This window comes from Notechis scutatus, chromosome 4 (genome assembly GCF_049901735.1).
Source record: "Notechis scutatus isolate UNSWTSFEM ecotype Mainland chromosome 4, rNotScu1.2, whole genome shotgun sequence".
Classification (NCBI taxonomy): Eukaryota; Metazoa; Chordata; class Lepidosauria; order Squamata; family Elapidae; genus Notechis; species Notechis scutatus.
Window position 1 is genome coordinate 32,111,577 of NC_142012.1, and position 72,089 is coordinate 32,183,665.

Sequence of the window (72,089 nt, forward strand, 5' to 3'; positions counted from 1 at the left end):
TACACAATGGCGGGAATGGTTAGCCTTGTGTCTGTAAGGAATTTTGGGTACCTGAAATTCAATTCTGTTACACATCATTGCCAATTTACATGAAACAAAAACAATATGGGTTAATGTCTAGTTGTTATGTTATCAATTTTCCTTTCTACAAATGTTTAACTTACTTTATCTAAGAATTTGACTTTAATACGGATGGCTCTATGAATATTTTTAAATGGATGGATGGCTATATAAATATCTTTTTTCAATTATTTCTATTTCTATTTATAGTATATTTGTATTTGAGTTCATTTTATTCCTTTTATTATTTTTCTACTGGTTGGTCAAAAGATATTTATTATAAAATAAATGTTATTGTTATACTTATAATAGTTCTTATAATCCTTATAATAGCTCTTATAATGTGACTTCATTTTTAAAATGAATTCAGATAGTGGAATGTGGATAATTTCTCCTGCATAAATTTTTTAAAGAACATTTTGGAAATATTGTTGCAGAAAGTCATTCCTGCCAAATAACATTTGTTTGAAGGATGTATGTAAACAGTCCTTTTTCTTCCAAAGGAAAACCCTTTTAAGAAATTGACAAAGAAATTTTAGATTGGGGTCACTTTCTGCTCTGTGTTGAACAAACACTTTAAAGTGCACTTGGGCACATTTATCCTCAAGCAAGTGAATGGTTGATATTAATTCATACAGAACATTAATTTGCAACCAGTATACTTAAGTTACAGAAGTAGGTATATAGAATTACATTTTTATTATCCTAGCCAGTTCAGAGCAGCTAAAAAAAGTAATTATAGCAGAAAACAGAATCTCAACTAACAACTAGTACAGAGGTAACTAGCCTTTTTGGGCTCCTGTGCCAAAAATTGTGTGCATTCTTGCGTGTGCGAGCACCCAAAAGGCAATGCACGTCCCCCATGCCCCCTAGGCATGCACACACAATCCCCTCTGCTGCTCCCCCACCACTGCCCCCTTACCTGCACTGCGCCTCACAGCTGATTTTCAGCTGGTTTGAGGCCTTTTTTGGCTTCCCAAAGGCTTGAAAAAAGCCTCTGCAGGCTTTGCAGGCCGAAAAATAGGCCTGTTTCCGGTATTATAGGAAGTGATGAAACGGACCTATTATTCATCCTGCAAAGCTGGGAGAGGATTCTTTTCAAGCCTCTGGGAGGCCAAAAAAGGCCTCAAACCATCCAAAAATCAGCTGTGAGGCACGTGCATGTGCAGTGAGGTAAGTTTGCCTGCAGCTCGCGTGCCAGCACAAATGGATCTGGGTGCCACCTGTGGCACACGTGCCATAGGTTCGCCATCACGGAACTAGTATATATCAACCAACTTGTATCCTGTGCATATTGATGATGTAATCCTGGCCATCAAGGTAAATATGCCAAACAATTTAGTTGCTCTTATATCAGTGCTTTTCTGGTGATTATAGTTATATCATAGGCCTCAAGTTCAAGTTTTAACCACCAGAAAAATACATAAATCCATATAATTCTGGGTTTAATATGCTGATATATTTTATCTGGACACTTATCCAATAGATAACTTGAAAAATCTAATAGGAACAAGGTATGAAAAAAATAGAAAACTTGTCCTTTTAATTTTGTGTAGTGGTTTAAGTGCTGGCCTAGAAGACAAGAGACTATTAGTATGAAAGCTAGCTGGGTGACTTTAGGCCAGTCACTCTGTTTCAGCCCACTCCATCTCATAGAAGTGTTGTTGTGAGGAAGGGAAGTGTATTGGATATGTTAATTGCGTTGAGTTATTTGTAAAAATAATAAAGGCAGGATATAAATAAATAATAAATAAATAAGAGGAATTCATGATCCTTTTGCACATTAGTTATCTGTTAATGCATATCATATGTTAGCTGCAGGAGCAGATTATGTGAACAACTCTTGGCAGTATGATCAACTACGTAAATTGGTTGTTAGATATGGTAGTTTTCATAGCTTTTCAATGGTTATTAAAATAATATAGGATTGCAGCACAACGTTACTAGTGTAGAACATGAAATTAGAGCATGCTTTGGCTTTGCTCCCAGGCTGGGCTTCTTAGAAAAATGTATCTAGCAGAAAAGAAGCATTCAATAGAGCTTTGTTTGCTGAATTTCATCTGATCTACTGAAATATTCTGCCTGAAACCATTTTTATCAACTCATTTATTCTGGGACAATCATGAAATTTAGGAGATAACTGCATCGGAATAAGGATTTCAAGTTTTAATTAAATGCAGGAGAATAAATATTTATAAATAAAACATTCCTTTTACTTTGCAAACATAGTTGTTATTTTTTACATGTATTTCCATCTTCAGATTTAATTTATACTCAGTTTTAGTGAATAGAACGATATAGTCATAGTTCTATGCCTAGATATCTGCTTGAAGTTTTGAAATATTTGAGTTCCAGGAAATCATGGCAGAATGAAGACAGGGCTGCTTTTACTTCAGCTGATGATCATGGCTGAAAAAGGAGCCTGTGAAAGGATCAGCTAGTTTTTATTTTACTCTGAATAAAAACTCTCTGATCACCCACAAGTGCTCCCTATGAATGATTCCCATAAGGCAAGAGTGTCAAAATCGCAGGCTGGATACTCATGCAATGGCCACACCCACCTCCGGATTAGCAAAGGTGAAAAAAGTCAAGATACATCATGAGTTTGACACCCCTGCCATAAGGCGACTAAAATAATGGTCTCTAGCAGGTTTTAGAATTCTGGAAAGTTAGCCAAAGGAAAGTTAGCTTTGCCCAAACAAAGCCTTCAGACAGACATTGGGGTTCACTCCCCTTTTTTTTCCTGAATTACTTCTGGAGATTGCTTGTAATTGTTTTTTGGAAATTTTAGAACCTTTAGAATGACAAGTTTTATCACATTCTCCTTCAATCTTCAGCAAAAGAAGCTTAAGGTAAGTTTAAGGTCTTTAAAAATAGTTTGAAATAAACAGCGAAAGGGTTCTTAGAACGTTGGTTTTGGAAAATTACAAATGGACTACAAGGCAAAATGCAGTCTTTAACTGCAAGAAATATTCTTACAATATTTCTTGTGGGTTTAAAATCCTGTAGAAAATATAGAAAATTTTTAATCTAGTGTAAGAAATCTTTGGAAAATTAGAGAAAAACATAATAAGAAGAAATTGCATACCAAAGGGAACCAGAAAGAACTAAAGATTATAATTAAAAGAGAAAAGACGAACTAATCCAGAGTCAAGAAAAATATTTTAACTTTGGAAGAATTTAAGGATATTTGGGAATGATACATTCAGAAATTCTTAAGTTTCAATACTACCACAACCATCTATTTTTTAAAAAAGCTAGAAGATATCACTGAGAATCAAGCTGTTTTAAATGTGAATTTAAAAAATGATGAGTTACAAGAATGATATGGAAGAAGACGTTACACTGAATTTACAAGTGAAATCAGCTGATATCTTAATAATGAAAAAGGACACATACATAATAAACCAGAATTGACTTAGACAATTTTTTTATCTTAGATTTACAAAGGAGATGTTAACTTATGAAGAAGTTCCTGAGAAGAGACATAGTGAAAATGAAGTCATTAAAGTTTAGTGCCACCATTTAAAGAGAATATTCTAAATCTTGAATATTCAATATTTTTAAGCAAATGGAAAAAATATAACATTTAATCAATATTAAAAATATATGATGTTCTTTCTAGTAGTTCTTAATGGGTCTTTCTCAACCAAGAATGAAAGTTGAGCTTTAAAAAGTTGTTTATAGATAATAAAATGTTTCTTTTGTATTTTCAGAGAAAGTTAAGCTATGATGTTAAAAGTAAAGTGAAGGAATACAAAGTTAGATTATTTGATTAAGCTTAAAATATAGATGTTATTACTGATGACTCTTAATTGACTTTTACTAATTATGACTGAATAATGAGATTATGGATAAGGAATGAGATCTAGGATGAAAACAACTTTTATTATAATATTAGAGAAGGTAATAAATTCTGAAATTGTTTATGCTTGTTTGATGAAAGGAAAAATTTCTCCATCTTTACATTTCCCTTGTGAGACTCTGTGTGGAAATATATATATGGTTTTGCTCCTCTGAAAGCAGAAAACCATTATATGTGATGTTTCTTATATAAAATATATTAGTTTTAATATTAATATTTAACATTCCAAAAAACTTTTTAGTTCAGTTATGATTACCAGTCTGAAAGATATTTTCTTTCTGTATTTTAATATATTTTAACAGGTTTATTATGACAGCTTGTAATTCATAAACTTGCTCTTTTAAAGTGAATGTAGACTTCTCCCATCACTACTCAGCTGAAGAACTACACCACATATAGCAATAGCAATAGCACTTAGATTTACAAACCATTTCACAGTGCTGTACAACCCCTTCTAAGTGGTTTACACAGTCAGCATATTGCCTTCAACAATCTGGGCCCTCATTTTACCCACCATGGAAAGATGGAAGGCTGACCTTGAGCTGGTGAAATTCAAACTGCAAAACTTCTGGCAGCCAGCAATCAGCAGAAGTAGCATGCAGTACTGCATTCTAGCCACTGTACCACTACGGCTCGTCTATAAACAGGGTCTCTGTTTTATCTGGATTGAATCTCAGTTTATTAGCTCTCATATAACACACTGAAAACAATATAGCATGATAACAACTGTATGTGTGGAAATATGCATGTAATATTATTTGCTACCTGTGGCCAATAAGTTTTTTATTGATCAATTATAATTTTATTGATCAATTATAATTCAATATCAATATATCATTTAATAATAAAGCCCTTAATGTATATAGTCAAAAACTGAAATTTTCTATTCATTTTAAATTTTTTAGTCTTCCCATAGACGAGAAATAATATTGAATTGTTTACAATCTTTGTGGAAAATGTCAGGCCCTTTTCTAGCAATAATGTGATATTGCAGTACCTATTCTATATTATTTACATATGTGTAAATAATCTTATGAAAATGCATGCAAATTCATCCTTTCCTTACTGGCCAAATCTTTAGTCATAAGGTATAATTGATACTTTCCCCTTAAAATAATGAAGGTAATTCAACACATAGGCCCACATGGTATAGAGTACAGCATTTACTTGAGATGTGCTTGCTCAGGAAAGGAGCTTAAGCAGAATTGCCTCATGGGAAACTGATTTAAGACAAATGATACTTAGTGACAATGCCTGGTGATTTATAGAGATAGTAATACGGCTTAACTGTAGTTCTTCCTTGTGATTTAGTGATGCTTCACATTTTGTGTGTTCTAATCTCATTCCTGATGATTGCTTTCATTCCAACAAGTGCTGTTAGTGCCACTTTATTTGTGGACCTACTCTGAATAAAAAGTGTTTCTCTTCCATGCCTGGTAGTAAACGTAGCAGTAAGCAGCAAGATGAAGAGCATGGAAGACTAGAGAGCTTTTCGTTCTAATTAAACTAAAGATCCAAATATTTGCTTGCACAAGATAGGGTAGCAATGTACTTTCCCTTTTAGTCAGCCTATCACAATCATATTCAGCCATTACACCTTTATATCCCATATTTTGTCATTTGATACAATTAAACTAATTAATAATACAATTAAATTAACACATTTAATACAATTTTCAGGATCTGGCTAAGACAATACCCCCATATATTCAGAGACCTAATTAGTTGTCCATATATTTATAAATAAAGAGCGTATAGATTTAGTTTTTATTTTAAACCTTGTGTAGGATCCATTTTTATTGGTGCATAAATTAAAATCCAATTTAAGAGTTTAGTTTGGACTTAAATTTGGACAGTCAAAAGTATTCATATGCAAGAAGCTACAGATGGAAATCTTTTACCTAGCACAATTTTCAACTCAAAGATTTTAACTATGCTGTGAAAGGTTACCATATTTAACTCTTATTCATTTTGGTGTACTTTAATCAGGTGTATCACTTGATCAGACTTTTCTGATCCATCCCAAAAAGTACATAGAAGCCAGTCTGAAGATATAGAATAAATATGCATGTTACATAATCTTTAATAGGACAAAGTTCCTCCACTACCTGACTGATGATATAATCAGTCAGGTAATGCTCCAAGTATCAAATATATGACTATTTGCTTTCTGTAAAACATATATGGGCATATATCCTTATGTTTTTTATATTGATAAAAATATTCTTTTAAAAATCCAGTTATTTAAAAAAGAGAACAGCAATTTGTGTTTACAAATTTGCAAAATATATTAACAGAGCTGCCTCTTATGATAGTTTATAAATTTCTGAAACTAATCCTGACAACAAAATAGTTATGGTTTCCAAGTAGGTTTGTTATCTGTCTGTTATCTTGTAATTTAAACAAAGTCAACTTATCATTCAATTTATGTTGTTTAAAAGTAAAAGAGGAAAAAGTCTGATGGTAATTATGGTTGTGTATTTTGACTCGGAGCCAGCAGCAAAATTTTTATAAGTAAGTGCTCCAGAGAGATGAAGTTTCTAATGGAAATAATGACAGACCTATCTATGGCAGTATGTGTAGGCGCCATTATTATAAATGAGAAACATGGTTCAACCCCATAAGGTGATTAATGGCAAGGCCTAATATAAATGCAACCTCCCACTGAGAGCATGACTCAATGGAACAAAATTGTAATAAAACACAAAGAATGTCTATTTAAGGAAGACCTATGTGAAATAGCTGGTAAAATAAATCATACTACAGCTTTTTGAGATTGTTGCTTATTTTCTGAAAATCAGACTGTTTCAATATATAGACCATTTTTGGCAAAAGCACTTAATATAATGGAACATGCTATGCTGTAATGTTGAATATACTGTATACTAAGGGAAGCTGTATTGGAAGAAGATGAGCTTGAATTTCAAATTGAAGGAAGAAACATCAATATTATGTGCTATGTTGATAACACTACCTGGTTATCTAAAAAAAGAAGGATCTGCATGTCCTACTAATAAAAGTCAAGAGCACAGTGAAAAAATGGCATTAAATTAAATACAAAGAAGACAATAAGAAGAGTCATTAGCCTTAGAATTTGCAATGAATATATTAAACTGGTGGATTTTTTTTGCCTTTTAAGCTCAACCATCAACAGTAAAGGAAAAAAACAGTGAAAAATATAGCAAAGTCTAGCACCTGAGAGAACAGCAATGAAAGCCTTGAAGAAGATATTCAAATTCCATGTGTATATACCGAAAAAGATCTGATTTGTGCAATTCATGATATTCCTGTGATACTCTGACAGGGGTGTCAAGCTCTACTTTTCCATGGGCAAGATCAGCATTCTATTTGTCCTCGATGGGCCAGTTGCCCTTCACCTGGGTGGCCAGCTGGAAGTTCCATTCTTTAGCCACTGCCCAGCAATTCTCATGCTTCCCAGCCTGTTCCATGCCCAGCAGTGGTAGCAGACTCCTGCTTGAAAAGAGGCAAGGTGGGATGTACTACAGTCGCTAGGCAGCTCTGAGGCAGCAGCTGAAGCAGCCTCTGCTGCTGGGTGTAGAACAGGCTATAGAGCAGAGGTCGCCAACCTTTTGAACCTCAGGGACCACCAAACTCATAATTTTAAATCCCAAGGACCACTAATATGAATTTTGACTGACGGTGGCTTGCTGACATTGGTGGGAGACAGAGAAAGAGATCTGATCTAACTCCCTCTCTCCCTCCCTCCACCCCCCCCCCTCTCTCTCTCTCTCTCTCTCTCACACACACACACACACACTAATAAATTTTTTTTTAAAACAACCACCCAAGTGCTTTTAATCATTTAGGTATAATTTCCAAGAGTCCCAAAATCACCAAGCAATCCAAATACACACAAGCTGTTTCTTTTAGCACTTTCTTCTTTTTTCACTTTCTCTTCCCGGGGTTGCTATTCAGTTACAAAGTTCCAGTTAAGATGTATCTTTTAGAAGTCTTGTTAGGATTTAATCAGATTCTTGTAAATTCCAGGCAGTCTCCTCCTTCCAAATCTTCCTTTTATTCTTTTCCTCTCCCTTCCCACTTACAGCAAGAAAATGTTTTTTTTAAATGTTCAGAAATCCTTATTGTCCCCTTGACATTTAATTATCCAGTTTAAATACCTCTTAATGCCAAAGCGGGTTTTTCCGATTTCTCATAAGTTCGCTGTCAACGTAAGGAAAGAGAGTGAAAAAAAAAACTTTCCCTTTTAACTTTCATTCGCTGCTTCCGAGTCTTCTTTGGGAGCGATGTATTTTTTACAAAATTTAAATTCCAGGGTACCTTAGTTGTTGCTTTTTGTCCCGGTCAGCCAAAAACTTTCACTTCTTAACTTCCTCCTGCACTTTCTTTTCTGGCTGAGTGCTTCTTTGAGGCGGCCATTTCTGACCGCTGCTCTTACCGCCTTCGGAAAAGGGAGTTTAGCGGCTGGGGAGGAGAGGTACGATTCTCGACCCTGCCAGATCTCCCCTATCTTCACCACCTCTACGGGGTGGCTTAGCCCTGAAGCCAGGTGGCTCGGGGCACTCCAGCGGCGAGCGCAGGCAGAAACCGTGCACGATCGCGGATTCCTGCCTGCTCCGAAGTGCTGCAAACCGGAACTCCCGGGACAAAGTGTTTTTGTCAACTAAATATCTCAAGTTGAAACTTCCTAGTAGAAAGCTGGACTCTGAATTCTTGGGTCCATTCCCTATATCTAAGATAATCAATCCAGTGACAGTCCAATTAAGTCTCCCTCGGCGTTGGGGAAAATACACTCAGTGTTCTGCATTAGTTTGTTGAAGCCTGATGTAGGGTCAACTTTAAGGCCAATACCAGCAGCTCTCCCTAAACCTCTGATTGTACAGGGTGAGACACATTATGAAATAAAGAAAATTTTCAATTCTAGATTACACCGGGGACGATTACAATATTTGGTGCTATGGAAAGGCTACCCTTTATCAAAAGCTACTTGGGTGAAAAGTTGGGATATACATGGTTAACCAATTCCATGAAATATTCCCTGACAAGCCAAAGAGTCCCCTGGGAGGGAGGAGAGGGGGTAAAGGGCATCACATTAACCCCTGGTTATGTTTTGTTTATTGTATCTTCCAGGACATGATTTTTTCAAGGGGGCATGCCTATCAGCCTTGGAAGCGTATTGAGCCATATTGAGATTTGATGCTGTCACAATTGAGCTTGAGAAAGTGGGAATTCATTTGAGTATATCTAGTTAGACAAAATAAAATTCTTTCAAGGTCACGAAGTGTTGCGCATAATGAATGGGAATCTTACTTTAGGACGGATGGTTATTTTTCCATGTGATGTGATGATGGCTAAAGGGGGATGGATTTGTAGTTTTGACTTTTGCAAGAAAGCCTGAGACTTTCAGATTCAGGATTCCACAGATGTGCCAGTTACTATCCAAATAAAGGAACCTTTCAGAGATGTCTGTCTCGGAGTTATTGGGTTGGAATGGAGGGTTGCTGGAACACTGACAAAATGGTTGTCCCAAAAGTGCTTTTTCAAGAGGAAACTGGACTTTCTGGTTTTTCTTTGAAGACGTTTCACTTCTCATCCAAGAAGCTTCCTCAGCTCTGACTGGATGATGAAGAATGGAATTGTTGAATTAAGGCAATCCCACCTCCCCCCATGCATCCTGTTCCCTCCCTCCCCATCTTTTAGCTTTCAGTTTTATATTGATTGGGATTTCTATTTTTATGGTTTTAGAAATATTTGTCAGAATGTAAATGTTTTAATGTTAGAAATTGCCTAGAGTCATTTCGTTCAAGAACTAACAAATGTATAAATATGCATTTATTTTGAAGTTTGCACTGAAAGCATACTGTAACACATTTTTGGTGCTTCTTTAATTCTCTCTTTCATCTTTCTTTCACATTCTTGGTTATAAATAAAATTTCCAAGAAAAGTTAAAAGCAACCTGTCATTCAAGATTTCAACTACTATGCCTGTGGGCCTCCATTTCATTTTCCTTCTCCTTGGCTCAATTTTTTTTTAAAAAAAACATATATGCTTATACAATCTATAGTATCTGCCTTGTATGACTTTTTCAGAAGGATTGTTTTATTCAAAACTTACTTCTAAGCTTTCAAATTTAGAACACTGGGACTTCAACACCAAGTGTTATAGTCATTATAATATTGCTGTATTGTTGACTAAGTCAGCATCTCTTTGCTAAATGTGTATATTGTTATGCTATTACACTGTGTTCTCAATCCTTCCAAGGAATTTTTCTCTTAAATAAACAGCTCTTAATAGATATCTATCATAATCATGACTGTAGTAGCAAATGCAGATAAGAATAAATAATTGAAATACATTGTCTTGTAGAGATAATGCTATGCCAAATATTTGTTACAGGTAGATAGTATTTCTTTGCAATTTGGAGTGTTTTATGATTCTTATTAAGTCTATATAAATGCCAAAACACTAACTGTGTGCAGCTATACAACCTGCAGAATTTTAAAAGCATAATTACAATTCAGGAATTTATGGCCACTATATCTCACTATACTATCAAAATGTTAAAGTGAAACACAACCAGTAAACAAGTTTATGGCAATTTAATACGTAGTATCCTGCCATATAAATTAGTAACATGGATCTTAAAATAGACAGCTTTCTGGATTTACTAACATTCTTTTATAAAGTCTAGTAACTAAACCACTGAGTGATAGGAAATTACATAAAACAAGAACATGGCTTTTACCTATCCTGACCTAAGTTTTTTTTACTAAAATGATTCATGATACTAGTAAACCAGCACAGTTTTAAAAATGTCTTCAAACTTTATAGTTGTTTGAAATGAAAATGCACAGGATGACTTCATAGATTAGAAACAACAATGTGCTTTCATTGAAATTGGCTGCCATTAAAGTATCTGTAATTTTAAGATGGTAGACGAATTCTAGCAGCAATAGCACTTAGACTTCACAGTACTTTATATACCACTATACCACTTTATATACCACTATACCAGTATACCACTTCACAGTACTTTACAGTCCTCTCTGCGTGGTTTACAGAGTTAGCATACAGCATCCAACAATCTGGGTCCTCATTTTACTAATTTTGGAAGGATGGCAGGCTGAGTCAACCTTGAGACAGTGAGAATTGAACTGCCAAACTGCTGGCAGCTGGTAATCAGCAGAAGTAGCCTGCAGTACTACATTTTAAGCATTGCACCATCATGGCTGTAGTAGGAATGATAGTGGTAACAAGAAATGGTCTTGTTGAAAATAAAGTTGTTCAAAACAGATCCAGAGAAAATCATCTCATTAATTTGACAATGAAGACCCAAATTCTAGAACATGCCAATAGACAATTAGTAGACGGTTCATGATATTTTTCTTCGCATATTCATTCTGCTTCTGCTTAGAATGCAGTTGAACTGTATGTCATAGTTTGTTTGCTGCATATTAATCTTTGCATACTATTAGGTGCTCCCACTTCATAAATAGTGAAAAATTCATTAGGTAGAGCTTAATTTGAATAAAAGGAAATAAATAAAGGAAACTTATATTATGCTGGGAAAATCTATAAACTTCATGATGCACTCAGTTTTTATTCTTTCAATTTCTGTTTACATTTATTAGATATATTTTTTAAAAGTTTGTAAACATTTTGCAAATGCACAAGATAATTTAAAAAATATTTTCCACTACTATACTGAACAATTGCACATATTTCATTTCTTTCTCTATACATTTATCTTTAATATATTAATTTTGTGCAATTTGTTCAAATGCCAAACTACAATACAAAGTTTTTGTCTACTGGTGTTTTAGGTGCATATCCAGAAATTAAAGATGGGGTAATTTCACAGGGCTATGGGCAATTTCTGAACCACAATTTCTGTTCATAGTATACTTTTATTTATTGTTTATTTACAAATGTAAAATCATAACAGAGTGAAGGCAAAGTGTTTCTCAAAGGAATCACTGAGTGCTTCATAATGTAGTAAATTCTTAATTTAATGACTTTGGACACAAGAGATAAACTGTTTGTTTAGGTTACATCCACACTGATTTTGTCCATTAAATTAACATTTTTACTGCACATGATACCATTCAGGTCAAATGTATGGGAAATATATACATAGATCAAAGTAGTGCAAATGAATACAAATGATATAGATTAGATTTAGTGGACATTTGATTGAAGGGACACCCTGTCTTTCCAAATACCCATTAAATTTAAGTTCTAGTGATTGTCAACATGCTGCAGTGTTACAGAATCTTCAGTTCAATTAAATTCAACTGTTTTTCTTGATTTTCTCTGTCCCCAATTTCCTATTGTAGCGGCTTTCTGTTCTAGAAAAACATAGATTTAAGACTCTTCAAGTACATTAAGAAGCATTCAAAAGTGTAACTGTTGCAATTTCAAGCTACTTTTAGTATTGATGGGAATGATACATCAAAGTCTTGAGAAAGGTTCTACACCTTTAAAAGATTACTCAATTATTTTGCTCATGTTCTTAACCCCATATTAATCTGTAGGGGTTGTGATTAGATTTTAGTCTAATGCTTTGAACTAGCCATTCCTCATTATTTAGGAAAGCAACTGTAGTCTTTTCCTGTTCTTGTCTGTCCTATCATATAACCCTAACCCTAACCCTAACCCTATCATATAATCAAGAGGCTGAAGAGGAGCTAAAGGGTTAAATTGTTCTTCCATTCTGTATTTCAACTGACTCTTCCCTGCCTTTTCATATGGTACTTATATAATTAATAAATCCAGGTGAAATAGTGATTTTTAATAATCAAGTCCAGAAAGAAGTTAAAGTCCTTCCTATTTCCATTAGTCACTTCTTTCTTGATTTTTTGTTGTTGTTTCTAAAGCAATATCAAGTATAGGACTGAAGTCATTTTTATTTGATCCTAAGTAGGAAAACTGGCAGTAATACAATGTTAAATTATTATGAAAGTAGAATTGGTTATTCCAGTCTTTTTCTTGAAAATCTTTAGTGATAGAACCCTGACAACTTTAGGAGACAAACCTGTTTCATTGGTCAATAGCTCTCATTGTCAGGGAATTTCTCTTTAGTTCAAACTTGGATCATTTATTAGTATGTAACTAGCCACTTCTATACCAACATATCTATCTAACTGACAAAACCAAAGACAATGTTTCATTGCACAAAATTCAGAAGTGATATCCAAATAAAAAACATAAATATATTCTCCACTTTGAATAGAACAATCAATTTATGTCATTACTGCTTTATCACCCTTGCTGTTGAAAGAATATGTATTTCTATTTGCATTGTTTTTATTGTGCAAATAGAAATACATAATATTTACAAACTCACCATTTATATTAACAAAATTCACTGTATTCTTTCAGATTCTTTAACCTTAAAGGGCATTTTTTCATCCATTTTAAAGCACTAAGCACTTCTTTAAAAGCATTTATAAAATTAAAACTTTCTAATACATCTTTTAAAACTTCTTCTTAGCATATATATTTTGAAGTTCACCTTTAGACCAATGAATATAATAAAGAGATAATATACCTAATAATCCATGTTACCACTGCTGAGACTAGCTCTTGCCCAAAGATGGAGAGGAAATGATATGCCAGAAGAGATGGAAATAATTAGAAAAATTTGGTCATGTGTTGAAATGGATAGAATAACTCAAGAATTAAAAGATAAGACTGAATCTGATTATTACAGAATTTGGGAGAAGTTTTACCAGTGGTTTAAAAAAAGAAAGGAGTAATTGTAGCAAAGATGGTCAATATTTATGTACATATGTAAATTTGTATTTTTTATTATGTATGCACCACGTTCATTGTTTTTAATTTTTTTTCCTGTTTGTTGTTCATTAATAAAAATTATTTTTAAAAAATCCAACTAACTCCAATTATTTTATTAAAGTTAGAAAACTCTTTCCAAGTTACCCTCATAGAAGAATTATTTTTTTTCTTGTATACATCCTTTCTAAAGCTCTTAACATAGATATTTTTCAAACACAGTTTCAATAATATTTTACAAACTTTAGGAATTACTTAAGCATTATATATAAAGACAAAATACATTCTCAAATGATTTTAGGATAAAACTGTCTTTCAGTTACAAATATCAAACTGACTCATTAAATTTAAGTCACTCCGTCCAGCTTGTCATCATGAAATGAAATCTTTTTCTTCTCTGGAATGCTTGTCAAGTAGTTATAAGCTTCTCTTTTTCTCAAGGATTTCTCAACCTTCTTAATATCCATGAGGTAAAAGTCCCAAACCTGTTCTTTTAGAAGTTGAAAGTTTTCTTGGAGCTATTCTTTCAACTGTATTGGGAGACTTCTATTTAAACCATCATAATAAAAATTGGTTTCAGGTTTATATCCATAAATTACAATTAACTCCTCCGCATTGTCAGCTACTTGTGAAATTTCCTCAGAGGTCTGATAACTTTCCACATATATTTGCACCTTTGATTGGAGATATAGCTCTATATCCTTGGAGCATAATTCATCTATAAAGTGATGAATTTTCCAAATACATCTCTAATAATTTTCTCTTCCATCTTCTTAACTTCCTCTTTGGTCACTTGAATTGCTGACCAATCAGGAATCATAAAAATTTGAAAGTTTTAGTTTTAGTCACCCATAGCAAAAAAGCCCAAGCTACAAATTACTAAAAATAATAAACTGGAATCATATCTTTCTTCCCTTATATTTATACATCATTTTTTTTAAAAAAAGATAGTCCACACTTCCTTATTTTAGCTTGCCTTAATAGCCTTCTTCCTTGTTGTTTTAACAAAAAGAAATCCCCAAATGGCAAAGAAAGTAAAAAGTTAAGGTTGTACAGTGCTAAAAAGAGTTGGAAGTCAATTACTTTTTCTTTCTTCCTTTGTATCTCATATTTTCTTTCCCCCTTTTCTTTTCTTCTCTTAATTTCCTATTTTTATTTTTATTTGTATGACATTGATAAAACAATAAAAGTATAAAAAAGTATAAAATATTCTCTGAGTTGCTAGACTACCTGTTTTGCCTGATTATAATCTTTTAAAGCAACTTTTAATTAAGAAAAAAAGTATAGAGTCCCTTTATACTCTTTATGTGTATGACTATATTCCCACTCACGCCAGTAATACTATTATTAAATTTGCAGATGATACAACAGTGGTGGGACTCATCTCCAGGAGAGATGAGTCTGCCTACCGAGATGTGGTGGACTGGTTGCTTTCATGGTATGGAGACAATAACTTGGTGGATAAGGATCAGATCAGACATCCGGTCCTTGCTTATCAATGGACACCGAGTGGAACAAGTGGCCAGTTTTAAGTTTCTGGGTGTTACCCTAAAAGAGGACCTGACCTGGGGTGCCCACATTGCAGCACGGGTCAAAAGGGCCAAGCAGAGATTATACTACCTGAGACTTCTCAGAAAACAACAACTGAATGAAAAACTGCTAGTGACCTTCTACTGCTGCACCATAGAGAGTATTTTAACTTACTGCAGCTATGTATGGTTTGCCAATTGCACAGTGGCAGGTAGAACAGCACTCCAGAGAGTTAATGTCATTGCCCAGAAGATCATTGGTTGCCCTCTCCCTTCTTTGGAAGAGCTTTATAGCTCCTGCTGCCTTAAGAAAGTTCAAAACATTCTCAAAGATCCATCTCATCCTGGGCACTCTTTTTTTGAATTATTACCATCTGGCAGAGGGTACAGGATAATAAAAACAAGGACAAATAGGCTGAAAAACAGCTTCTATTCAGGGGAGTAGCTCTGTTGAATTCTACTGTATAGTGCAGTGTTGGTGCGGTGTTGGGGGTTTTCAATTCAATGTGTGGAATGTGAAGGATATGTGTTTGTGTTTATTTTCATTAAATTAGTTACAGCAAGGTGAATTGCAGTGCTGGGTTGTAAAATATATTGGTTCAGGACAAAATCAATATTTTTTTATAATGGCCTGTTAACTTGTTATTACTTTTGCAATGGCTTTAATTATGGAGATTCATCCCATTTCCAATACTGATAGATGAAAACAGTATACACACACACACACATATATATATATATATATATATATATATATATATATATATATATATATATATATATATATATATATATTTTTCTCCGAGATTGGATAGGTTATTGATGAGTCTCATTTTCTCAGGTTGTCTCACGTAAGATTCAGTGAAGTATCTGACGAGGCAACGTTTGATGAAGTCTCATTCATCATCTTCAGGACCATAACAAGATCCACTTCAAATTCGGCTCTCAGAAACAAATATATATATATATATATATATATATATATATATATATATATATATATATATATATATATATATATATATATATATATAGTGATGTGATCTTCTTCTTCTTCTTCTTCTTCTTCTTTTCTTCAGCGTTTGTCCGCCTGGCGGTCGCTAATATATATATATATATATATATATATATATATATATATATATATGTATGTATGTATGTATGTATGTATGCTTGTATATATAACACACACACACATATATATATATATGTGTGTGTGTGTGTGTGTTTTGTGTGTATGTGTATGTGTATGTATACATATATATGTGTGTGCATGTGCGCGTGCGCACACACACACACACACATATATATTCTATAATTATGAATATATATATATATATATATATATATATATATATATATATATATATATATATATATATATTTTCTTAAGTTTTCATGGGTACTTACATGTATGGCATTCGGCTTTGTTCGGTATTTTCCCACGTCATTGTAGTTGTTCTTTTTAAAGTTGTAGCAACGTTTCAGCAGAATCTCATCTGCCATCATCAGGCTTCTGTATAGTGTTCGTCTGTGAGTCAGACTTTACAGTGGTTTCAGATTTAAATTTGGGGCAGCCTATTGCTGTTCCAGAATGGTTTTTCTTCATCCTGATTGGTTGGAGTCTTGGTCTGTGTTTATTGGTCTCGGAGTTTGCTGTGTTCTGCTTGATTGGTGTCTCTAATATCTTCTGTCTGTTTTTGGCTCTTTTGTATCTTGATTGGCTGGCAGCATTGTGTTACTTTATTGGAGGCCTTTAGTGCAGCAGCTTCGGGTAAATGGCGGCTATCATTAGTTTTCATCCAGCTCAAACACACCCCAACCAGGCACCCAGATGAAACCCAGCTTCCTAACTAATGATAGCCATCCATTTACCCGAAGCCAAGCTGCACTAAAGGCCTCCAATAAAGTAACACAATGCTGCAGCCAATCAAGATACAAAAAGAGCCAAAAAACAGACAGAAGATATTAGAGACACCAATCAAGCAGAACACAGCAAACTCCGAGACCAATAAACACAGACCAAGACTCCCAGCCAATCAGGATGAAGAAAAAACCATTCTGGCACAGCAATAGGCTGCCCCAAATTTAAATCTGGAACCACTGTAAAAGTTGTCCACAACACCTCTACTTCCTTTATTTTTATTTTTAGGGAAGAAATATAGTCCAGAAAAAAATACTATTGATTTTTGTACTGATTGCTTTGGGGTATTGTGTATTTCCTTTGATAATATAGTTATTCTAAGAAATATAGGAAAATAAACTATGTTCCTTTAAAAGTCCAGCACCACTCTTAGCATAGTGAGATTGTTAAAAGATAGAGGATTAGTGTTAAGGTTAGGATTCTTTGTCCACTTTATGCATTTTAAAATGTAAATGTATTTTTGTTAAAGCTCATTGCATTTTTTTTCTTGGAAAATATAAATGCTAGCTGAATTTTGTTCACTCTGCCATAGTTTCACTGGAAGTGGAACAGTGAAATATGTTCCAAGCAATACTGTTGGCAGAACTACAATTAATCCCTTACTCCCACTTGAACTGAAATCCCATTTGTATAGGGCTACAAATTGGAAGAATTTGTACAGCTCTATAGTCTAAAGGCTTATGCTTTAGTGGCAGACTCAGGGACTGGTCAACCATGCAGCAACTGTGGTGAAGCTAAGAGGATTTATAGTTGGTTTTTCATGCACAGATGAGTTATATTATTAGTAGTGTACATCAAGTTTGTTGAGATTATCCTTTGAGTGTATTTGAATTTTGATTAACGAAAACATAATCTCCTAAATACTGATTCTTTAACCCATTTTCTGCATGTTCTACATTTCACAGACAAATAATATTGGTGGATAAAGGAAAATTAGGGAACGTGATAATTTTAAAGTTTACGTTTTCAGAAGGAAGTTATTATGAAGGTAACTTTAAACTATGTTGTAATTGCTGATTGCTAATTTTAGTACCCCTCTTGAATTCCCTCACTTATTCTATTAATCATTCATTTTGAAACAGTACTGAGATGATTAGGTGACTGGAGGCTAAAACGTACAACGAACAGTTGCAGAAATTGGGCTTGGCTAGTCTAGTAAAGAGAAGGACCAGGAGAGACATGATAGTGGTCTTCCAATATTTGAGGGGCTGCCACAGGGAGGAAGGGGTCAAGCTATTTTCTAAAGCACCTGTAGGCCAGACAAGGAATAATGGATGGAAACTGAACAAGGAGAGATTTAACCTGGAAATAAGGAGAAACTTTCTGACAGTGAGAACAATCAACCAATGGAACAGCTTGTCCTCGGAAGTTGTGGGAGCACCATCACTTGAAACTTTCAAGAGATTGGACTGCCATTTGTCAGAAATGGTGTAGGGTCTCCGGCTTGGGCAGGGGGTTGGACTAGATTACCTACAAGGTCCCTTCCAACTCTGATGATCTGTTATCTGGTATAGAATACTGGTTCAAATGGCTATTTTAAAGTCTGAGTTTTTAAATTCTTTGTAATATTCTTTTGACAGAGATCCAAAAATTTTCCAGTTACATTTTCAAAGGATTTGTGATCTGCTAGTAAGAATTGAAAAAGAATATGTTTCCAAGTATGTATTTCCACACATTTTCACTTATGTGAAGGTCGTGTTGAACAGTAGTGGGAGATCAGGAAGTTCACAAAAAATATGAATAGAAGATATATGCAAAACAAGAAAGCCCAGATTCATTAGCTACTTAAAGCAAGGAGAATATACTATGAACAAAAACAATCCTTAAAATCATACTTATTTCAGTTACAACTAAATAAAATAAATTAAATTAAAGACAAAGTCTTTACCATCATTGAAATAATTGAATATAATAATTAAATTTATAGAATAATAATCTAGTCTATGTATCTGACTAGGGAAGTTTTCCCTATCTGACTAGGGAAGGTAATTCTCTTAAAGAATGAGGATTTGTGAATTGTTATAATTCTAAAATATTATCTTGCCTATTGTGCAGGATTTTTTTCTTGCGAAAGAGAATTAGATTCTTAGGAAGACCCAGTTTTCTGTAAATGAATGTTGAAATATTTGCTGTGAAATGAAAAAAAAAAGAAAGACTCATAATTGAGTGAAATTTTTTTCCGGGGAATAACTGCATCAAGTTGCTGTCATCAGGTAGCATATCAATTTAATAAAATATTATGGTTTGTTGCACAGTCAGCCAGATGTTTAGATTGGATTTGGCCTTTTTATGCAAAGAATGTGGGATGAGCAGATGTTGTTGTCTGATGGTATTAAAGGTTTTGTTGCAGGTATAAGCAGTTCCAAGTAGAGCTTCTTTTTGCAATTGACTGGTATGATTTTGTCAATGCCAATGGTGTTCAAGTGGTGTTCCAGATGTTTTGGGATTGTACCCACACCACCTTTCATTATTGGTAGTATATTTGCTTTTTTCAAAATCACAGTCATTCTACATCTTTTTATTATGTGATTTTCACTATTTTTTTAACTTTTCCAGGTGATACCAAGTCCACTATCCAGGCATTTTTTTCTTTCTTATCAACAATTATTAAATGTTACGTGTCTGTTTTAATGCTAAAGTCCCATTAGCTTCTTCATTACTTTGTCTGTTTTGTTGCCCTACCAAATATTGTTTGGTTTTTGGTAAGGAAATCGTATCTCTGGAAATAATAATAATAATAATAATAATAATAATAATAATAATAATAATAATAATAATAATAATAATAATAATAATAATAATAATAATAATAATAATAATTTTGGTCTTCATATGCATCGTATTCTTCATCAAAACTTAGAATATAGTTAGTAATATATCAGTGAAGTACATATTTGGATCTATGCAGTATGGCCTTTTGCAATTGATATATGGAAATTTTGTCAATATGCATATCTTCTAAGAGTGCTATCCAATATTTTTTCATATAGCAACCAGTGTACAGTCCACCACTGGGATATCCATGGCTCATTTATGCCATTACCTTTCAATTTTGATTTTCAGATCTTAATTTCTTAAAATCTTCTCTTATTCTTTGTCTTCTATTCTACTGGTATTGCCAGTACAGTAAGAGACAACTTAACCCCTATTTCTATATCCAATCTCTGGAGATTTCCTTCATTCTAAAGGAACAAACTGATCTATCTTTCCCCTGGCCCAATTAAAATATCATAGAGAAGTGAAACAGCATAGAGGAGTCTAAAATCTCTAAAAAAAAATTAGAACAAGGGTTTCTGAATACAAAACAGATGGGGCCAGGGCCAAAACAACAAAACAAAACTGATTTAATTAAATGTAATTAATATTATATTGCATTGATTAAAATCTGTTAATATGATCATTCAATTTTTATTTTATTTTATATTAACATTTCCTTCTGTCATATAAAAAATTACAGTTCTGCAACAATTGCTGGATAAGCTAGAAGATATTTACTATGCCTTTGATGATGTGTCATCTTTTTGGTTAAGTAGGATGTAGTTCTAGCAAAATCTCTAGCAATTCAATTTTCCAAATTGTTAAATAAAATTAAACAGTAGTGTTTGTATTTTATTTTTTACCATGAATTAAAAATGAAATGTGATTGTTGAAAGTTATAATGCTTAAGCAAATGAAATAGCTGAGCATAGAAATGTGGAATAAAAGTTGACAATCTGCAATATAAATTGATTAACTCATCAGATTTTGTTTCAATGAATAACATGAAATGATAGCTGACCTTTCTTGGAGAAGCCAGATGTTGATATCACATTTTCTCCCTGATTGTTTATGAGCTCTGTCCTCATTCTTTCATAAAATGTTCCACTTGTAAATCTTCCTGTTTAAGTCTATACATAAATTTATAATTGATGTTAAAGTTTTACAAAATTTCATTCTCAGTCAGACTGTTTTATATGGTGTGCAGTATCACTTTATGTTATACAATTGTGCTTTGTCTAACAAGCTGTCAGGAATTCAAAACACATATTAATAGAAATATTTGGTTTAATAGTTTGGTGTTTACACATTATTTCCAGCTATAGTCATAGAATTAGCTGCTGAACTATGCTGATAATATGGGTCTAGTTTATTATGTTTCTCTTTGTCACATTTCTGGATGCAAGATTATAAAAAGGATTCTTGACAGAAAACATAATTTATTCTACTCCTGGCAAAGCATTTGGGATGATATTTCAAAATATTGCTAATTTATAAGAGACTTTGATAAGAGAACAGTAAGTTTCAATGATGAATAAATTCAGTTTATGCAGTACTGTATACACCCAAGCATACAGACAATTGAGAGACTGCCCTATTCCACAAGACTTGTTAACAACTTTAAAAGCAACTACTCCAATTAAAGAAGAACACAGGACATGTATGTACTGAAGGAAATACACACCCTGAACAAAAGATTCACTACCTATCCTATGCCAAGAGCTGGGACGTTCCCAAGTTTTCAGAAACTTTCTAAACTTCATTGCAGTGTGAGATATACAAATGTCTTGGAGAATGCTCTTATGGACAGCTGTTTTAATATTATCTGATCCTGATAATAGTGTTTGATGGAAGGCACCTAGGGGGCATCTATTTATCCTGATCTTACAGGATGAGAGAAACTATCAGACGGGTAGTCCCCACATACCCAGCCCCTATGTGCAGGCTTTATGTGCAGAAACCAGTATCTTGAACTGTACCCAGAACCCAACTGGCAAGAAGTGCTACTTAAATAACAATAGTGGGCACATTCCTATTTGGGCATGTCAAAGTAATGGCCATTCCAGTTGGTCTACAGAAGCAGGCCAGTTTAGAGGACATTGCAGTATTCCAGACATGAGATGTCTAGAGCATGAGGGACAATCTGGAGAGTCTCAGAGTCATTCTGAATATAATTAACCTCAACACTTTGCCTTCTTGTCTTCAGCAGCAGCTTTTACATACTGTTCTGTGCTTCCTTTGGTTTTGATTTAACAAATTGCATAAATTATCAATAGTAGTCACTGTGACAGGGATCTTGGAGTCCTAGTAGACAATCACTTAAATATGAGTCAGCAGTGTGCTGCAGCTGCCAAAAAAAAAACCCCAACATAATTCTAGGCTGCATTAACAGAGGGATAGATTCAAGATAATGTGAAGTGTTAACAGCAATTTAAAGTGCTTCAGTAAGACCACACTTGGACTATTACATCCATTTTTGCATGCCATGAAGTTAAAAAAAGATGTTGAAACTCTAGAAAGAGTGCAGAGAACAGCAACAAAGATGATTAGGGGACTAGAGGCTAAAACATGTAACGAAATGGTTGTTGGAATTGAGTATGGTTAGTTTAATGAAAAGAAAGACTAGGGGTGAACTAGAAGACTTCCAAAACCTTTCAACTCTGCTATTCTGTTACTAAATTTAAAGAATTTTATTTCATTATCAAATAGGCGGAGACATAATTACTAACAGTTTTTAAATATTAAATTAATTTAATTATATTCAGAGGTGGATTGAAATTTAGATTGTATTTAGATACACCCTAGCACTGCTTAATGGTTTTGTGCACACAATTTGCAGCATAGTATGTCTCAAGGTGAAATCACATAGGATGCTATGAAGCGGTAGATGCACTTTAATGTAGCACACTGATGGCCCTAAGTCACTTATATCAGTTCTATTCATACTTCTTGGAATTAACGACATCAATATTCCATATACATATAGAAAAAGAATGAATATATCAGAAAATAGCAACTAAACATAAGTGAATGAATGAATAATGAACTTGCCATATAGCCAACAAAATGCCTTTTGTATTGCTTTACATTTTGCAACAAATTATTGCTTAATAGAACCAGTTACTAAATGAAATCTGAAATGACATTAAAACTGAAATTGTTAGAATGAATAAGTTTACCATGTGACTGAATGTCCCTTACTGAAATATGTTTACTGCCTTTATGGAAATTACCTTTCATTTTAATATGAAATGTGTATGCAGGATTCTAATGCTTTCATCCAAATGACAAAAGAAGTGTCACGCCATTGCAAGAAAACTTATTTCCCTTTTGTATGTGTTTGAGAATATGTACAAAAAGGTGGAACTCATGCTGCAATTGCATTACGCTGTTTATATAATTTGGTTTCTTTGACCTTCCCTACCAGCACCATAGATTCCTTCATGAGCTTTGTAATGTTTTGTGCATTATTCTTGAGTTTGCTCTTTTCTCAATGCCAATAAAAGTAAATCTTTGGCTTAAATTTAGGATATCTATAGACATAGCCTATATGATGTTTTCTTGACAACAACATGCAAACAGTTTACTTCTGTTTTTAATTCCTTGGCTTAAACTATAGTTTTGGATTCCCTCTGGTTTCCTTTACAAGACTAACTAGACCACTCTTCATAGTTTTAGAACCTAGGTATCATTTTGATGTTGGTACTAAGGCAGATTTTATCAAGAGGTAATATAATGTCTTACATGAATAAAACCAAATAAATACAACATTACCTAAATTCTAATGTCTTCAGTTTTTGCATAGAAAGGAAATTAAACTGAGGTCTTCAGCAGCAGATTGTAAAAGGGAGTTCTGAGATAACGGTGGCAAAATAAGGATGTATGGTCCTATACCTTAGCTGTTATTTTAACCTTTAAAGTATAACACCTACTACTCTTACAACTAGATCTTCTTTTTAATACTATCTGAAGAATAGTTGCATTGATTATTAAAGTCAGGCAATGCTCTGTCTATACAATATGCTATGAGAGCTGACATTTGGTAAGTGTGATGACATCCATACCACCTATCACTCTCTTCCCATAGTATAAATGTAATATGATCAGAGTGCCATAACCTGGTCAAAAAGACTGATCAGCTTTTCAACAGGCCTAAGTATGACATATACAATTATGCAAGTATGAAGCCACTAAGACCATTTGGAGATGGGTATGAGAGTAGCTTAACACAGGGGTGCCCAACCCCCAAGCCATAGCCCGCTACTGGGCCTTGAGCCCTGGGCCTTGAGCCCTTCTGCCCAGGCTGCAGAAGTGGCAGCGTATGTGCGGTATTAGTGGAAGCAGTGGGCATGTGTGCCCAGCGCTTGTGTGAAACCATCCCCTCTTCCCCCCTTTCCCGGCTGATCTGCAAAACCAGAAAAATTGGGGACATCTGGCGTAACATTTTATTATAAGAGGTTATATTGCACAACCTGTCTTTAAAATTTATAACAATGTTGCCTAAATCAATGTTTCTTCTTTTTTTTTTTTTTTAAACAAGTTTTATTAATTTTTAAAACACACAAATTATCATTATTCATTACATGTTTAAACCTTTTTCCCTTATAAATTTAACAAGTCAGATAAATTATAATTCTGTTTTAAACCATTTCCATATAATATACCAAAACCTCTTATTCAATTTCTCTTTACTTCTCTTTACTCTTATTCAATATCATTATTATTATTTCATCTGTTTCTTTCTGACTTAGTTACCATTATTCTCATTCTATATTTCTACAAGTTTTTACCAATTCTCCCCCAAAAAGACATATACACACAACACACAAAACATAAAAAAATTATCTTTTTGGAAAGTAACTTGGACCCAGGTGTCTCTCTCTTCATGGACTTCAATTATATTCATGCTCATCTTACATATCATTACTTATTTTATTTACCATTCTAAGCCTTCTATATTAACTTCTCCACATATTTCACACTTCTTAATTCTACCTTAATTAATCATCTTAGTTTAAATCATTATATTTGTATCTTTTGTCCATTTTTATCATCCCTTTGTCTCATCCCTTATGAAAAAAAAAGAAAATCAGTTTCTCCTGAAATCATTAATCAGAGTATGATGCCTTTCTATCTCCCCCTAAGTTAATCAAATTAATCTTTAAAATAATATCTAATACCCAATCAGATTTTGCTTGGTACATTCTATCTAACTAATACATCCAACACAATTAAATGCATAATTAGAGAATAAATCCAAATATTAAAAAGAAATACTATAATAAAAATTTTATAATAACATCAATACCATAATTTTATTAAACTCTTTAATTAAAACAATATTCTAAACCTCTCCTATTATTAAGTTTTAATACCAATCATTTTTAAACATTTTAACATTTTAATCTCTTATCAACTCTTAAACCATTGCAATACTACCATCTCATCTTATGTACCTTGCAAAATCTTTTTTTAAAAAAAAAATTATACTTTATCCATTATCCATAAAAATTCCTTTTTTCCATTTAATTTCAAAACGTTGTAGCTTTTCTCCACCTTTTCCCTTTCTTTCTTTTCCCAACAAACCTTTCTACCCCCCTTCTTCTAGCCTCTGCCTTACCGGCTTCCCTTCTCTGTCGTATTTCTTTTCCCCTTTGTTTACAATCATCATATTGGTTTTGCACTTTATTTTTCCCTTTCTTAAATGTTTTTTAGATCTTAAGTCCTTAAATCCTTTAGTTTTCTTCTTTTCTCTTCTTTTCTTTTCTTTCTCTCTTCCTTTTTCTGGATCAAATTCTGAGATTCATTAAAGATGGCTCCTTCCTTTCTTTCTTGTTCCTCTGCTGTCTTCATCTGTTGTAATTTTTGTTGATAATTAGTAAGCGCCATTTCTAAGAAAAGAAAAGCTTCTTCCACACCATTTCTCAGTTCCTCAACAGAAAGAGCCATTATAAATCTTTTCTTTTCTTTTCTCCTTCTTTCTTCTTACAACAACCAGAATATTCAAAAGAAAATAAAAAAGATAAAACAGTCCCAAAGTTATCAATCAGTCCAAACCAAGGCAGAGTTCTCACTTTCACCTTCTGGGGTGATATCAATCAAAGAGAAAGAAAGTCCAAATCTGTTTAAAGTCTTGTTACAATATATTCTAGTCTTCAAATCCTTAAGGCATCTGCTCCAACAAATCTTAGCATACAAATATTTTCTTTTTAATCCTCTCTCTTCCCACTCATCGCTTAAATCCAATTTCCACCTAAAAAAATAGGTTTCTTAATATCCAGTTATTTATTCCGTAGGAAAAGAGGAAAGCTATCCTTTCAGCACCTTCCAGCAGCGCTTTTTCCTCTTCTGGCAGGTATTATTCAGAAAGTCATACTTTTCAGGAATTTTATTAAATATGTCTTAGAGTCCTAGGAGCCAAGAAAAACTTTCTCCTCTCAATCACTTTCTCCACTTCCTCCTCGCATTCTTACCCGGCTGCCAGCTTCTTTGTGGCGGCCATTACGGTCCCGCTGCACGTCCTGGAAAGGGGTTCTGCCGGCCAGGAGGGTCTGCAGCACCCCAAACCCTTCTCCGGATCCCCTACCTTCAGCTGCCCTGCAGGGCCTAGCTCGTCCGCTGGTGGAGCCCCAAAAGCTAGCGCGCAGGGATCGCGCAGCTCGAAATCCCTGCCGCTCGAAGCCGACAAACCGGAAGTCCCCAATCAATGTTTCTTCTATTATTCATAGGTAAGCATTTCTTATGAAGATATTAAAGCTTTGAACACTCTCACCCCAAAAGTATTTCCAAGTAAATATGAAAACGAACTGTAATTATTTTCAGTGAACCTGTCTTTCATAAATATCTATGGATATTTGATAGGTATGTCCTATCTTAATTCATGCAAATGAAATTGGGATGAAATTTTCTAGAAAAGAGAGTGTTAGGATTTAGCGTGTATAATTTCTCTTGAGAGATTAGAAACCATTAGTCATAAAAATAGGTATATTTTATTGTCAGTGGTTTGTAAATTAATACAGTTTGTCCTTGCAAAGCGTTATCTTCTTTTTCAGTTGATGCAATACTTTTTTTTCCTATACAGTGAAATAAATACAATAATATAAATCAGGCTTCTCAAGGGAAAAATTAGCTGCTCTTTCATTTATAATGTTGCTTCTTAACAAAACCTTCAAAGATTTTTTTTTTTTGAGATGCTAGAAGAAACCTTTGCTTCTGCCTTTAATGAAACTTTCAAAGACAAACACAGTGAACAACTGAATTGTAACTCAGTAAGTTGTTTATTAAGATACATTGGCACACTCACATTTCAGAAATGAATGGAGAATCTATGAATGAAGGCGATTCAAAATGCATGCTTAAAACGTGCAGTCATATTTACATGATAATTTCATAGTGATATGTAGAAGTTCTTCAAATGTATGTTTAAATGATAGGAAAAAGTAACACTTGAGAAACATTTCACAAGCATTTCCGTTTTGCACCTAACATGGTTCTGTACTGCAATACAGAGTTGTGAAAATACTGTAAGTTGCTTAAGAAATTATTTCATAGGTTTGGATGTTTTTTATATCTTACAGTATATTTACCCATAGATTATTGCCATCCAACTTGAAAATGAGCATGTTGCCCAGCTATGTGTTTCTTTTTTTTCTGTCTCTGCTCTACTATTAGGGTAGCTCCCATCTATATCTTGTGTAAATACTTAATTCATTTAAATCTTTGCTAAAAGGAATTATTTAGTAGTTGCTATAAACTGTAGGAGACATACACATTTCTGCACCATGAAAGAATAAGTATAATTTTGTAGGACTGATCTTCACTGAGTAAAAATATTCCTTATTTGCTGAAAGTCTTGGAATTTTTCTTCTGGAGATCTTTAGGATAATTCAATGCAGCTTCAATTAAAAATAAACAGCTGATTAAATTAAAAGCATAAAACTGTAATGTTACGATTGAGGAAAAATGAATAACAACATGGGGATTAAAATACAAGTAAATTAATTTAAATTAAATTTATCATCTATCTGTCTGTCTGTCTATCATCTCTCTTCTTGCTCACTTGTCTTTTTTTGTCCTTGATCTATGCAGGGTATATCTACATTATTACAATAATATTTAAAAAGGAACCATCATTCCACATTGTGCCCCACTGAACTTTGTGATCTTATTCTTGAATGAAGAATTCTACTGATCCATCCAGACACAGATTTGAATAAAACCCAAGTAATGGAAAGATTTTACCTAAGCCACATCTACATGTTTTTCACTCTTCCTGTCATAGGCTGTGACAGGAACAGAGAAAATTCTATAAGTGAACAACTTACATACAGATGGCATCAAGGGAACAACCCAGATTCTTCAGTCACAAAGTATTTTTCTATGTAGAGAAACTCCTTGGAAAAGGTGGGGTATGTATCATCAAAACTGAATATATTTAGAATGGGCCTTTTAAATCTAATTTTGGAGCTCAAATTTAACCATATGGAAAAGGAAAAAAAGAGTCCTAAAAAAGTATTAAAATATTGAAAAAAGTATTGGGAAGAGGACTGGAAAGGATATAAAGGGAGAAAAAACAAATAATAATGAGTACATAGAGGAAATAATGTATTAAGTTATGGCCTAAGGAATGATTCATGCTTTGATTGAGGAACAAACTTGAAGAACTACAAGTATTAAAGCAGGAAAGCAAATGTATTTCTCATTTAGCAACCACATGAAAGCAATGATTTAGTTGCTAAGTGGAAAATCAAGCAAATACAATTATGTTTACAATTGTACTTCAAATTTTCTTTTCCCCATTCCCCACCCTTTGGAATGCACATTTTGACACTGGGATAATCAGCCAGAAAGAATTAAGGTTTCAATTTACATTCATTGAAAAGGAAAGGATTATAAGAGAACAGGGAGGTGTACAATGAGAAATGTGATCAAAGAAATGCTCACTCTTTGCCTACTGTGTGAGTGGCTTTGAGTCTGAGCCATTTAGGAGACAAACAAAAGGCAGAGGTCTGAAAGTAATTAAAGTCTTATAAGTTACAGGCAGCATCTGCAAGGTGGATAATTAAAGCACCTTATCAATTTATGGTTAGCACCTTTTCAGGAAGCACTGCTATGTTGACTAAACCAGTTTAGGAAGTGATTGCTTGTTTAATCTCTGCCTGTGAAAAAATAGGTTAGGCACAGGGCAAATGTACTAACTGGCTGTAATGGTGAATGTGTGACTGAGAGATAAACATTACAAAGGATGAAAATGTGGGCATTGCTCACAAAGTTATTTTTACATCATTGTTGTAACTTTGGCAACTATCTTCAGCAGTCTTTACTGAGATATAGCAGCTGCTCATCTAGCTAGAAGGAAGTGATAAGGTCTTGATTCAACTTACTGTGTTGTTTTAGTGTATTTATGATTTGGATGAATATTAGAAAATATCAAGTTTTCAGGCTACACATAGGCAGCTAACCAGGGGTGGGATATGACAGGGTTAATGACCAGTTCGGGATTTACGAGCTTCTCTGCAGGCTGTGAGTCGTGCGCCTGTAAATCATCATCATCAGCTGCCTGCAGAGAAGCAGCCTTTGAAACAGCCCTCTTTTCTTGCTTTTCTAACTGCAGCTGTGCCTCGTTCAGCAGCTGAAGTTGAAAAATCAGGAAATAAAGATCAGGTAAGAGCCCGTGTGGGTGGGCGAGCAAAAACATCAGCAGACATAGAACTGGTTCTGTGTCTGCTGCTCTTCAGAGCTACCGGTTCTACAGAGGTGGACAGAACTGGTAGAAACCCACCCGCACAGCTAACACTCTAAAAGTCAGTATTAGATTCAAGGGGAACTTTGAAAGCTGAAACAACCTGCAGATTAAATACATCAGGCACAAAATTTCAGCATGAAACATCAAAGGTATGAAAATTGCATCAAAGACAACTTATGAGGAAGCAATATATAAGAAAAAGATCTGTTATCAAAGTGATGTGGCTTGTTCTGGCCACTGAATTTTAGGATATTGATAAACTCAAATGTATTCAAAGGACAGCAACCAAAATGATAATGGCATTAAAGGAACAGCTTATGAGGACAATTTGGAGATATTGATATGTTTCTCCTTAGAGAAGAATAAGGACAAGTTGGCAAACACCATAAAAAAATAGTAATCTTCATGTGGAAAATGGGTTCAGCATTGTTCCAGATCCAGAAGACAAGAAATAATAGTTTAAATAATACTTTAAAATAATAGTTTAAATAATAGTTGAAAACAATCAGGGAAGCATTTTCTAATATGGTAATAAGAACTAATGAAACAGACTACTACCAAGTGATGGATTCTTATTTTGGGAAGTGTTTAAAGAAAATCTGGCTAACCATCTGTTGGAGATACTGTAGTAATAAATTCTTGTGGTAGACAAAGTACCAGCCTATGATTTGATGACTGTATTAGCATAATTAGGTAACTGAAGAAGGGATAACTTTATGTACCATATAGCTGAATCCTATCTACAGATTGGAGGATGTCATTTTATGTTTCTGGCTTACGAACAAGTTATTTCATAAAATATAGATAAGAAGAAGTGAACCTAGGATCAGTTTATAATAAAACACTGAAATGGGCTCTACAAATAGAAATAGATATAACAAAAGTAATCATGGAAGCAAACAGGGCTGAATTGCAAATACAGATATTTAAAATAATTAAAAGACAATTGAGAGCGTAATAGAAGAATTTAAAATATAAACTTTATAAAACTTAATCAATTGCATTTGCCCTCTAGTTTATTTCAGAACAATAAAGTATAGATGGCTTGCAGACATATTTGTATGGCTAGTATATATGTGTGGCCAGTAAAACCTGTATGTTAAATGAAGATATATAATATAACTCTTCTAAAATGGACAAATACCAGAAGTCAAAGCTGAGTAATGCAATGACAGCAGGACAAGTTAATTGCACCTAGAAAATAAGGTACAATAAAAGAGAAAAATATATAAAATTAAAACTGTGGAAAAGAAATGTGCATGATGAAATGCTTAAAATCAAAGGCTAAAGCAAGGGTGTCAAACCTGCGGTGTCATGTTGTTGTCACATGATGTATTGCGACTTTTCTCCCCTTTGCCAAAATGGGAGTGGGCGTAGCCAGCATGTGATGCATCAGGCCTATGGACCATGAGTTTGACACCCCTTGGGCTAAACGATATGGTGCTTCAGCTGTTTCTGAAATGACCTCAGTACTACTAATTTACAGTCTTCTGTCAGACATGATTCAGTCATGAGGAACATTTTAATACAAGAGACAACAGGATTGAAGCTGATCTTGCTGCTGCTGATGCAGTAACAATATTTTATTTTCACATTTACTTATTGAGAATAACGAAATTAAAGTAGTGAACCTCAGTGCTAAGTCTGTTTGCAGTGAAACCTCCACTGAGTTTTACTCAAATAAGTAAGCATGGAACTTATTGTAGTGTTTAACAGCTATTTTTATGAGAAGCAAAGCTATTGAAATAGGAAGTAGAAATATTTATATTGTATTTAGTTTCACGAACAAGTGAATATTCTAAGTTGTTTCATAGGACAAAAGTTTTGCAGCTCTAGCGATTTATTTCTTTGTTATTTGCCATTAGCTTTAATAGAGGATTTCATTTAAAAATATGAGAGTAGAGCTCATAGCCAAACTTTTCATTACCATTTTTAAACAATTATATAATAAACAATATAAATACTCAGTGTGATTTATTGCTATTATTCTGTTTTGGGACTGTTAGCTGAATTTCATTTTTATTTTAGGCAGTTAATGGACTTCCAGGAATAGTTTGGTATCTTTTTCTTTCTCTTCATTAAAGATGCTGACTTAACCAAGGAATCCTTTTGGATTTGGATTTCCTTCAGTCTAAGTTGGTATAAAATGTATCATGCATTGTATCAATATCAGAAAAAAGGCAATAGATCAGTAGTAGAGTCTCAAGAGTAGATGCATATTTAACCTTACCTGAAAGAAAACTTACAGTTTTCTTACAGTTATTACTATGCACTGGCCAATTGGCCTTAGGGAAGTTTTGCCTGACTTGGTCCTGATTGTTAAATAGGAAAAAAAAAACCTGACTGTATTATTTATATAGCATTTGATTTAACTTGTACTAGGTTTAGTAAGTTTAGCAATAATGATAACATTTATATTTATAGATATATTACAATGGTCTTTTCACTAAAGCCTTAGTAATTGAATAGTTTCAATTACCAGAGTAGACATGATACCTCTTATTCTACTTTGTTTGATTTAGCTTAATTTTCTCTTTTATTTTATTTCTGTGTTTTATATTAGATTAGTCTGCTGCACTCTGCCTTGATCAGGGTTTATTTGGAGTATTATGTTCAAACCAGTTTTAAAAAAATGATAAATAGTAACTAGAGAAGTGCTAAAAGATGGTAAAAGGTCTTTCAACAAATGGTTAACTTAAGTACTGTACTGGTCAAACCTAGGTACTGTATGTTTAGCTTGCAGAAGATAAAACTGAGAGAACTTCAGATATCTGAAGGATTGTTACACTGCACATAGTTCAGACTTATTTTCACTTGATATATAGAGTAAGACTAGAACTAATGGGCTGAATCCTCAAGGATGTAGGTGTAGATTATACATTAGGAAGAACCTCTTGACAGTAAGAGCTGTAATCAGTGGAATAGGTTATCATATGAAATGGTTTCTTCATCTTCACCAGATATTTTCAAACATAGGCTTGGATAATTATATTGAGACTAGATGCTCCCATGCTGCCACATTTTGAGTCTGGGAAAATGGGAAGGGGGAATTTCTTGGAGTGAATGTAGTTAGACATAATAGCATACTTTTTCTAGTTCAAGATCATGTTATTTTGCGCATATGTGAGGGGAAGTCTCAAGTTGGGATGGATGGTGATTGGGGCATGTGATGTGATGATGAGTGCAGGGGATGGATTTGTAGTTTTTACTTATTGCAAGGAAGCCCGGAACTTTCACTAGGGAACCCCCAACATCCATGTACTTAACGGATTGGATGGAATCATTAAAAAAACGTTGGGAGGACACCAAAAGAGCTCTAGCGGAAGCAACTGAGGAATATAAAAAACAGGCAGACAAACACAAATATCTCCAACCACCTTTCAAAGTGGGGGACAAAGTGTTTTTGTCAACTAAATATCTTAAGTTAAAACTTCCTAGTAGGAAGTTTGGACCAAAATCCCTGGGTAACTGTCCAACTTAGCCTCCCTCAGCTGTTAGGGAAAATACACCCAGTATTCCATAGTACCTTGCTAAAGCCTGCTATTGGTTCCAATCTTCAGCCTGTATCAGCAGCTCCCCCCTAATCTCTGATAGTACAGGGTGAAACACTTTATGAGATAAAGAAAATCCTTGATTCTAGATTACACTGAGAACAATTATAATATTTAGTGCTATGGAAAGGCTACCCTTTGTCTGAAGCTACTTGGGTGAAAAATTGGGATATACATACAGATAGATTGGTCAAACAATTTCATGAACAATTCCCTGACAAGCCAAAGGGTCCCCTTGGAGGGGGGAGAGGGGTTATGGGCAGTGAATTAACCCCTTATTGTGTTTTGTTTACTGTATTTTTCAGGACATGCTTTTTCAAGGGGGGACGCCTGTAAGCTTTAGTACACATATTGAGACCAGATGCTCCCATGCTGCCCATTTTGAGCCTGGGAAAATGGGAGGGGGGAATTTCTTGGAGTGTATGTAATTAGACATAATAACATTCTTTTTCTAGTTCAAGGTCATATTATTTTGTGCATAAATGAGGGGAAGTCTCTAGTTGGGATGGATGGTGATTGGGGCATGTGATGTGATGATGGGTGTAGGGGATAGATTTGTAGTTTTGACTTATTGCAAGGAAGCCCGGAACTTTCAGATTCAGGATTCCCCAGTTGTGCCAGTTTACTATCCAAATACAAAGAACTTTTGAGAAGATGTCTGTCTAGGAATTATTGGTTGGAGTGGAGGTTTTCTGGAACACTGACACATCTATTATTCAGTATGGTTTGGTGTGTAGGGATTGGAGGTCCTTTCCAACATATAATTCTATGATATAATACTTTGAATTTATATGAACTGAAACCCTCCATGACTTGGAGTATGAATGGGGGTGGGTGGGATTGATTTCTCAAGAAAACATTCTTGGCTAGAAGAAACAGGTCTTGTTGGACTTACTTGTCTTTAATATGTTGTTTAAATACACTGAGTGTGCTCATAGCCCGTTAGTAGGAATTCCTCCTTGGAGAGGCTAAAATGTTGGAGTTCTATGAAATCATTCTAATCCATGTTGATTTATAATAATCCTTACTAAGGAAATAGCTTCAATATCTGGGAAAGAACAGTAATTTCAGCCAGTGTCTCTGATGCAAGTCTATGTACTTGTTTCAAATGAAGTCAGACCTGTCTCCCTCCAGACAGCCTTGTATGGAACACAGGGGCTATTTGAAGTATAGCTCTTCCTTTGTCGCATGATTTTTGACTTTTTTCCTTCACAAAGTGTATTTGATATGAGGTTTACATTTTTCTTATATACAAAATCCATTACTTTACCTAATAAACAGGATCTTGTACTCTGTCGGTATTATCACATGTAGCTTGACTTTTAAAAATCCTATTCAAATGAAATAAAATATTTGGGCCAAACTGTTTTGAGGTATTTTTAGCCACACAATTTTTAAGTGATGTGGTACTTTTAAGGAACATGCCATATTTAACATCTGTAGTAAATTCAAGTGTGAGATAGAGTTCAGAGCATGCAATAAATTGATATAGTATATTCACAAGGCTTTTTCATATTGTTGCTGTTTTCAACTTTATGTTTTATATGGATTGCTATTATACAATGTTCTTATGATATGTTCTTATGTTTTTGTGAAACATTATAACTGCCCAACACTTAATAGATATGCAGAAAGTCATTGAGATTTAACTGTATAGTTAGTAAAATATGAAAGCATGTGAGAATATGCAATTGAAATGTCAGATAGAGAAAAATAGAGGGGAAAAAAACAGATTCTGTACCCAGAATTATAACCTTGACTTGTACAAGCTTTTTACATCTCCTTTGTATCCCCAGAGACAAAAACAAGAGTTGCTAATCAACATTCATCAAGGAAATAAAGTTATTAATTCAGTGTGACTATCTAGAACTAAAACTAATGGTGAAGAAAAAAATTGAATACAGCAGAGCCAATGTGACATAGATCTGAAAACTTTTGAATGTAACAGAACTAAACACTTTTTGGGATGTGATAGAATCATCTGATGAAACTGACTGTGATGAAATAGAGACTATTAAAAAAACTTCAACTGTAAAATTATGGTATTCACTATTAGAAGTTCTAAAGATGGTTGCATACCTGGTGATCACAAAAGGAGATTACAGGAAATAATTAAATTAAGACGAATAAGTGATTATTTTGACTTCTTTATTAGAAAAGTTAATAATCTCCAATATGAAGAACATAACATATTGGTTGCTAAAAACATCTTTAGCAAAAGGATTTTTGACCTTTTTCGTTTGTAAGAAAAATAATGTTAACTTCTTTGATCCAATTTATCCATTGTAACAGACTGAGAGAATATTATAATACAAGCCCTATTTTAGAAGAGATGAGTTATGGAAATCTCAAGGATATGAAAAAAAAGATAGTTAAGTGATAGAAAATATGAAGACTGAATTAATTTGCTAATAATTTGACCAGATAAATCAAATTAGTCATATTAGAAATTAGCATTAAAATGGTTGATAATAAGCCATTATTTGGGAACAAAGCAGCCCTTTGTAAGTATTGCAAACATTTATACATTTATATAATATTAATTATGCAGGAAGAAACAAATAACTCCTTTGAAGTTTTTATATGGGAAATATCTTGGAAACCAAGACATATTTAACAGGTTATATAACTCATATACATTATGATCAGTGGTGAAATTCAAATTTTTTTACTACAAGTTCTTTGGGCATGGCTTGGTGGGTGTGGCTTGGTGGGCATGGCAGGAAAAGGATACTGTAAAATCTCCATTCCCACCCCACTAACCTGTTTTCCAGCTCCATTGTCCTGTGCAGGGCAACAAAAGAAGACCCAACTGATCAGCTGGCAGTCAGGAAGCAGAAATAGATGGGGGCGGGGCCAGTCAGAGGTGGTATTTGCTGGTTCTCCGAACTACTCAAAATTTCCACTACTGGTTCTCCAGAACTGGTCAGAATACTACCTGCTGAATACTACCTCTGATTATGATAGAAGTTTGTTTATTTAAGGATATATGCATGGAAATTTTTGAACAGGAATACTGTGATACTCTACTTTCAGGATCAAACCCCACATAGATTTGTTTATTTGAGTATATTAGGTTTCATTTTCATTGAAGCTCTGTGGATATTCTACTTCCCTCAACTGACATTCTGGAATTTGTTCACCATTGTAGCTAGGATAACATAAGCATTTAATATCATATAATAGCAGGAACATTAAGAAATGTAAACAAAAAATTCCACATTTCTGACAGCTTTAAACCCTTATCCATCAGGCAGACCTTAGCACAAGCTAATGACTCCTGCGACATTAATCTTCTCTATGATGACCTATTCCTATACTTTAGGAAAACTTTCAGACTACTGTAATCTAGTAGCTACGTGTTTTACCTGACATGTAAAACATCTAGTTCCTGCAATTCTACACATTACATCCTACCAATTATATTTCTATGTCAAAATGTTCTGCTAAATATCTTTCTGACGGGCAATATTCCATTCCATTGCATTCCTGAATACTGTTGTGACCAACATTATTTCTCAAAGAAAGCCATTTTTTGTTGTTTAGGTAGCAGCCTGTAATATTTGCAAGCTGTCAATGAGCATTAAAATCACGAGCAGGCATGTTTTCTATATTCCTCCATCTCAGCAAAGGACTGCAACAATGTGGAAACCCTACAACTTCCAATGTTCCTTGTAAATAGTTTTGAATCAACAGTTTTCTACCTGGAGGCTTTTCTCAGAAGAAATAACACAATTGTTTCTATGAGACAGTGTCTTTATATATACCAAACTACTGCAATGTACTAAAGTAATTTTATGTTATAGCTTATGCTAGGCTAAAAAATGCTTTGGCTTGTACCTGGAAAGTGGTTTGATCTTGAATTTATGGTGACATTTTAAGTGAAACCTTTATGTAATTAACATTTCAAATATTATTTTTGGGAGCTGTGTATATGTGGTGCCTCTATTAATCCAAGAGATAACTTGCACAGATATATGAACATTATGGTCTTGCTTTGTAGACTTATTTAATTACAGTGAATGACATTGGAAAGTTAGCCTTTTCCCGTTCCTGTCTGGGTGAGTAAGGGGAACAGAGGTTGTAATGGTTTTTAGTTACTTTCTAACTGGAAACCATTTACTTCCTTTATTTTGTTCCTTAGGTCTGCTTAGAGAAGTTCTGAAGAACTCCTTTGGCACTTCCTGTAATGACTATGTAACCATAAGCCCCTGAATAAATGTATCTGAGCTGTAAAATGATATACTGATTTAAAAATATGAGAAACAAACAAACAACTTTTTAAAAAAGTAACTTAACTGTTATGGTTGAAAATCGGTCCCCTAAACCAGGTAGATGACTAAACATATCCATGTCTATCCTTTTATTTTGTTTTAATGATGTTGTAATCCCTTGCCTTGGGGTGGAGTCAGAGCAACTGAATAGAGCTGAGCATTTACTGGCTGCCTGCCCTTTCTGACGCCTACACCGAGCTCTCAGGAGATTCTCTGTGCCCAGAGAGAGAAATATCTGCCTCTTTCTAGGATCAACTCACAGTCTCCTGATTGTGTTGTGAGAGCTCCACTTCTAGCCCATTACGTTACTCATCCGTGTCTACCCTTAATCCAGTTATAAATTTTATAACTAAAATTTAAATAAGCAAATGTTGTATGCCACCCAGAGTACATTGGAGCTAAGTGATTAATAAAGTGAAATAAATAAATAAATAGATTCCAAGCCAGTTAACAATCAAAAAAAGTTTGCTACAGTAACCAATGTTATCCTAGTGGCCCATTATAGATTTTATTATTCTGGATAGTGATTTCAAGCAAATGTGTTGCCTTTCTATTCTCTTATCATTTGGGAATTCTCAAAGCTGGACAGTCTGGACCTCAATTCTGAATTCATAGCTTCACAACTTGTCAGTTGTCAGTTGACTAAGGAAAAGCAAAATGAAATACCACAAATAGTAATTTGCTTTTTGAATGTTTGCAGAAAAACTAGGAACAAAGATGTTTCTCTCCTCTTTTTGTATGTGTGCAATAAATATGTATGTTTACACTGAGAAGACTTCCAGCTACAAAGCAGGTATTTACACATACAATTAAAATGATTTGTCTGTGACAGACTTATCAAGATAATAAGATTTACAGCAGACAAATCAATATATCTTGTTTTGTTTTCTAACCTAAGCTGAATACATTTAATATAGCCACAAAAAATTTATAGTGCCTCCTATAAACGATTTGGGAATGCCATTTGAAACATCTGTTTACAACACCTTAAAGCAACTACATGTTGTCACTGGGTCACACAATTTCCTTTCATTGCCACTTAATTCTGGAAAAAGTTTTGATTGTTTCTAGTTTTGCAGGTAAATGCTCCAGTGGTGGGATTCAATTTTTTTAAACTACCGGTTCTGTGGATGTGGCTTGGAAGGCATGGCAGGGGAAGGATACTGCAAAATCTCCATTCCCACTCCACTCCAGGGGAAGGTTACTACAAAATCCCATTCTTTCTGTACTTCACTAACCTGCTTTCCAGCTCCATTCTCCTGTGCAGGGCAACAAAAGAAGACCCAGCCAATCAGCTGGTACTTGGGAGGCAGAGAATAGATGGGGAGGGGCAGACAAAGGTGGTATTTGCCGGTTCTCCGAACTACTAAAAATTTCCACTACTGATTTTCCAGAACTGGTCAGAACCTGCTGAATACCATCTCTGAAATGCTCTTGTAGTTTTCAGAGTAATTTTTGTAGATTGGATTTGAAATACTATATGCCAGTAACCATCACCACTGAAGATCTGAGTTTTCATTTTGTATCTTTAATTCACTCTATTCATAACTAGGATAGCTGTGAAATAGTAGCAAGGTCAAGATGTGCTCTAATCCTATCCTTATAGTTTTATTGATTATGATTTCAGTATGGTGACAGTAAAAGTGCCTTTTGCTGGAGGCTAGCAGTATCAAGGACATTGATCACTGATTTCATTCCAAGAAAATCTATTTATTTACACTAATGGGATCAGCTATGCTAGGAGAGGAATATGTTCATTAAATTTACCTAATCAGCAATTCATGAGACAGTACATAAAATCAATCAATGTAACTCTTTATTAGTTACATTTTTCCAATTTTTGGAGTACAGTTCTACAATCTAAGGAAAATGAGTCCCCAGACACATGCAATACTGAAATAATATATAAAACATACCACCTTAGGGAAAATTGCTGGCAAAGGGGATATATTAGGAAAGTGAAAACTACATATATAAACAAAGAAATATATACAAAGGTGCAAATGATAAATTGAAGCTGAATCAGAACAAATTGTTTGGAAAATAAAACACTGACTATAGCCCATCATGGGAGGTGTAATTAATCTTCTCACATTCGTAATAATTGTACAAGGTCTCATAAGCTGCACTTTTCAATGATCTCTTTATCCAGTCATACAACCAAATACTGAACTAAATGAACTAAATTCTAGATGAACTAAATTCCAACTCTTTACCTTGCTACCAATGTTGAGTTACAGGAACTTTGTTAATACCAGAATCTTTATTTCAAGAACTGCCACTCATAGCAAGATTATTTATTCTTGAGCAACTCCTCCCCTGTTATTTCTGGGTTTGGAGCATGCACTATTAATGAGCAATAACAAAATATACAGTACGAATGAAGAATAGTTTGGCTGTCCTATTTTGAAAAATGCTGGTAGTTGCCAATTTGCAGTATATAAAATTGTTGGATTGCGCTATATAACATAATTTGCTTTGATTTTCAGGTTTGTCATAAATTCTGTAAACAATAAAAGACCAAAAATAAAATAGAAACACTCCAGGATGAATAAAAATATTTGTTGCTCAATAGATGATATACTTTTTTGCTAAAGGAAAAAAAAATAACATGCATGAAATGTCTGCCACAAAGAATTTATGCATTTTAAAACAAACTAAAAACCATTATACCCAATGGGAAACACTGAAATTTTTTGATTATTATTCTTATGTTAGTACACCTTGGGGTATGAAAGGTTTCAAATAGGATGTCAAAACTCATTTGTAACATGAAAAAAATCTCATTTTTATTCTTTGCACAAAAAAGATAAACACAATTATGTATGCCACTGTTTTCATTTCAGAAAAGAGAACAATGGCAAGCTTTGCTTTAGTTAAAAAAACATATAGTTTATCTGGATAGAATAAGTATATCTTTAAACTCTAAATGCAAATGAATGTTCAGAAAAACACCAATGAATGCAAATTGGAATGTCGTTGATTGTTAAATCAATTCATTGCACATTTTTAGTTGGGTGAAATTAATTTGTATATAACTAGTTATTTAGTCATTAAAACATTTTAATTCACTTTAATGTCACAGTCTCTGGATGCTTAAGTAAAAACAGAAAACACCAATAACTATAAAATTCAAACTTATTTTTAAAAGAAAGGACAAGTTGTTCAATATTCAGGTCACCAGGTAAAGACACAAACATTATTTTCTGATTCAGAAAATCATTTCCTTGCATAAATTTCATTTTCTAATATCACAGAAATCTGAATGCAATAACAAGAAATAACAATAATGCAATAACAATTTAGATAGCTGCTTTCTAGGTGAGGCTTTATGGCATACCAGAAATCTGCAAAATAGTTGGCTTAGCATAGTGAACCTTAACCAGCCGTGATTAATGGTTGGAAAAAATATTTCTGAATATAGGAGAGAACAAGAGATCACTCAGTGAGCCTTGGACAGTTGATCCCTAGGAGGAAACTAGGATAAAAGTCTAGTAATCTTCTTGTGTGTAGAACAGCTAGGGGTCACGGGAGAAATAGCTCTATCTAACTAGCCGGTCAGCCTTTTAAAGTATACTAAAAAGACCAATTTTGACTTTCTTAATCACTTTGGAACATAATTATTTTACAACTGAAAAGAAGTGTTTAAAAATAGTGGAAATTTCCTAGTGAGGCAGTCTTCTTTCTGAATTATAGAAGGAAGAATAAAAACAATTCTTTTAAAAGAGTTTTAAAAAACAGCAAAATGAAAAAAAAATGACTATGAAGGTTACAAATGAATAAAAGGGATAGTATTGAGGTTAGTTAGGGCAATTGACAGAAAAGGGAGTTACTTGAGAAATATTAAAAAAAATATTTGAATTAATGGAGAAGCAGGTATCTGAAACTGCCAATTCTATTAAAAGTGAACTGGTTGCATTTGAAGAGAGAATGGAAAAATGTTTTCTAAAGATGATTTATAAAAAAATTGAAGAATCTATATGCACCTCACAGGAGACATTAAACAAGGATATGTTATATGCCACCTGAGTTACTTGGTAGTGAGATAAGTGGCATACAAATTTAATAATTAACTAAATAAATAATTAGTGGAAAGTAAAACAGAAATAATAAACAGAAATGGAAAAAGACTCAAAGGACCTGTCATTAGAGCTCTGGTGGTGCAGTGGTTAGAAATATAGTACTGCATGCTAGGTCTGTCAAGAGTTCAATCTTGACTGGCTCAAGATTGACTCAGCCTTTCATTCTTCTGAGGTCAGTAAAATTAGGACCAAGATTGTTAGGGACAATATGCAGACTCATTAAACTGCTTAGAGGTGGATGTAAAGCACTATGAAATGGTGTATAAGTCAAGCGCTATTGCTATTTTTGCAGTTAAGAAAAAGAATTATGCCTGAGAGAGGTTCTAGACTAGAGGATGCAGAAGCACATATACGATAAAAAATCTTTAACAAACTTTCTGAATTGGGATGAAAATGATTTGGATACATAAATTGATAACATTTGTAGATTCAATACATGATTTGTAAAAGGTATGTTCTTATGTGCTTTGTCAGGACTAGAGATCAAGTTTTATTATCAAACTAAATATTAATAATTCAGCTGTGATTGTACTTAAAGAAATTCCAGTTAGAATATATACCACATGGAAAGATAGTTCTTTTTGACAGAATGATCAGGATTGATTTTTTTCTTAATACAGAAAATATCTTTGACATTTGATTTGGACTTTATGGTTTATAATTTTGATGAGAAAGGAAAAATTGATTTCTTCTTCACAAAAGGCACATATAATTATGAATGAGTATTAACAAAACATTGTGCAATACAAAAAGGGACTAGACAAGGATGCTTCTTATCTCCATTGCTACTTATTTTCACTCTGAAAGCATTGAATAGAAATTTAAGACAAATGAGAGAATTGCTATAGTGAAGATTAAAAAAGAAACTTAAAATTACAGGAGTTTGTGGATAACCTGCAAGATTTTTCTGAAAGAATAGAAATATTAACAGAAAAGTTAAATGAGTTTGGCATATCACATGGTTTTAAAATTAACAAAAAAAGTGAAGAAATTAACAAAGTATATGAATATCAAAAACCAAAAGGAACAAATTGGAAAAACGGCTTTAAGATTGAGGAAAAATGCAATAATTAGGAATTTTTATGATCAATATGAATTGTATGTTATGATAATTATGTTAAGACCTGGAATGAAATAGAAAAGATATGTTAAGATGAGAGAAATTACAAATGTCATTCATGGGGATAATTTCTATGGTAAAAATGAATGTTTTGCCAAAAAAGATGTTTTTATTTCAAACAATATCGATTTTGACAACTGATATACCATTTAAACAACGGCAGAGAAATATCTAAATTTGTATGGCAAGGAGAAAAGACCAAGAATAAATGTAAAATAGTTCAAACTGTAAAAGAATGAGTAAGTTTGGAACTGCTTGTTTCAAATTATTCTTTGCAGTCTCCCACTTAGTCTGGAAAAACAGGTGGGCTGTATAGGTAGTCCTCGACTAAAAATCACAACTGTCCCCAAAATTTATTTTACAAAACAAGACAGTTGTTAAATCAGTTCTGCCCCATTTTACGACATGTCTTGCCACAGTTGTTAATGAATCACACCAATTATGTTAGTATGATTATTAAGTGAATCTGACTTCCCAATTGACTTTGCTAGTCAGAAGGTTGCAAAAGGTGATCACATGACCCCAGGTCATTGCAACCATCAAATATGGTCGTAAATGTGAAAAAAGGTCATAAGTCACTTTTTTTCAGTGCCATTGTAACTTCAAATGACCACTATATGAACTATTATAACTCAAGGATTATCTGTATTGAGAAATAAGAACTAGAATTAGAAGCCCGTGATCTGAGCTTCTAATAGCATGCTTCTCTAAGATACAATACAGTTAAGATTAATGTAGATTTTTTTTAAAAAAATTATATCAGGATGGTCATATTGAAAATATAAGACCAGAGTATATTTTAAAATGCCCTTATGGATCTTGGCAACAGAAGCATTTTTCATGTAAGAAACAGTAAGTAAAGAAAAATGGCTAACTTATCAAGAATTGTTAGAACAGGAACTTGCTGAAGATAAGATAAAATCAGGACAGCAATTCACTGTAGAGGGATTTAGTTTGTCATGGTTTTTTTTATGCACACTTAAAAGAAAATGTAGGATATATAATAGACATTTGGAATTGAGCAGCAGAATACAGAATTTAAAAGTGAACTATGTCCAAATGTTGAGGATTAATTTTTATTGAAATCTGAAATGGAAAAAAGTAAGTGAAATCCTATAAGATAAAATGAGCTAAAACTTTTGATAATATATATATTGCTGAACAATGGAAAATATGTGGTTAAAAGGGTTGACATTGACATTATGTATATATTGTTTAAAATATATAAAGTTGCTTCAAATTTATGTTGGGACAAAATGAAGGGTTATCTTTTTCATGCTTGGTGAAATGCAGAAATGCAGATATAGAAATGCAGATGTTTCTGGATTTAAATGCATGTAATGATATAATGAACGTTAAGGATCAAATAAATGCATATAATGATATAATGAACTTTAAGGATAAAGATTTAACTGAAATCATTTATTTTTCTGGGATTAATGAATAGTCAGTTACATGTAGGTAAGATTGTTTTATATATGATTACTGCTGCAAAGTTTATGCACAAGAATGGAAAATTTCTGAAATAATCTGTTTCCCGAAAATAAGACCCAAATGGAAAATAAGCCGATTTTTCAGGATACTAAAATAAGCATGATTTTTCAGGATACTCGTAATATAAGCCCTACCCTAAAAATAAGCCCCAGTTAAGATTGTCAGCCAGATAGATGCATTTAATACCATATTTTCACGAAAATAAGATGTAACTGGAAAATAAGCCATAATGCATCTTTTGGAGCAAAAATTAATATAAGACCCAGTCTTACTTTTGCGGAAACTTGTGTAGCAGCAACAAAGGAATGCCTGGTGAACATGAGAGAATGGTAAAATTAAGATGGTAAAATTAATTTGTTGATTAGAAAAATATCAACAAGTACATTTAATAATGACTGGAAAACACCTTATGGACTTTTTGCTGAAGAAGAGAGAAAAATGAACTTATGATTTATAGATTTGATGATTAGAAAGACTAGCTTATGCAAGAATGAAATGATGATGTAACAGGATGAAATATAAATGCATTTATAAGCACTGTCAAAACGTTTGGAAGATATTCTTTATAATCTTCACTTTTGCTATTTTATTGTCTATTTCTTAAATTCTTCCTTGTTTTCTTTGTTTCTTTTCTAATATTTTTTTGTTTTTATTGTTAAAAATTTCTTCAATTAAATTTTAATAAAAAGAGAATTCAGATAATTTTAGAGTTCTGCAAGTTATGGTGAGGTGTGTTTTCCTCCTTTATGGTTCCTTGATTATAGTTTTATTTTCTGGTTTATTGTTTGTCTGGTGTTTATCCCCACTTGTTTGAAAGTTGATTGCTGTATGTCTTTTTGTTTCCTTCTCTAGCTTTTAAATGTCTTTTTTGAATATATCCATGTATTGTTTATCTCAAAATATCTATTGATGACTGATTTGTCAAAATGACAAGCTCCCATGAATTCCCTAGCATGTTTGGATTTGGCTTGATCTAAAATGGTAATAGATACCCAGTGGTAATTGTATCTCTGTCTGCTGATACACTGTGATGTTAAGGAGTTAATTATCTTTAATATATATATATATATATATATATATATATATATATATATATATATATATATATATATATATATATATATATATATATATATATATATATTCATATAGATATTATTTCATCATTTGTCATTAAAGCTTACTTCTACAAGGAATAAAATATTAATCAAGAAAATGTCTGATTGGTATTGCCCTGAATGATAATTCAAGTACATTACTATGTTAAACAGTAATGCCTTTGTTTAATGTGAATTGTTTGCCTTTTTTTAGTGTAATAACTTTATTGGACTGTTTTTGTTTAAAGAAGCTAACTGTGGCATAACAATTGTCAGGTCAGTCATAATTTACAAAGAGAGGCCGATGTTCCCCCGATGTTCCGTATACCTTGGGTAATTACTCTGTTTTGTTTTGCAATAGTAGACTGAGTTTGCATGCTAGCCTTAGGCACAAAGTTATTTCAGTTTGTGCATATAACTCATAAAAATACAAGGCCATGGATGGATGGCAGAGTTTTACATGGACACTCAACAAATATTTAGAGAAAAAGTCCAAGTTCAAGTCCTATGGTATTTTTAAAAAACAATCAAAAGAATTTAACAAATATAAAGTAACCAGAATTCATCTTTATTTGGGTTATAATGGCGTAATAGAATCAGAAACAAGAGGGAAGCATGTATCTCTTTTCTAGGTTATTTGTATGGAACAGAACATGTATCATCTGATAGTTAACACATAAGCATTTATTTAAGTAAAGTTAAAAATTTAAACCATGCTGTTATTAATTTAATGGTAAAAGGCATGAAAGAGGTAATGCTTTCAATAGGACGATGAAAAAATAAAAAGTGAAAAGTTAATACTCAAAATATAACCTGGGGTGTTCTAGTAGACAGTGACCATTTTAACATTAAAGCAATAATTAAAAATCAAATTGAAAATATTAAGCATATTGTGGGATAATATAGATGTTCTTTTTACTGACTAATTTATTACAACTTCTAAGCCTCTCAGTTCTAAAAGACTCAGAGTGGCTTACATCAATCAATAACAAAGGATTAAAAACATGATAACCATCAAGGTACACATCAGAACAAACACTACATAAGCTGCCAGAAAGGTGCAGGCTAATCCTTAATGTTCCCAAATGGTTTAATAAAGAATTAAGTCTTTATGATTCTTCATAAGCCTAGTCGAGTGGGTGGCCTGGATATCTGGTGCCAAACTGTTATGAACAAGGGATTCATAATCTAGAATGCTTAATACTAGGGTTGCTAGAGAGGACATTCACTTGGGGAAGGAATGTTTGACAGGAATGTTTCTTTTCCAGATGTTACTAAATGGGGGAAACCTGAATCAAAAGAAGATGGCCTCAAATATATCCAAGTCCTGAGTTATTTAAAGCTTTGAAGGTGGTAGCCAATCTCTTGGCCAATTGCAGCCAGTGCAGGTCACATAGAGAACTTGGGTGTTAACTAACTCTTTGCCTTCATTTGTGTTAACTCTTTAAAGAGATAAATGTGTGTATGTATGTTTAAATTTGTATACACAGACATGCTTATGTAGCACTGAATTCAAACTAAATCTAGATGTTTGTTCCATAGTTGTAAATGAACAGTGTGGAGTGAAAAATGAAAAGTTGTGAGAGATTTGGACAACATGGGTAGACCTTCTGATGCAATTTCAGTTTCCCTTACTTCTTCTGGAAAGAATATATTTTGGTTTGATCAAGCATTTCTGTCCAAAATGTTCATATAATTTTTCTTGGTCATTGTAGAGAACTAAATAAGGACTTTACTATAGATTCCACTGGAAAAAAATCTATATAAAAACTTGACCAATCTATAACCAACAGACTACTGGAGGTGAGTGAGCAGAGGCACATCAAAGCTTTTCAGAGAGCTGTTCCAAAAACATCTCATTTCAGCTGCAACAATATATGCTACCTCTCAGTCTCAATCAATGCGATTACATTGAAGCCCAACCAAACCTCTTTAGTATTTTACTTTTTCTGGAATAAAATCTCGATCAGACACAAATAATGCAAAACAAATAATTTTCTATTCTTTCATGTGTATATTGTTGAATATAATCAAATTTCTGCCTCCCCCTCTTTGGGCTTTATAAGGTCTAAAGGTCTACAGGCATTGGAAAAGATCAAAATACTGTTCTTACTATCTATCCAAAACAGTAATGATATCCAGTGGATATTGTCTATACAGTATAGAGATACAAGATTGGCTCTCTGTGAATGACAATTTGGTTTTTTTCCTCCCTAGGGAAAGCTGACAGATTTCCAAGTACAAAATTTATAACTATCTACCTTACAAGCAGAAAAAGAGTGAATCTTCAGAGTGAAGAATCTGAAGAAGAGTGAGGAGTTGTACTAAGGGTATTTGATTGTCTTCTATTGCTGGCTAGGAATTTGCTTAAATGTATGAAGATTATGTACATACCAGAACTGTGTACCTAGTTCTGCTCTCCATTTTTTCTAAACCATTGTGTGGTTTAAAGGGGAAATGTATTAACATTTGCTCAAGTGGGTCTATAGCCCACCATTTCTTCTGGACCCTAATGAAACAAAATCCCAGATTATCTCAACAGTTGCATTTATGATGCAAGCAAATCTGAGTACAATTCTTTTCAAACTTCCCAGCTACAATTTTAGAAGTGAAGAGTATTGTGTTCATCCACAGTCTGAAGGCTTCATATTTTCTAGTAAATAACTAAAAATCTGTCTTCTATTTTCTCCCTTTGTTTCCCCTTCTCTATCCATCTGGGAATAAATACAACACAAAAATATCTAATTTTGCAAAAGTCTTTTTCCAAAGTTGGGCATGTGAATATGGCATGCAGGTATGGCTAATAAGATATGGTTTAGGACCCAGGCAGTAATTTTATTGGTCCTTTGGGAACTTTTGATAGGATCTCTTGAGTTATACAGCAGGCCAGATCACCTGTTCAAGACAATGAGGGACTTTAATTAAAATTATATTGCATTAAAGCACTAAAGAAAGACTATCCATGCCCTCCATAAGGGAGTCTTTTCTAGTATGCTTATTTATCAGACAGATGTTTGCATACAGCTCACTAAACAAAAACAAAACCAAAAACCTTGTAACAAATTTTACCCTGGAGCTTTTAGAACCCAGTTTGTACTAATAAAGCTGTTAAGAATTTAATACCAAAGTGTTTTTATTTATTAATACTGTTTAAGAATAGTTATTAAAATGAAGCAGATGAAAATTTAAGAGTAAAAACAGTCATGCACCACTTGACAATACATATTTGTAACAATTAAATGTAAATATAACACATTTACAAATGAATATTCAATATCTTACTGTTTACTTCAATTATTTACTTGGTCACAGCTGCTAAATAAAAACTCCATACTGCTTTGTTTAGAAACTCAAATGCACCAAAACAGACACAATACACAGCTCCTTCCCATCAAAAAAGTGAAATCCAAGTCAATGCACACTTACATACTTATGTACACTAGAAACATCTAGATTTTTCTTTTTATAAATATGATTTAGAAACATTAGTGTTCCAAACCATTGAAGATGGAATTGGAAATCAACCCTATGGTATTCTACTGCTTTCTTTATTATACACAAATCTTTATGTAAATCATTCTTTTCAAGATTCCAGGATTATTCACTTAATATTGCAAGAAGACTGGGAGATATATACAGTGACTTTGATATAAAACATAGCTATTTAATATTTTGAAGTATAATTTTATGGTTTTACCTAAATTAGAAAAATGATGTACATGAGTCCATTAAGGCTGATTTCAAGATCAAATATTCTTATTACCCAATGATAAAAATGATGTGAACAAAGGTTTCAGTTTTGTTATTCAAAAGATGAGGCTTGGTTGGGAGCATTGGTTACATTACATTACATGTAATCACCTACAAATATCATGTACACATATCCCTAAAGGATTTCCAAATCATTTTAAGTTATTTAATACTGACCAATACCTATTTGGGAGTGCCCTTAAAAATGTCCTTCCTTCCTTCCTTCCTTCCTTCCTTCCTTCCTTCCTTCCTTCCTTCCTTCCTTCCTTCCTTCCTTCCTTCCTTCCTTCCTTCTTTCCTTCCTATCTTCCTTCCCAATGCAAGCAGTAATGGACGTTCCTTGTTATTTATAATCCTTACATGTCATAGGGTCTGATCAATGGAGAGCTCACCACTTTCCCATGACATGGTTGCCCAACCAATTTGATCCTTCAGTGTTGGCATGTTCTAAGGCCTTCAATTAAACTATCTCATTTATCAGGATCACAGAAGCACACCTTCTGTGAACTGGCAGCTGCCAGAACAAGGTTTTCCCTGAAAAATAAATGTCCCACTCTGGTGTTGTTTAGAAGAGCCCTGGAGACTTCACAAAGGTTCCTTGCTTCATTGCATTGAAATGTTTAATCTTTATCTAATATTATTTATTGATTTATTGTAATTAGTTTTCTTGATTGTTGTGAGCAACCCAGAACTGAAAAGAGCCAGGCAGCATAGAAGTCCCCACCCTCTTTAACCTGAAGCTTAACTACAATTAATTCTGTATCAGATTATAGACTTTATTCTTCATACTCTACAGTTTTCCACTTTTTAAAACTAAATATTAATATGTTTGATCAAAGCTTTCAAATAAATTCTGATCATGATTAATTATAAAAAGGTCTTTTGAAAACATGTGACTTTAATAATATTTTATGTGAATAATTAAAGTTAGTAATTAAAATGAATTTTTCAGTAAAGTTACACAGTATTAACAAGCAAATATTAGACTGGTGGATTTTCACATAATGCAATGGCATTCAACTTAAGAGCAGCATGGAATAAATCTAATGAAAGTGAAATTATTATATCATTGTAATAAAACTTAATTCCTTCTTTAATTACAAATAAATGAGGCTATGGTTGAAGTTTCAAAATGTGGAGCTAAAATAAAATAGCTGTAAATGGCAATTTAGTTTCTGGCAGGCCCAATATGCTATTTCTTCACCGAAGATGGACTATTTCATGGTGGTCTGTCACATTTCTCAGATTTAATGCACTTCAAATAGCTTTCCATCATTATGTCAAGGTAGAACTTCACAATATGTTTCATATTTTCTGCCTCATACATCAAATTATAAAATGTTATCTGTGAAACACAGTTTTATTGTGCAAAATTTTCACTAAAGTTCTCATTTTTATCTGACATCTAGAATTACCTAAAGTAATAAAAAAATATCTTTCTTTATTGCATATTTGCCTTTGTACTCATTCTGTCTCTGTCAGTCCACATACAGCATAGCAAAGAGATATTTAGAAAACACATTGGATTTTCTGCAAGATAGGCAGGAAAGTCCACTTTAATGCATTGTCATTGTTTTAGAATAGAAATCAGATACCTACACATTCAGAAAATGACAGCCAGTGAGACTTTATGGTCAGAGAACTGTTGGGACTGTATGCCATTGCACAGCTATAGTATTTCTGGGACTGATCTTTAATTTGGAAATATTAAAAACTGCTGTTGCAAACACCAAAACATATGCAAATGATTTGAAGACAAATATCCAAGTTCACTTCCTGGCTTATACAGTATATCCCTTCTCAGTCCCATAGCTGGCATGTATCATCTTCTTGGATCCTCTAGCATAAGCCTGGGAGTCTGAGGCTTCTGTACAATACCTTGACTGTTCCTAGCACATCAGTCTTTTCGACAAAGAGTTGTGATGTTGTTCCTTGAATCTGTTGGAACTTCTCTCCCAGTTTAGCAGTCACAGCCCCAAGCACTCCTACTGGGATCACTTTGCCCTTTATTTTCCACATCTCAGGTTCCTCCTTCAGGTCCTAATACTTTTCCAGCTTATTATCCTTTTCCTGATGTTGCTACCTCTATCTCCACCACTCTCCTGTGCTTCTTATTCTATGATCTGATTGATACCTGTCCATCTGAATAGGAAGCCCCAAAGGATGTTAATTCTGTTATTATTCACAAAGTTCTGTGCAATCCCACCTGGAGTTGGAAAGACCTTACCCATGCATATATGCCTGTATACAGTGCCAGCTACTTGGTGTCTAATACAGTGACAATGTATGTTGTTACTGCCTGCATCTTACACCCTGCCAACATATATTGGGTGATTTCTGAATTCTCTCTATACAGAAGGAGTTCTCTTGACTCCTGTGTGGTAGACTCTTGCTTCTGTAGATCTGATGCTTAGTGCCTGTCCTTATGATATAATAAGTACTACAATTTTGCTTCTCACTACAAGTCTTTCCAACCACTGTTAGTATTTCCCAATGTCTGCCACCTCAGCAGTCTGTTGATGGTACATCCCATACAGGATCTTTCCTTGCCATGACACTTCTTCTGTTATCTGCTGCTAACTACCTCAATTCCAACTACTGCTGGCCTTAAATGCAAGCTACTCAATGCAAGAAGCCCTGTGAATAAAATACCTGAATTTGTCCTCTTACTAAATATGGCTAAATTCGACATCATATTTGTCTGTGAAACATGGCTCAACGCATCTCTCCCTGACTCCATTACCACAGTAAGAGACTATCATGTTTATCGATCAGATTGTGAAATTCGTAGAGGAGGTGGTGTTGCTATCTTCTATAAAAAGTCCTTACATCTAAAAAACATCCAAGTTACCCAGGAGCTTGCTCTTCCTGAGACCATCATCTGTGAACTATCCCTAAATATCACACTTCGATTCTTACTATGTTACAGAGCACCTGATTATGACATCGAACATGTAAACAAGCTAAATTCACTACTAACATGGGCAACATCCCGCCCACACACTTTTATCTTTCTTGGTGACTTCAATCTACCTCATATTAACTGGACCCTAAATGAATGTACAACTGAATCCATACATGCAACCTTCTAGAATGCTGTTACAAATCTGGGACTGGAATAACTAGTAACCAACAATACTAGACTTAACAACTGCCTCGATCTCATCTTCTGCAATAGTTTGAATTTAATTTATGGAATACAAACTAAAGAACCTTTTTCCAACAGTGACCACAATATGATTGACTTTTGTCTCAACATACGCCCTCATAAAAATCATCACAATGGCTAATCTGGCCGCGGTTAAGATGTGTGTTGTTATGTATTTAGCTTTTTTGGAAATTTGTTTGTCAAAGATCTCTAGTAGGAAGGACTCTGGTTTATATTCGATCTGCTCTTTTGTAATTTCTTCCAACCAAGTTTTGATTTTCTTCCAGTAATTTTGGGTTTCTGTACATGTCCACCACATATGGAAAAAGGTTCCTTCTTTTTTCTTGCATTTCCAACAATACGGACTCATGTTGGGGTGCATCTTCGCTAGTCTCGAAGGAGGGAGATGCCTTCTATAAAACATTTTATAAAGATTTTCCTTGTATGCTACCGATTTTGTGATCTTATTATTCCTGCCCCAAACTTTTTCCCATTCCGCTAGTGTAATACTACGTCCTACGTTCCGACTCCACTCTGTTTCTAGTAAATAATTGTAAAATTTTGTTATGTTTTTTTTGTCCGGTCCTAATAAAATTTTATCTAATTGTTGAAATTTATTGTTAATTCCAAATTCTTTCTTGTCTTGTTTGTACCTACTTTGAATCTGAAGGTAAACCCATTGATCAATTTTTTGTCCCTGGTCCTGAATTTCCTGCCTCGATTTCAAATTTCCTTGTGGGTCCAATAAGTCTTTATATTTAATCATTTTAGTAATTTCCAGATTGTTTGGGTGAATCATCGCCTCCATTGTTGAAATCCATATTGGTATTTTTATGTAATGTGTTTTCCGTATTTTCTTCCAAATTGTTAGTAGCGCGTCTCTAATTAAATGTCTATGAAAATATTTTTGACTGGTTTTCCCTACGTCCCATAAGAAAGCGTGCCACCCCTTTGTAAGTCGTGGCCTTCTAGAAATAATATTCTTTTATTAGTTAAATTCACCCAGTCCTTCAACCAAACTAACGAGGTGGCCATATAATATAACTCCCAGTTTGGGACTGCTAACCCTCCTCTGCTGTTCATATCTTGCATTGCTTTTACATTTATTCTGGGTTTTTTCCCTTGCCAAATAAATTTGAGGGTTATTTTGTTAAGTTCTTCGAAGAACTTTTTGTGTAATTTAATTGGGATCGTTTGGAATATGTATAGAAATTTGGGGAGAATGTTCATTTTAATGGTGGCAATCCGACCTAATAGTGAAATTTGAAGTTTACTCCATGATTCTAAATCTTTCTTTACCTGATGTAACAATTTGTCATAATTATTTTCTTTAAGTGACTTACAGTGTGGTGTTAGCCAAATTCCTAGATATTTCACTTTCTTTGTCACTTGTATTTCCATTGTTTCTTCTAATTCTATTTCCTGTTTTTCTGTTAAATTTTTGGTCATTAATTTGGTTTTTTTCCTGTTTATTTTAAGTCCTGCTAATTTCTCTAGTTCTTTCATCAATTTTAGTCCCCTATCTATTGGTTCTTCAATGAAGAAAATCATGTTGTCCGCAAATGCTTGCAATTTAAATTCCTCTTTCTTAACCGTTAATCCCTTTATATCTGGATTTCACCTAATTTGCGTTAATAATGTCTCTAATGATAATATGAAGAGCAGAGGAGAGAGTGGGCAGCCCTGTCTCACTCCTTTTTCTATCTTTATTGGGCGAGTGTGTTCCCCGTTTATTATTATATTGGCTTGTTGTGTGTCATAGATGGTTGTTATAATATTTTCAAATTTGGTACCCAGATTCAAATAATAAATTTTTTGAATTAAAAATTGCCAATTCAGATTATCAAAAGCTTTTTCTGCATCTAGGAACATGAGTGCTACTTGTCTCGCAGGGTGGGCTTCATAAAATTCTAGTACGTCTAATACTATTCTTAGATTATTCTTTATTTGCCTAGTTGGAAGGAATCCATTTTGATCTTCATGTATATACAAGTTTAGCAATCTTTTTAATCTGTTTGCTATAATAGAAGTGAATATTTTATAATAAGTATTTAGGAGTGAAATCAGCCTGTAATTGTTTATATATCTGGGATCTGTATCCTCCTTCGGGATCAGCGAAATCAGCGCCCCCCCTCCATGAGTCCGGCATCCTGGCTGCTAGTAAAACGTCATTAAAAACTTCCAACATAAATAGTCCGATTTGTTCTACTATTCCCTTGTAGAGCTCCCCTGGGATTCCATCTGGGCCTGGGGTTTTGTTATTTTTCTGGTTATCGCTGATTTCAATTCCGATTCAGTAATGTCTTTATTTAATAGTTCTGCCATTTCTTCCCCAATTACCTTATCTTTAACTTCATCTAAATAGTTCCTTATTCTATCTTCACTAACCTCTTCTTTTTTGTATAGATCTTCAAAGTATTTATGAATGATTTCTTTTTTCTGTTTTATTTCCTGGTATATATCTCCCTTGTTATCTATTAACTGGTATATCATTCTCTTTTCTTTCTTTCTTTTTTTAATTTATAAGATAGCCATCTTCCTGGCTTGTTGGCATGTTCAAAATAGGTTTGTCTAGTCAAATTCAATTTTGTAATCATTTTCTCTTGTTCGATTAAATTCAATTTATGTTTAGCTATAATTATCTGGTTTTGAAGTTTTGTATCTTTTGGAGTATTCTGTAGTAGAGTTTCTAGCTTCTTAATTCTTTGTTGTAGTTTATTTTGTTGGGAATAATTTTCTTTATTTCTCTTGGCATTATAAGAGATTGTTATACCTCTTATTACCGCCTTCATTGTATCCCATATATTTTGTTTTGTAGTTTCTCCATTATCGTTTTCTTTTATAAAAAAGTTTAATTCCTCCTTTAATTTATTGATGTATTCTTTCTCTTTTATTAATTGAGTGTTTAACGTCCATCTTTTCTTTGGTTTTACCCTACCCTTCCATAATATTATCTGAATTGGGTTATGGTCTGCCCATTCATTGGGCAAAATTTCCACTTCTTTTATTTCGTTTGCTATTTCCCCATTCATCCATGCCATATCTATCCGTGTCCATGTTTGGTGGGGATTTGAATAGAATGTAAACTGTTTTTTTTCCAGGATGTAGTCTTCTCCATATATCTGTCAAATTTAGCTCTTTCATCATTTCCCTGCAAATCTTAGGGAGCTCTCTTTTCCCCTTTTTATTTTTCCTGCCATTGCTGTGGTCTTTTTGATATTCAACAATAGAATTGAAGTCCCCTATAATACAGATGTTTTTTTGTTGCAATTCAACCATTTTTCCATATAGGTGTTTAAAAAACTCTTTTTGGTCCCCGTTCGGGGCGTAAATTACTACTAAAAGAATTGGGATGTTATTAATCCAGATCTGCAAAACCAGAGTCCTTCCTTCTGAATCCGACCATATTGGCTCTGCTTTTAAATCCTCTTTTACATATACTGCAATTCCTTTCTTTTTACACTCGTCTGCTGATATGGTAAATAACTTTCCTAATTTTGGGCATTCTAAATATTTTTCATCTTTCTTCATTATGTGCGTTTCTTGTAGGCATGTTATATCGGCCTTTTGTTTGATTAATTTAGTTAATATCCTTTTTCTTTTATTCGTTGAATTTAAACCGTTTATATTTATTGATAGTAATTTTTTTTCTTCTCCCATTTATTTAGTTCTGTTTCGCTCTTTGGCGTGTAACAGCTCCGGTTTCTCCTTGCATTTGTGTTTGTGTGATTCCTTCTGTCTTTTGTTGCGAATGAGTGTCCTCTTGGTTCCCTACAGATCTGATTCTATTTTTATGTCCACTGTATTCTTCTTGAGAATTTGTCTCCGATTCCTCCCTACTACCTTGCTCCTGCGGGCCCACCATCTGTTCATAAAAGTCCTGAGCTTTTTCCATACAATTGTCAGCCTGAAAGATAAGAACATTAATATCTCATCTAGCTTTTATGTGTTTTATATATGTGTTATTTCAAGCCCATTCAACATCTAAAAAAAAACAAAACATCAGGAGCTCTCAGCTGCGATCACTGAAATATCATAAAATTTAGTGATTTATAAAATTTTGAACATTTAGGACAGTCTCTGGGCAATTGTATGACCCTGGAAAGAGAAACATTGAATATGAAAAGGTTACTGAATTCTGATGTAGAGATATAGCAACTAAAGTTAAGATATAAGCAAGATTAGTAGCATCAGTGTTACACAACTTTGAAACTCAGTGTCTGTTATGAATCAATGTGCCTAATATTAGCAATGCAAACATGTATTGCTTTTTTTCTGAAGGAACAAAATCTGCCATTGATTCAAAGTTAATTAGACTAAAGAGACAATAAATTATGTCTTATTAAAATGTAAAAGATCTGTGACAAATTGTACTAATTGCATTTTCTTACATCTGAAGAGATCAGGTTTCTTAATAAGCATGTTGTTAATGGAAGACAAATGTAGTTTTATGTACTTGATAGGAATATTATAAATCACATTATTTATAACTCCTGTGGAACACTTAATAATTTTAAGCTTTAAATTAAACTGCTCATTAGCAACACGAGTCATGAAGGTTGGCTGTAAAAACCTGTTCCAATGTAACATTAATTTGAGGGCTTGGTTCAAGCTGGCAATAACATGATATTATTTCCAAATAACTGAATGGCAAGAAAATCTGGAGTTTGAATTTATTACCTCAGTGTCTGTAATATTTTTAAAAAATAAGTTTTGAAAAGATAAAATGGTACAATTAAAGAATATCAAATTATATTAAGAAATATATTGTGCTAAATTTATTTTCCTGGAGGAATACTAACAAAAAATATTCCTTGGTTATTTGCAATTCTCACTTTATCAAAAAAGAACAATATATTATAATATGCTTATAGGTTTAAGAAAACTATATTTTCGAAAAAGATAAATCTGTGTCAAGTCCATTTTATTTATAACATATTTGCATGCAGAAAGGGAACAGTGATGAGTGAGCTAATTTACAACAATCTGTAACTCGACAGCTGACTTACCACTTAGCAAAACTCTTCAATGGCCTGAAATTTCATATCAATATTTCCAAATGTTGGTATATACATGCTATAAAAATGAGTCAATTTTATATAAAACTTCTTTTCCTGCCTACATATCATCTATAAACTATTCTTTTTCAATTAGTTATCCTCATTTGTACATTGTTTTCAGAAGGAGCTAGATAATTAAGCTAAGAGAAATGCATTGTAAATGCAATCTGAAAAGTGTGTGTGATAGCTTGTAGAATAGATAGAATAGAATAGAATACTTTATTGGCCAAGTGTCATTGGACACACAAGGAATTTGTCTTGATGTAAATACTATCGGTATATATAAAAGAAAAGATACATTCGTTAAGAGTCAAGAATCATAACGTACAACACTTAATGATAGTCATAGGGTACAATCAGCAATCAAATCATACTCGGAAACAGTCAATATAAATCGTAAGTATACAAGCGACAAAGGTACAGTCCTACAATCACAAGTGGGAGGGGATGGGTGAAAAGGAGTGATGAGAAGGTTAATAGTAATAGTAGTGCAGACTTTGTAATAGTTGAACAGTGTTGAGGGACTTATTTGTTTAGCAGAGTGATGGCTTTGGGGAAAAAACTGTTCTTGTGTCTAGTTGTTCTGATGTGCAGTGCTCTATAGCGTCGTTTTGAGGGAAGGAGTCGAAACAGTTTATGTCCGGGATGTGAGGGGTCTGTAAATATTTTCACAGCCCTCTTTTTGTCTCATGCAGTATACGGGTCCTCAATTGAAGGCAGGTGGGTAGTAATTGTTTTTTCTGCAGTCCTAATTATCTTCTGAAGTCTGTGTCTGTCCTGTTGGGTTGCAGAACCAAACCAGACAGTTATAGAGGTGCAGATGATAGACTCAATAATTCCTCAGTAGAACTGTATCAGCAGCTCCTTGGGCAGTTTGAGCTTTCTGAGTTGGTGCAGAAAAAACATTCTTTGTTGTGCTTTTTTGATGATGTTTTTGATGTTAGGTGTCCATTTTAGATCATGTGATATAGTAGAACCTAGAAATTTGAAGGTCTCTACTGTTGATACTGTGTTGTCTAATATTGTAAGAGGTGGTAGTATGGGAGGGTTTCTTCTAAAGTCTACCACCATTTCTACAGTTTTGAGTGTGTTCAGTTCCAGATTGTTCTGGTTACACCACGAGGCAAGTTGTATAACCTCCTGTCTGTATGCAATCACTGTTGTGTCATCAGCAAACTTCAGTATTTTAATAGATGGATCATTTGAGATGCAGTCATTGATATGGTGGGAGAAGAGAAGTGGAGAAAGCACATAGCCTTGGGGGGCCCCTGTACTGATTGTATAGGTATCGGATGTGATTCTGCCTAGCTTCACCTGCTGCTTCCTGTCTGTTAGGAATTTTATATTGTTTGGTAGAAGTAACATGTTTTCTTGGTGAAAGTTATTTTACAGACTTCTAAGTGGATTATGTCTTTCAGCTAAAAGCAGCTAATAAGATATGCAAACATACTTTTTATTTTCTTTGAACATTTAAAGTTTAAAATTCAAGTTTTAAGGAAATGATACATTGCCTTAAAAACAAGTGAGGATGAGCAAAGAAGGCAGAAAATCTACACAAAAGAAATATGAATGAATCCATAGGTTACATCACTATAAAAGCACAATGTATAAGGTATCTGCTGGGTTTATTTAATATTCATTCATTCAATCAATCAATCAATTAAATCAGATTAGAGTGGAGGGACCTTAGGGGTCTTCTAGTCTAGAGGTCACCAACCTTTTGGACCTCAGGGATGACTAAATTCATAATTTTAAATCCCGCAGACCACTAATATGAATCCAGTGCACCGTTCGCTAAAGCGCTTGAACTCGCAGTGATGGGATGGGGTCCTTCAGGCACTTAGCTCGGCTGTCTGCTTCTGCAATCTTAAACACTCAAAGAACCATTTGGACCTGTTTCCCACAGAAAAAAAAAAAAACCAGGAACTCTCTCCTCTCTCTCTCTCCTTCTCATCTCTCATCTCTCTCATCTATCTCTTTCTCTGTCTGTCTCTCTCTGTCTGTCTGTCTCTCATATGTCTCTCATTTCTTTGTAATTCTCTCTCTTTCTCGCATCTCTTTCTGTATTGCACTCTCTCTCTCATCTCTTTCTGTCTTTGTCTGTCTGTCTGTCTGTCTCTCCTCTCTGTATCTCTCTCTCATCTCTCTCTGTTTCTCATCTCTCTCCCCCCTTGTCTCTTTGTCTGTCTCTCTCTCTTTCTCTCTCTTTCAACTCTGTCTGTCTCTCTTTCATCTCTGTTCTCATCTCTTTCCCTGTACCACTCTCCCTCTCTCTCATCTCTTTCATCTCTCTTTGTCTGTCTGTCTCTCTCTCTCTCTCTCTCTCTCTGTGTGTGTCTGTCTCTCTGACTGTCTCTCTCTTTCTCTCATCTCTCTCTCTCTTTCTCTCTCTCTATCATACTGATTCTCTGGTGCTCTCTGGGTCTTTTAGGTGCTTCTTCGGCATTTGTTGGTGCTGGATGCACCTTGGTTGCTTGGGGAGATGCACAACCTGCTCTCCACCCCAAGACACTCACATGACCGGCTGCGGCTTGTAATGGGCTCCAGGAGGAGGAGGGAACGCTGTATTCCCCAATGTGAAGCATGCTAAATTTAACTGTGCTGCACAAGGTGCTGTAAGAGCAGTGGACAGGTCATGGAGGTGCCAACAGTGGTGGTGGAGAGAAACAGGTGCACAAAGCACCAACAAAGGCCAGAAGAAATGCTCATGAGAACCAGTAAGAGATGAAACTTTGCTCCCTTTCTGGAATATGGAGCAAATCTCCATCCCTTACCCTCACCTTCTCAGGCCAGGTGAGGAGTGCCTGGGAGGGGATGGCAAGGGTTGGGGCCAGCCAGTGGTGGGTTCAGCTGACAGGAAGCCACAGCAGGGGATGTGCTTTTATTTCAAAGTTGACTTCCGTTGCTTTGGGCCACCTGCACTGCCACTCGCCCTTGCTGTATAACAGCACCATTACCTCATTTTAGCTGGCGAGGGCTGTGCTACTCCTTGCATTTTCACCATCTGCAAAATTGCAAATTGCATGTATCTTCCTCTCAAGCAGAGATTTCCAGCCCCACCACGAGCTGCCTGGCCAGTCCCATATTCCAGAGCTCTAGTCACAGGATTGGCCCATTGGCCATCCCAGAGCACCTGCTCTACCCAGTTGTGCTGTGTACCACCAAAATTTTCTTGTGGACCATCAGTGGAGCACCAGTTGGTGACCTTTGTTCTAGTCCAATCTCCTTTACCATTTCAGATAAGTAACTGCCCAGACTCTTCTTAAAAATCTCCAGGGACAAAGCACCCACAACTTCTGTTCCATTGATTAATTGTTCCCACTGTTAGGAAGTTTCTCCTTAATTCCAGGTTGCTTCTCTCCTTGATCAGTTTATATCCATTGTTTCTTGTCCTGTCTTCTGGTGCTTTGGAAAATAAGTTGACCCCCCTCTTCTTTGTGATAGCCCCCCAAATACTGGAACACTGCTATCATTTCACCCCTAATTATTCTTTTCTTTAATCTGGCCAAACCCAAATCCTGCAATTGTTCTTCATATGTTTTAGTGTCCAAGCTTAGTTGCGATTCTCTGCACTTTTTCCAAAGTCTCAACATATTTTTTTGTAACATGGAGACCAAAACTGGATGCAGTATTCCAAATGTGGCCTTACTAAATTATAAAGTGGTACTTTATGACATAAATAGTTATAAACATAAATAGTTCTTGACTTACGACCGCAATGGAACCCAAAATTTCTGTTGTTAAGTAAAACATTTGTTAAGTGAATTTTGCCTCATTTTATGACCCTTTCCCCCTCAGTTGTTAAGTGAATCATTGCAGTCGATAAGTTAGTAACCCTGTTGTTAAGTGAATCTGGTTTTCCCATTGACTTTGCTTGTCAGAAGGTCAAAAAAGGTGAACACATGATCTTGGGACACAGCAACCATTATAAATATGAACCAGTTGCCAAGCATCTGAATTTTGATCACACGATCATGGGGATGTTGGAAAAGTCGTAACTGTGAAAACAGTCATAAGTCACTTTTTCCAGTGCTGTTGTAACTTTGAATGTTCACTAAATGAACTGTTGTAAGTCAAGAACTACCAGTACTTCACCTGAAGTATTGGTAGTTCAAGCTCACATTCAGGAATATGGCTTTTGGGAAAGACTCCAATATTGTATATCCACAATGAAAAAAATGTTGGTGAAGACGAGGAAGTAGCCGAGATGGGCTAATTATATTGTTTGCTTAGAGAAAAATAAACTATTACAATTATTAGTGATGAAAATGAATTTGTGATTTATGGGTTTGATGATTAGAAAGGGTGGCTCATAAGATAAGGAATAAGGAAATTAGGATGTAACCTTAGAAAGGGAGGGTAAAATATAAATGCATTTATAACCCCTGTCAAAAAGATCAGAAGCAGCTTCTTAATCTTTTTCTTTTTCTTCTTTTCTTTCTTACGTATTAATGAGTCTTCTTCGTTTCTGTTCTAATATTTGTATTGCTTTGATCTTGTTGATTTTTAAAGCTAAAATTATATTTAAAAAATGCAGTTTTTGACAGAAAAAAGGTTATCTATCAAGGAAAGGGAGGTGAAAAAGAGCATCTCCTAAGAGCCACCACAACTGAGCATTAATTACAGACATAGTAAAAGCTTTTGACATGTAACTGAATGAATATGTCCTGAAATATATATTACAGTAGATACTTGATATTAAATGCATAATAAAATATATCCATCAGAAAACAGCAAAGCAATCTTAATGTAAAAGTTACTATGAATTTAAATATACATAGAAATAAAACTTGCACTTTTCCTCAGGATAGAAAATAATGTCTGCTTCATTGAAATGCACTGTGTTCGATTGGTTTGAGCCAAGTCATTTTTCTTAGTTGACAAAGAGGTTCATTTGGTCACTTACATCATTCAAGCTTATTTATTACTTGCTAAGTTACTACACATTCCAACAAGAGGAGAATAAATAAGCAAGTGAATTAACAAATAGCTAGGTTCTAGGGGTAGGGTGTATAGTAGATGACCTTACAAGAAGTCTAAGCTTCATGCTTTTTGAAAAAAATATGTCAAAAGACAATAAAAATAATTGGAATGTGCTCAAAAGCCCTTCCAGGGCAAAAGAAATCAGCCAATGCTGGTCCAAAAACGAATCTTTTTAGAAATTAACAAACTCAGTTGGCAGAGACTGAAGTTGTTTGTTTTGAACTCCATGTATCTTTTAGCTGCTAAATGGAGGACCAGAAGAACGAAGTGGAGAGTGTTATGAACAAATTGTTAAGTGCATGAAACCAATTTAGAAATACTTGAAGCTCATGCTCCTAGGCATAGCAACATTTCTTCTGTTTCATTACATGGATGCTATGGATTTTATTAGTGACAAAATATGATTGTCACTAAGGCAATTTGCATAAATCTCTTGCCAATACTGGATTCTTTCATATCGGGTGAAACATTTCTATTGGCTATAAGACTACTCTACCAAAATATGTCATTTGTTTAGTAGCAGTTTCTGAGCTACGATATTCTTCTACAGTCACAACCCAGGATTAGTATAAGAGAATTAAAATTCAGTCAACTATTTTAATAATTTTCATTGCATGTCAGTGGCTGATACATATGTTGTAAAATGCAAGAGATTATTTTCCCTATAAAACAGATTTATTTCAAATGTATGTTTCTTCTGCTTTTTCAGTACAGTTAAACTTTATATCTCATGTTACCTTTCATATCTCCTGAAAAAAATCAGGAAATAAAATACAAGCTAAATAGTCAAGACCTTGTTGAGGATCCAAACTTTGTCAAGGACCTTGGAGTACTCATCTCAAATGATCTAAGTGCTAGAGCCCACTGTAACTACACAGCCAAAAAGGCATTAAGAGTTGTTAATCTAATGCTACATAGCTTCTTCTCTGGTAATATCACACTACTAACTAGAGCATACAAAACATTTGCTAGACCAATACTTGAATACAGCTCATCAGTCTGGAACCCATATCATGTATCTGATATTAACACAGTAGAGAAAGTCCAGAAATATTTCACAAGAAGAGTTCTCCGCTCCTCTACTCATTGCAGGAATACCTTATGCCACCAGACTTGAAACTCTAGACCTAGAAAACCTAGAACTATGCTGTCTCCAGTCGGATCTAAATATAGTATATAAAATCATACATTGCAATGTCCTACCTGCAAATGAATACTTCAGCTTCAATCATAACAATACAATAGATACAAACTCAAGGTTAACCACACCAAACTTGACTGCAGAAAATACGACTTCAGCAACAGAGTGGTCAATGTTTGGAATACTCAACCTGACTCTGTGGTTTCTTCCCCAAACCCCAAAAACTTTAACCTTAGACTGTCTGCTATTGACCTCACCCCCTTCCTAAGAGGCCTGTAGGAGGCGTGCATAAGTGCACCAATCATGCCTACAATCCCTGTCATATTGTTTTTTTATTTTTCTTATAAGTATCTATCTCATGTATTCAAAACTATATTTGTTCTTATACCTGTATCTTGTAAGCGATTGACAAATCAAATAAATACTAAATACTAAATACTTGACATTATATATAAAACAATAACATGAAAACAACGTTTAAAGGACATAGGCTGGAGTTCATTCAGTGTTCAATAATTTGATTTTTTTCTAACTCAACAAAGCTTGTCCATTAAGGAAATAGAGATAAATACAAGCATGTCACTTAAGATCTATCACAACTCAGCTTCAGCTGTGGATACATTTTTTTTTCAGGTTTAGCACCTAAATAAAATAATATAAAGCTTTCACAATGCAAGCCTCTATTGGAAGCATAATAAGACATAGAAACCAGAAAACAGCAAATAACATCTTCATTTTAAAAAAAGATGCCATGTATCTTTTGATAGCTTCCAGTTAATAAAATACTGATTGCATTTTTGTTTCATTTTTATTTTGGAATCTGGTCGATCTCAACTTCCCACCTCTGTCTATATTCCTTCTCTTTCTCTTTTCCTTTCCCGAAAAATTTTGAAAGCCCACAAGCTGGGCACTTGTTGATTCTTAATGCACATTGAGATAATGTATTTCAGATATTTAGAAATATTGAATACAGCTGTTGCTATGCATAATTTGTGCAGCTACTCACTTTGATGATTTATTTTGGCAGTCTGACTTCAGAAATGCAATTAGTATATCTACTGGCATGAAATATAGTCTTATGCAGGACAAACCAGCCTTATGCAGAATGAGAACAGCTCCTGGAGGAAAGGAATATATAATCTAATGAATAAATAAATATAATAAATAAATAACATTTACTATATGAATACTACTTTCCTTTCACTCATATTTATAAACTTTTTATTTCTTTTTCTTTCCCTTCGTTATATCCTTCTGCAGTAGAATAATATGCTGATTGCTGCCATAATGAGTAAATAGCCTCTTCCATATATCAACCATGTTAATTTTCTGAGAAATTGCCCTCCTTTATGTGATATCTGATCTAGAAGCAGAAACAAATTTCATGACATTAAATCCAGCATTCCTTATGGACATAGTACACGATATAGGTATAGTTTACAAAAATTCAATTCTTCTGCCTTATAATAAAACAAAAATTGGCAGCTTCAAAAATTATGGTTCTCTCCATGTGATTCTTTGATTTTATGTGAGGTGCTTCCCAGTTTGGTGTTGGTTTTTAATTTTTTTAAATGTTCTTTGGACTCCTTCAGAAAATAGCACCCTGAGCCATGAGCTGATTTTTTTTTCTCCTGTTGACAAGCAGCTGACTATGCTGCCAAAGCCATTTCTTAGACAGCATGCTTCCAAGTTTTGAACAGGAGCAACTAGGAACAACCCATGATGACCCTTGGACAACTGTGGACTTCTTGGGAAGCAGAGCCAGAGAATCATGATTTCTTATGAGAGCAGCCACAGGATTGGGTTTCCATCTTTTCCTGTCAATGTTTGTTTTCTTTCTAGACACATCTCTCTTTTAACATCACACTTTGAAGTTTCCTTTCATTTTGACTTACATTTTTAATTGTTATATATAAATAGGTTTTTATTGTGTTTTTCCACAAATACAAATCTCATTTATATTTTTAACAGTGCATTGGCATCGACATATATATGTATGTATGTATGTATGTATGTATGTATGTATGTATGTATGTATGTATGTATATTCTTAAGTTTTCGCGGGTACTTACATGTATGGTATTCAGCTTTGTTTGGGTATTTTCCCACGTCATTGTAGTTGTGCTTTTAAAGTTGTAGCAACGTTTCGGCAGAATCTCATCTGCCATCATCAGGCTTCTGTATTGTGTTCGTCTATGAGTCAGACTTTTACAGTGGTTTCAGTTTTAAATTTGGGGCTAGCCTATTGCTGTGCCAGAATGGTTTTTTCTTCATCCTGATTGGTTGGGAGTCTTGGTCTGTGTTTATTGGTCTCGGAGTTTGCTGTGTTCTGCTTGATTGGTGTTTCTAATATCTTCTGTCTGTTTTGTGGCTCTTTTTGTGTCTTGATTGGCTGGCAACATTGTGTTCCTTTATTGGAGGCCTTTAGTGCAGCTTGGCTCCGAGTAAATGGATAGCTATCATTTGTTAGGAAGCTAGGTTTCATCTGGGTGCCTGATTGGGGTGTGTTTGAGTTGGAGGTATCAGGGGCGATCTGTTTGTGCCCAGGTGTTTGCCTGGCTAGTGGTGTGGAGATTTTTTTGTTTGTGAGTGCAGGCTTCCAAATGATTGACAGTCTGGTGGAATCATCTCTTCTATTCATATATATATGTGTGTGTGTGTGTCTCTCTTTCTCTCTGTGTGTGTATGTACGTCTAGGTGTGTTCGGGTCTTTTCCCGTGTAAGATTAAGAGTATCTTGGCGATGTTTCGGTGAGGTCCCACTCACCATCCTCAGGCTGGTGCTTTCGGCTTCGTGCCAGTACAAGCAGTGTGTGATCAGAGCTGCCGTCTCTCTATAAATACTGGTGGAGGGGGACTGGTCTGCTGAGCTGGTTGGCTGCGCTGCTGCCTCTTGATTGGTTGTTGGAGTTGATGTTGGTATAATGAGCTGTGTGATGGCCTTGTGAGTTTTGTTGTGGAGATGTTGTGACTCCGGGTTTGGAATCTGCTCCTGTGGCAGATATGAGTTCGAGCAACGAGGCTATGGCAGCAAAATATGAGCCGGCATTGCTTAGTGACTTGGATAGTAGCCAGGATGAGGAGATGGATTTAACAAGGGGAGATAAACATGATTTAATAGAGTTGTCAGGACCTTCGACATCCTCTGGTTCTTTATCTGAGCAGCAGCCGGGAATGGCTAACAAGGGAGGCATGCAAGAGTTTTCCAGTGGAGATGCCAACTTGGAGAACGTATGGCGTGACGTCAGAAATAGAAGGAGGCTGAGACGCCAATCTCAATTAGGAAAGAGGCGTCGAGCCAGTAACTAATTAGGGAAATTAACACGCTCCATAAGTGGATAAAAGGACACTGCTGGGCTGATGGAATTCGCCAGAAGCAAAGTGACTAAATGGGAGTGAAGACATGCAGCAAACTCTCTGAGGCTTATGAATTACTGCCACGCCAGGATTGCCGGACAGAGTGTGGATTTATTGCTGTGTTTTGGAATTACTTCAGCCGTTCTCTTGTGGGGGTTTGTTTTTGATTTGAGTTAATTCTGAAACGGCTGAATTTTGTTTTGCTCACCTGAAATTAAAGGGGAGACATAACATTTTTGCTTCTGGCCACACAAACCATCTTTAACCCAAGATGGACCAAACCCAACTGCAGCGTTTGGTGGAGCAGCAACAGCAACAGATAAATCAACTGATTCAGAGTAACCAGATTCTTCAAAATCAGGTGACACAATTGGTGAATCATGTTTCCAGCTTGCAAAGTCCTGCTGCTGCTCCTTCAGCCCCTCCCTTGAGGAAAAGCCCGGTATCCATGCCGGAGAAATTTTCAGGACAAACGGACATGTTCCCGGCATTTATGGGGCAGTGCCAATTATTTATATCTTCAAGGCCTGAAGACTTCCCAAATGACCGGGCTAAGGTAGGATTTATGATTAGCCTATTATCTGGGCAGGCTGCCAAATGGGCTACTCCCTTGTTAATCCAAGATAGTCCATTGTTAGATAATTTTCAGGGTTTTCTACAACAAATGAGGGTTATGTTTGAAAACCCAATTAAAATGCAAACTGTGGCTAGACGGTTGCGGGACATTTATCAGGGGAAACGTCCCCTGCAGGAATACATTGCAGAATTTCATTTACTGTGTATGGACTCTAACTGGAACGAACCGGCTCATATGGATGCATTCCAGGAGGGCTTGTCTGATACCATCAAGGATGAGTTAGGACATGCAGAGCGGGCTTCAACTCTGGATGCACTAGTAATACAGTGCTTACGTATTGAAGCCCGTTTACAACAGCGCGGAAGCAGACGGCCCGTTGTGGAACCACCTTCTTTTTCTCGTGCACAAACCACGCCACCGAAAGTTTTTCAAACCACGGTTAAGACTGAGGAGCCAATGGAGTTAGGCACACTCCGCCCTCGCTTAACGGCACGAGAACGTTCGAGAAGGTTCCAGGAAGGCTTGTAACTTTATTGCGGGGGTCCGGGACATTTTGCTAATTCCTGCACTCGTAGAGGGACTCGCAGACCCGTGCCTGAAACCACTCCTGGCCCGTCGGGAAACGGTGTAGGCCCGACCTCGGGGAAACCCCAGGTCGGGCACGTTCCACACCTCCCCCCCAAATGGCTGAAGTAAATCCTGGCCCTCCTCGGCATTTACTTTTGGACACTCGAATCTTTTTGCAGTCCCAGAAGGAGGGAATTCCCGCCGTTGCGCTGGTGGACTCAGGGGCTACAACCAGCTTTATGGACTGGGCTTTTGTCAAGCATTTTGAAATCCCATTGATTGCTGTGGATCCACCCATTAAGGTGGAAACCGTGGATGGGCGTGAGCTCAAGTCTGGGCCCATTAGTTTCGCCACCCAGCCAGTGCGCATGATTATTGGGGATCATGAGGAGGCGATAAGTTTCTATGTCACCTCGAACCTTCATCTCCCTTTGGTTCTCGGCGTGTCCTGGCTGCGTCTGCACGATCCCTTGGTGGCTTGGGCGCAGAACGCTATTTCTTTTCCAAGTCTCCAATGTGTGGACCACCTGAGACATATCTGCACTGGCCAAGATATCGCCGCTCCTGCCATCTCCATACCTTCAGAGCTATCGGACTTCTCCGATGTTTTCAGCGAACAGGAGGCAGATCAATTACCACCACATCGTGCTTATGATTGTCCCGTGGACCTGATATCGGATGCTCCATTGCCAAAGGGTCGGTTATACTCCATGTCGGAGCCCGAGTTGGTTGCGCTCCGAGAATTTTTAGATAAAAACTTGGCTCGGGGATTTATTCGACCCTCGTTGTCCCCTCTTTTGGCTCCCGTTCTTTTTGTTAAAAAGAAGTCGGGAGAGCTCTGTTTATGTTGCGACTATCGACGGTTGAACGCCATCACAGTGAGGAATAGCTATCCTTTGCCGTTCATTCCGGAATTGATGGAGCGGTTGCGGGAGGCTACTATCTTCACTAAACTCGATCTGCGTGGGGCCTACAACCTGGTTTGGATGCGCAAGGGGGACGAGTGGAAGACGGCGTTTGGCACTCGTTATGGTCATTTCGAGTACACCGTCATGCCATTTGGTCTGACCAACGCTCCCGTGGTATTCCAGCATTTGATGAACAACATTTTCTGGGACATGCTGGATAGGTTTGTCGTGGTGTATCTGGGCGACATTTTGATCTACTCTCGGTCCAGGGATCACCACCTTCAGCAGGTTCGTCAAGTGCTTCAGCATCTTCGGGAGCATAAACTCTATGCAAAACTGGAGAAGTGTTTCTTTTTTCAGTCGATAGAGTTTTTAGGGCAAATCATCTCTCCCAAGGGCATTGCTATGGACCCTAAAAAAGTCGAGGCCTTGTGTAGTTGGGAAGCCCCTCGTCGAGTAAAGGATGTGCAACGTCTTCTGGGGTTCGCCAATTACTATAGGACCTTCATTCCGGATTTTGCTAAACTAATGGACCCTATCACTCAGCTTCTTCGTAAGAAGGTCCCGTTCCGGTGGGGGCCTCCGCAACAACAGGCTTTTGAAACTTTAAAGAAAGCATTTGTGGCCGAGCCGATATTGAGGCATCCTGATCCGAATCGTCCATTTGTGGTCGAGACAGATGCCTCTAATGTAGCTATTGGGGCGGTATTGTTACAAGCTCCGAAGGATGGCGCACCTCTTTTCCCTTGCGCATACTATTCTAGGAAGCTCACAGCTTCTGAGCGCAATTATTCCATCTGGGAAAAAGAGTTGTTGGTTATTAAGGCTGCATTTGAGACCTGGCGACATCATCTAGAGGGGGCTCGGCACAAGGTGGAGGTTCAGACGGATCACCGAAACTTGGAACATTTGTCTACCACTAAGAAGTTGAACCAACGCCAGATCCGGTGGTCATTGTTTTTCGCAAGGTTCAATTTTTCCGTCACTTATGTTCCAAGTGGACAGAATCGGAGAGCAGACGCATTGTCTAGGAAACCCGAATATATCGGTCCCGAGGATCCTCTTCCTCCACGAATGGTGTTGCCACCGGAATCCTTGGCCGTGCTTCAAGATCCAGTAGATTTGCGGGTTCGCATACGGGAGGCGCAGCGATTGGACGCGTGGATGCAGCAGAGACGGGGGGAAGTTGGACCTGATTCCCTATGGTCCTTTGAAGAGGGCTTGCTAAGACATCGGGGTTTATTGTATGTACCCACCAGGTCGCTGAGAGCTCTCATCAGGATGCAATGTCATGACAACCCCGCTGCTGGTCATATTGGATTTACAAAACTTTGCACTTGGTCACCCGGACTTTTTGGTGGCCTCGGGTTCGACACGATGTGTTTTCCTACGTCGCTTCTTGCATACAATGTAGACAAGAGAAAGCGGCGTCGGGTGCGCCTCCTGGACTCCTCCAACCATTACCGACTCCGGGCAGACCATGGGGAGCGATCTCCATGGACTTTCTCACGCATTTACCATCCTCGTCGGGTTTCACGACGGTGCTCGTGGTAGTCGATATGCTGACTAAAATGGCTCATTTTATTCCCTGTCGGAAATTACCATCGGCCCGCACTACGGCCCAGCTATTTTTACAGCATGTCTTTCGTCTACATGGACTGCCGGATAGAGTGGTTTCGGATCGTGGGGTCCAATTTACTGCGCAGTTTTGGAAACAGTTAATGACGGCGTTACAAGTTCAGGTGTGTCTAGCATCAGCACACCATCCGGAAACTGATGGCGGGACTGAGAAGGTTATTGGCATTCTCACTCAGTATTTGAGATGTTTTGTCAATCATCGACAAAACGATTGGACGAAATACCTCCCATTGGAAGAATTTGCCTTTAATAACTCTCAGCATACCTCCACTCGTGTGACGCCGTTTTTCGCGAATGTGGGTTATCATCCGCGATTCTTCCCGTTAACTTTGATGGATTCCCCGGTTCCTGAGACACAAGATTTTCTGGAGGAATTACAAGCGGTTCACCGTTTAGTAGTGCAACAACTAGAACGGGCGAAAGAAGACTACAAGCGGTTTGCGGATTGGTCATGTCGAGCAACGCCTCCGTTAGCTGTGGGTGACAAGTTGTGGTTATCCACAAGGCACCTTCGGGTCCATCGCCCAATTAGGAAGCTGGACCATCGTTTCATCGGTCCATTCCCGATTGAGGCGGTCATCAACCCTGTGGCATATCGACTCACCTTACCGCGCTCCATGCGCATTCATCCTGTCTTCCATCGTTCCCTCTTGGTTCCTGACTCCCTGGAGTGTCCTCTGCATGCTCCCGCTGGTATGGCTTCTCCATCAATGCCCAGTGAGGAGGCTGATGTTGATGACACGGTGGTCAGCGTTACTGATTCGCGTTGGCTAAAGGGTCGTTTCCAGTACTTAGTCGGGAGGAGAGCGGCTGACTCGGAGGTTTTTTCGTGGACAGATGCTTCCGCAATTCATGCTCCAGACATTATTCGGAACTTCCATGAACGTTTCCCTTTGAAACCGCATCCGGATTGTCAGACCCGGGGGAAGGGCCCTGCGGTGAGGGATAGTGTTGTGACTCCGGGTTTGGAATCTGCTCCTGTGGCAGATATGAGTTCGAGCGATGAGGATATGGCAGCAAAATATGAGCCGGCATTGCTTAGTGACTTGGATAGTAGCCAGGATGAGGAGATGGATTTAACAAGGGGAGATAAACCTGATTTAATAGAGTTGTCAGGACCTTCGACCTCCTCTGGTTCTTTATCTGAGCAGCAGCCGGGAATGGCTAACAAGGAAGGCATGCAAGAGTTTTCCAGTGGAGAAGACAACTTGGAGAACTTATGGCGTGACGTAAGAAATAGAAGGAGGCTGAGACGCCAATCTCAATTAGGAAGGAGGCGTCGAGCCAGTAACTAATTAGGGAAATTAACACGCTCCATAAGTGGATAAAAGGACACAGCTGGGCTGGTGGAATTTGCCAGAAGCAAAGTGACTAAATGGGAGTGAAGACATGCAGCAAACTCTCTGAGGCTTGTGAATTACTGCCACGCCAGGATTGCTGGACAGAGTGTGGATTTATGGCTGTGTTTTGGAATTACTTCAGCTGTTCTCTTTGTGGGGGTTTGTTTTTGATTTGAGTTAATTCTGAAACGGCTGAATTTTGTTTTGCTCACCTGAAATTAAAGGGAGACATATATATATATATATATATATATATATATATATATATATATATATATATATATATACAGTGCCAGGTGCAAGCAGTGCAACACTGCTTGCACTGGCCCCGTAAAGCACCAGCCTGAAGATG